This window comes from Callospermophilus lateralis, chromosome 1 (assembly GCF_048772815.1).
Source record: "Callospermophilus lateralis isolate mCalLat2 chromosome 1, mCalLat2.hap1, whole genome shotgun sequence".
Lineage (NCBI taxonomy): Eukaryota > Metazoa > Chordata > Mammalia > Rodentia > Sciuridae > Callospermophilus > Callospermophilus lateralis.
The window spans coordinates 211526918-211594034 of NC_135305.1; the positions used below are offsets into that span (position 1 = coordinate 211526918).

General features: G+C 42.3%; 4 protein-coding genes across 8 annotated transcripts; all 4 read right to left on the minus strand.

Annotated features, from left to right (window-relative positions):
* Positions 1-445: 445 nt before the first annotated feature.
* Positions 446-1396, minus strand: LOC143392814 (olfactory receptor 10H5). Its single transcript, XM_076846945.2, has one exon. The coding sequence runs from the start codon at positions 1391-1393 to the stop codon at positions 446-448; it is 948 nt and encodes a 315-aa protein (XP_076703060.2). The 5' UTR covers positions 1394-1396.
* A 15831-nt stretch (positions 1397-17227) lies between these two features.
* Positions 17228-26780, minus strand: LOC143392788 (uncharacterized). Of its 3 annotated transcripts, none has more exons than XM_076846857.2 (4): positions 26675-26780; positions 20966-21092; positions 20703-20763; positions 17228-19402 (listed from the first exon to the last, which is right to left on the minus strand). In XM_076846857.2, the coding sequence occupies exons 1-4, from the start codon at positions 26675-26677 to the stop codon at positions 18055-18057; spliced, it is 1539 nt and encodes a 512-aa protein (XP_076702972.2). In that variant the 5' UTR covers positions 26678-26780; the 3' UTR covers positions 17228-18054. The 3 variants fall into 3 exon arrangements, with proteins under 3 accessions (XP_076702972.2, XP_076961800.1, XP_076702981.2); XM_077105685.1 differs by lacking the exon at positions 26675-26780 and adding an exon at positions 26118-26444; XM_076846866.2 differs by lacking the exon at positions 26675-26780 and adding an exon at positions 22591-22667.
* A 6906-nt stretch (positions 26781-33686) lies between these two features.
* On the minus strand, positions 33687-42285 carry LOC143392796 (uncharacterized). Of its 3 annotated transcripts, none has more exons than XM_077109373.1 (5): positions 42174-42285; positions 38887-38915; positions 37319-37445; positions 36858-36918; positions 33687-36296 (listed from the first exon to the last, which is right to left on the minus strand). In XM_077109373.1, exons 3-5 carry the CDS (start codon positions 37437-37439, stop codon positions 35075-35077), a joined length of 1404 nt encoding a protein of 467 aa, XP_076965488.1. In that variant the 5' UTR covers positions 37440-37445; positions 38887-38915; positions 42174-42285; the 3' UTR covers positions 33687-35074. The 3 variants fall into 3 exon arrangements, with proteins under 3 accessions (XP_076965488.1, XP_076703004.1, XP_076702994.1); XM_076846889.2 differs by lacking the exon at positions 42174-42285 and adding an exon at positions 40131-40193; XM_076846879.2 differs by lacking the exon at positions 38887-38915.
* Positions 42286-50502: 8217 nt separating this feature from the next.
* Positions 50503-51453, minus strand: Or10h2 (olfactory receptor family 10 subfamily H member 2). The gene has a single exon (XM_076870786.2). It carries the CDS (start codon positions 51451-51453, stop codon positions 50503-50505), a length of 951 nt encoding a protein of 316 aa, XP_076726901.2.
* Between the last annotated feature and the right edge of the window lie 15664 nt (positions 51454-67117).

The window sequence follows — 67117 nt, forward strand, 5'->3', positions numbered from 1 at the left end:
ACACGGATGAACCTTGAAAACATGAGGCTGAGTGAAAGAATGCAAACACCGGAAGACATGCATCATATGATTCCACCTCTATGAAATGTCCACAAGAGGGAGATCCAAAGAGAGACTATATTAGTGGTTGTCAGGGCCTGGGGGAAATAGGAGCTATGATTGGAGGGATCAGGGATTCCTTCTGCAGGTGATGAAAATGTCCAAAATTGGCTGTGCTGATGACTGCACAAAACTTCAAACAATAAATTATATGGTACATGAGTCATATCTCATTAAAGGTGCCAAAAAGATGGAACCTAGATGATCAATGCTGAAAAGCTTGGGAGCAACGGCCGGCATAACCATTAATAAGAAAGGAAGGAGAGAGGGGGGAGGAGAAGGGAGGAGAGGAGGGAGATGGAAGAGTGAACTGCTCACACGCAGTCCCTGCGGAGGGCCAGCCTCTTCAAGAGTTCTGGGGAAGGAGTTTGCTGAGCAAGGTCTTCTTCATGGTGACCTTCAGCTCCTTGTTCCTGAGGCTGAAGATGATGGGGCTGAGGAAGGGCGTGAGGACCGTGTAGGTGATGCCCATCAAGGTGTCCCCTTCCAGGGACTGCGGCCCCTTGGGCTTGAGGTAGATGACAGAGGCAAAGCCGTAGTGCACGATCACCACTGTGAGGTGGGAGGCACAGGTGGAGAAGGCCTTGTGCCGCCCCTCTGCTGATGAGATCCTCAAGATGGTGGCCACGATGAAGGTGTAGGAGAGGAGGATGAGGAGGAAGCAGCCCAGCAGGGCCGTGATGCACACCAGGCCCACTCCTTTGGCCACCACTGGGACATCCTCCCCACAGGCCAGCTTCAATAGGGGTGGGACGTGGCAGAAGAAATGTTGGACCTCGTTGGGTCCACAGAAGGTGAGATGGAAAATGGCCATTGTCACCACCAGCCCCATGACAGAGCCACCAGCCCAGGACCAGGCCACCAGGCAGGCACAGGCACGGGAGCTCATGAGCACATTGTAGCGCAGCGGGTGGCAGATGGCCACATAGCGGTCATAGCCCATGACGGTGAGCAGGAAGGAGTGGGTGAAGCCAAATGTGAAGGAGAAGAACATCTGGTTGCCGCAGGCGACAAAGGCGATGGAGTGGTGGACGGAGAGCAGGTCAGCCAGCATGCGGGGGATGATGGCCAAGGTGTAGAGGATCTCGGAGATGGAGAGGGCACACAGGAAGAGGTACATGGGGGTGTGGAGGCTGCGCTCCCCCCAGATGGTGGCCATGATGAGCAGGTTGCCCAGCAGCGTGAAGAGGTACATGAGCAGGAAGAGCAGGAAGAACATCAGCTGGAGGTGGGGGAAGGTGGAGAAGCCGATGAGGATGAACTCGGACACGAGGGTATGGTTGAGTCCCAGCATGGCAGTCACACTTGACAGAGGAGACAGGAGAGAAGCCTCAGTGTTTGGAGCACTGGGTCACCTGGGAGTTCTTCCTGGAAGGACCCCTGAGGTGCTCCTTCACCTGTCCAGTCATTGTTATTCCAGATGTGAAAAGACTGTTATGCAACTGTCCCATGTGTTAACAAGATTGGTTCTGAGATGCCCGATATGCCAACATCCACAGATAACCAGGTCCTAATATGAAAGGGCTGCGTGAACCTGTGTATTTCCTCTCGTAGCTTTAAATCATTTCTAGATGACTTAGAATATGCAACACAACACCCACGCTCTTCAGTACAACACCCATTGTATGGAAATAATTGTTATACTGGATTGCGTAGAGAAAATGACAAGAGGAAAATCTGTGCATGTTCAATACCGATACAAGAATCAAAGGCCCATCTAGGGCTGGGGATGTGGCTCAAGCGGTAGCACGCTCGCCTGGTGTGTGTGCGGCCCGGGTTCGATCCTCAGCACCACATATAAACAAAGATGTTGTGTCCGCCGAGAACTAAAAATACATAAATAAATATTAAAAAAAAATTCTCTCTCTGTCTCTCTCTGTCTGTCTCTCTCTCTCTCTCCCACTCTTTCTTTAAAAAAAAAAAAAAAAAAAAGGCCCATCTACATTTTTTATCCCTGGATGTGGAACAGATGGACACAGGGAGCTGGCTGGAATAAGGAGCTGAGTTTAAACAAGATAATGCATCCTAAGTGCAGGATACCCAGCAGAAACTCAGGGAATAGTGATACTGGTAATAGTTATTACTGCTATTTTAAATCCTAAAGATAGGATCTCAGAATATCTATCCAGCCACAACCAGCTTGAGTCCCATTTCAGAGATGAGGGCCTTTTAGATGGATCCTGAATGTTTGTGACTTTAGTCTTCTCTTCCCTAAAATGAATATAACAATCTCAAATGGATAGGGTTGTTATCAAGATTAAATAAGATTGTGCTCATAATGTACCTACCAAACGGCTTGGTGTAAGTACTTAAGAAACTGAGGACAGGCCTAGATGGCCACACGCAGATTCTTCTAAACCATAGCAACCTACAGGTATATCTTTTCATTGGTGAGTTTAATACATTTGCCTTTTTGGTAATTACTCTTGATTTGGAATCAAACTGGTATCTTACTTAATATTCCAGATATTACAAGTAATATATATGTACAATTATATGTGTATGTTTATTCTTTATTAAGTACATATAAACACACAAATACGCACACACTTGTTTTTACCACACCAAAGAACAAACACTATTTAAGAACATGGAATTTTGCCCTATGAAAAGCCTTGTGTTAGGACATGAGGAAAGTCTAGATAAATTCTCAAATACCAGTATCAGGAAGACAGAGTCTTTGACCATTCTGCAGTAAAGGAATTAATAATAGGTATATGAATAATTTCTCATGTTTGGAACAGAAATATCAACTTGAATTCTGTGATGTTGCCATAGTAATATATTTTTCAACCATCTCTGGCCTAGAAGGAGAATTAAGAAATACTTTGTACTAGGGTTGGGTTTGTAGCTCAGCGGTGGATAGGCCCTGCATGTGTGAGGGTCTGGGTTTCACCCCAATGACAACAGGAATCAAAAGAAATTCTAAGAACTAAATGATAAAAAAAATACAAAAAAATAAAAAAGAACTAAATGATAATGAAAAGTTGATTGACAACTAAGTGAAATGGATTGTATCCTGAAACATATAAATGACAATATAGAAAAATTGGCAATATTTAATTGTACAAAAGTATTGTACCACTGTTGACCTCCAGGTGAGTCTACAAGGGTTACATATGAGGCTGCCAAGAGGAGAAGTTGCGAGGGAATACAAGAATTTTCTGTATTCTATTTGAAATTTCTTTGTAAGTTCAAACTTAGCAAATAATTAAAAGTGGAAAAGGTATCATTTTAAATAGCAGCAAAATCAAACAAATATCTAGGAATTAATTTAGCCCAGAACACAAAAGACCTCCAAGGAGATCAACTGAACCTCTCATGAATAGAAAACATGGAAGAAGAGTTTCTTAAAAACTAGATACATTTGAATACAATAGTAGAAAAATATCAGTTCTTCCCAAGGTTAATTTACACATTCAAAGAAGACCTATCAAAAAATTCAGATGGATTTTTTTTTTTTAGAAAGACGACATGCTTATTACAAAACTTTCATGACAGAATAAAGATCACTAAAAAATTAAGTCATCCTTGAGAATGATGAGGGAAGAGGGGAGGAGGAAATCACATTCCCAGATACGGTGATGGTCTAGAAAGCCATGGAAATAAAGCTCTGGGGGACTAGTGAAGGACAAACAGACCCATGGGTCAGAATGGAGACTCAGGCACGGAGCGCTGTGTAGATGGTCAAGGTGACAGCACAGACCAAAAGGCAAAGGATGGGTTGTTGACCGGATGCTGCTGATAAAGGTGTCTTTCTATGGAGACAAAAGCAGACCTGAACTCTCCATGATAACACATTTGAATAAAGACCCAATTCAATGGGGGCTGTGGCTCAGTGGTGGAGCACTCACCTGGCATGTATGAGACACTGGGTTCTATTCTCAATGCCACATATAAATAAATAAAGGTCCACTGACAACTAAAAAATATTTTTTTTAAAAAAAGAACCAATTAAGGGCCAAGCCAAGGAAGATGCAAACATAGTTACTAAAAGAAATGCTAGATGATCTTTATGATCAAAGAATAAGAAAAGACTTCTTTGAAAAACAAAAAAAAAAAAACAAAACATAAGAGAAATAAAATCATCAATTTCCTTACACTGACATCATGTATCCAATCACAGAGAGCCCCGTGGATAAAGTCAACAGAAGACAGATTGCAAGAAGTTATCTGCAGCATTGAAAACAGACAGGAGATTAATATCTAGAATCTACAAGGCACATCCACAAACCAAAAAGAAAACAGGCTGGAACCATGGTAAAAAACAGACAAAGGATAAATAGGCAATTTGCAGAAGAGGAGACTCAATAGACTGAGGGCAACTAAGACATCTGAAGCTCACCAGCCCCTGGAGAAGAACAACTTAAACCAGTAAAGTGAGAAAAGAAAAAGTCAGAAGGTTCTTAACACACAGTAGTAGTAAGGTTTTGAGGAGATGGGAATGCTAATTTTATCATCACACACACACACACACACTATATATATATATATATATATATATATATATATATATATATATATATATGTCAAAGTCTCATACTCTACCACATGGTCATGTATAAATATTGTTTGTCAATTAAAAAAATAAAGATAGATGGAATGCAGCCATTCCAGTAGATACCTGGCTGTTCACGTCCAAATTAGGAGAACATTTACCCCAAGTCCCAGAAACTACTCCTGGATCTCCACCTGAGGGACTTTCTTTCTCCCAGGTGAGGGGGTGTGATTGAGGACGTTCACTGTAGCATCATCTGGGATGGCAAGAAAGTCAGGGCAGTCCGAGTGATCCCCACTAACTGGAGAAGTGGGGAGTCAAACCAGGGTGAGTGCACACGGTGAAGATCTAGGCAGCCTTAGGAAGCACAACCCTGACGTGGACACAGCAACACGGATGACTCCAAACAGTTCTGGGTGAACAAGACTGAGCTCTCCAGCAGAGAGGAATGGGCCACAGCTGAAGCATGCATGTGAAATGTACACATTTTATGAGAATTCACACAAATAGGATACTCTTCTTTTTAATTGTAAATGGATCTTTAATTTATTTATTTGTATGCGGTGTTGAGGATTGACCCCAGGGCCTCACACATGCCAGCCAAGTGCCCTACCACTGAGCTACAACTCCAGCCCCAAGGATACTCTTTGATCAAATTGGAATGAGCACCTGAGGGGGACAGGAGTGACACATGATGATATATAAATAAGACTGTCAAGTTGGGCAGGTCAACCCGGATAGTATATCATCTGCTAAGGAGTTCAAGGAACTCAAAATCTGCAGTTTAAGTTTGAAAAAAAATTGTGAACATACATTTTTCACACACACATGTATATCATTGATGAACTCAAGCTACTGTTGAGAACAGGTTTTCAGTACTTAACTTGGGACAAAGTTCATTTCAGTATCACAGACTTGCCCTCAACCCTGCCTGCTAGCTGGTTGCTAGGTGTTCTTTTAGCACCAAGGTGAGTGCAGTGCTAGGCTGACTCAGAATCCCACCCCCAAAATGGACGATTGGGCTTGATTCAGGGGAGGGTCATCTCACACATGAAAGAAGCATTAGTGAGCTAGAGAGAACCAGCCAGAGGGACCAATGACTGGAACACATCTGTCACCTCTGTCTTCCTCATTTCTCTCTCCACTCCATTGTGCCTGCCCATCTCACCTCCTCTGTCTGCCAGTGACAGTTTCCTCTGGTTGAGGGGTCATGGAGACCCGTGGCTCAAATCACAGATTCTCACTGTGTTGGGATAACCAGAGACCTGCCCTCATGGGTTCCCTGTGTGGGTGACATGCCGAGCGTTCCATGCCACCTTCTCAAGTCTTGCTAGCGGCAAGACTATCATTGCCATCACCTATCGTCACTGCTATTATCCACCAATCGTCACTGCTGGTGGTTCTCTGTGGAGCAGGTTGTCACTCATCCTCACCCACATTGGCCCCATGGCAGTCCAGGGCTTCTACTCTTTCCAGGCTAATGTCCCCTCTGATACTGAATGTCCTCTGCCCTCGGCAGGCTCCGAGGGTCTTGCTCCTCAATGCACATGTTACTGAAGTCACCCAAAGGGCTTTCTCAGCTCCCTGTCCCCTGGCAGGTGCTCCCTTCTCTCCTTTCCCAGAACAATCCCTTGGTGAGACTTTCCAACCCTTCTCAAGGTTCCTGCAGGAACCTGGATCTCCAGGAGGAGAAGGGCCAGAGTCCCCCTCAGCTGCAGTCTCCCAGGCAGAGCCCCAAGCTGGAGCACACTCAGGCTGGCTCCCAGATCCTGTACCAGAGCCCTCTCCTCTCAAAGGGATGCTGTTCAGCCTCTGTAGCTCTCTCTGCTTGTGCACCTGTGCCATAGAGGGTGTATACAGGGGCAAAGGTGGCAGAGCTCAGCAGTGACACAGAATTACCCAGGTGTGAAATACACACTGTAAGTAACACCCATGAAACTCTCAGCCAGGAACGGAGATGCTGCCACTCATTTCACTAAACCTACTGATCACTTATCAGATGCTCATCTGAGATTGGGTTAATCTAGGAACACAGCAGCTCCATGCCCAAGGATTTGCGCTGGTTAAACACTGTCCCTTCAAATTCATATCTACCCCAGAGTGCGACCTTATTTGGACACAGGGTCTTTGCAGATTTAATCAAGGGAAGACCTCAAGATGAGATAATCCTAGAGTAGGGTGGCTTTAACTCCAGTGACTGGTGTCCCCATAAGGAAGAGAGAGGACAGAGAGAGAGAGAGAGGAGAAGGCTGTGTGAAGATGGAGGCAGAGACTGGAGAGACGCAGCCACCAGAAGCTGAATGAGGCAAGGAAGGACTTCCCCGAGTCTTCAGAGGGAGCATGGCCCTCTGACACCCTGATCTCAGACTTCTATCCTCCAGAACTGTGAGAGCTAATTTTTCTTATTTCAAGCCACCAGACTTGGGAAAATTTGTAAAAGACAGCTACAAGAATCTAATATAAGTTTTATAGGCCAGGCTATATGGGCAATGACCAAACAGACGCCATTTTACCTGAGACTCCATATCATGTAAGAAATGCTTCTCGCACGGGAAAGCCCTGCCTCTGTACCCATTAACAGTTATCTAGAATAGCATACATGGCAACGAAAAATGGCAAATCTTATGCAATGTAAAATTGTTCTCTTTGGTTCCCATGTTTCTTGGGCAATGTACCTTGACAGAGACTGATTATGTAGATGTTATAACCATTCTCTAACTTGCACTCAACTAGGGTCATTTTGACCCACTTCCCTTCTGCTTTCTTGCTGCAATGCCAACCTGAAAAGTCCTGTGGGAAATACCAATGTACCCAGTGCATTGTCTCGCTAACTGCCCAGTTCAGCTTCTGTACCTGCTTGCTTGCAGCTATGTCAATCCTGATGTGGTTTTTGCCTTTAAATGTCCTAAAATGCTCAGACTTGGGGGTGTTCCTTGCATAGAAAGTTATGAGTCCTGCAGGGAGCAGTTGCCAGCCACCTGGCTAAATAAAGACTCTTCAATTTGGACAAAACTGGGACTTGCTGTGCTTTCTGAGTGACCTGCCCCACAACATAAGCATACCCACAACTACATGTATAGGCACATACCATGCATGCAGAAGCTACATACATGATGCAGAAACAATATGGGGTTATTCATTTTTGCCCTTCTGGCTCAGAAATGTCTCCCTATAATCCAGCACAAGGAACACCCCCTGTCCCAGAACAGACCTGAAGACCAGAACAAATTTGGGAAGGGGGCAGCTGTGGGCAATAGAACCCCTACCCCACATTAGTCCACTCTCCTCACCTGTCCCCAAGTCAGGGCCTTCCTCTGCTCCACTGTTCTCAGATCTTACATCTTCAGCCTCCCAGCACCACAGGACTTGCTAACGCATCCCAGAAAGTGGCCCTGGAACAGGATTCCACTTACCTTCCTTGGAGACCTCTGGGGAGGCCCTGCAGCCCAGCCTGGGGTGGCCATGGTGGGAGGGACCGGAGGTTTATCTCTGTAGATGTCTTCCCCTGTGGCAGGTTCCCAGAGGCCTCCCCATGGAGCCTATCTGGGGATGAGGATTTCACCCTCATGGAGGATGGATGTGAGGGTGGATGGAGACCTGTCCCCTCTCTCTCCCTCCCTAGCTGTATAATCTTATTTACTTCCCTGCCTTTCTTCTCCCCTCCCTTTCCTCTGCCTTCCTCTCTTCTCCCCTCCCTCATTCTGCCTGGGAACCCCCTCCTCCCACCACTGTCACACTGTCTCAGTCCCCTTCTTCCTTTAGGTCTCAGTTTGTAGAACTTTCCTCCAGAAGGTCTCATCAGCAGTCACCCAGCCCCTACCAGGGTCAGACTGGGCTGGGCTGCTCAAAGGCTAAGCTTCTGGGAAACGCAGCAGATGCCAGGATGGTGACTTCTCTCAACTGGTTTTGGCAAAGGCGTCTGGAGAGTAAAGGATGTCTCGTTTTCAGATCAAATACCCCCTATTATTCCCTCTTAGAAAAAAGACACAATTCTTCCATTAACTTTCTTGTGTTCATTATATTGTAACTAGTATCCCTGAGTATATTTAGGTATTTTCAATCTTCTACGTTCAAAGCTTTGAAAATCTTTATCAATCTTGCTATGTAGTAACCAGTTTCTATTTGCAATGTGTGAGAATATCAATTTCAATGCCATTATACCAGACCATTATACCAGTCCATTATAACAAGAATCAGTTCACAAATTTTTAAAGTCCTCATCGCTATGTTAATTTATATGTCTTTGATCATTATCTAAAATAAGTCTTTTTGAAAGGCTTTACCACTTTATTATGTTAATAAGGAAGCTGAAGCTTAATAAGAACAGTGAATAGACCAAAGCAGTGGAAAAAATGGCTAAAATTTATTCCTAGAAATAACTGCTCCTTGCTGAGCATGGTGGTGCATGCCTGTAGTCCCAGTGGCTCCGAGGCTGAGGCAGGAGTATAGCAGGTTAAAAGCGAGCCTCAGCAACTTAGCAAAGCTGTGTGCAATCTAGTGAGACCCTGTCTCAAAAAATAAAAGGGCTGGTGATGTTGCTTAGTGGTTAGGCACCCTTGAGTTCAATAGCTGGTACCCCCCCCCCAAAAAAAGTAATCGCTTCAGTCAACTACAGTGAAGAATAAAAGCAAAATGAATATATTTGCAGGAAAACAAAGATTTACTACCACTAACCAGAATTCCAAAAGATGTATTTGAAGGAGGAAAAAACCTGGAAGTATAAAGTGAACCATATATAATGTTAACATTAAGAAAAAAATTTAAATGGTAAAAATGTAGGTAAATTCAGTCAATTATTTCATGTAAAGAAAAAAGCGTCTAATAATATCTATAAAGCACAAAATGGAAATATTAGATAACACTGTATATAATATTATATATGTATTATATATATGTATTATATATATGTATTATATATATATATAGACACTGTATATAAGAAACTAAAACTTTATAAAATCCATATATTGTTTTGGTCAGGAGTCAACATACCATTTATTCACAGATGGCACAATTGTCTATATAGAAAATCCTGCTAGGTGTGGTGCTACATGCCTATAATCCTAGTGACTGGGGAGGCTGAGACAGGAAGATTCCAATGTCAAAGCCAGACTCAGCAACTTAGTGAGATCCTGTTTCAAAAATAAAAAAAACAAGGGGCTGGGGTTGTGGCTCAGTGTTAGAGCGCCTGCCTGGCATGTATGAGGCATTGGGTTGGATTCTCAGCACCACATATAAATAAATAAATAATATCAAAACATTCATTAACAAAAATAAATAAATAAATAAATAAATAAATAAATTTAAAAATAAGAAATAAAAAAGGACTTGGCATGGGGCTAAATGGTTAAGCACCCATGGGTCAATCTCTGGTATAGAAAGAGAGAGAGAGAGATAATCTCCTAAGGAATCAACAAAACAACTAATTGTAATCACAAATGAATTTGGCATAGTAGGAACATAAAAGGACATTATACAAAATCAAATGGTCATATTAGTAATAAACAAAGAGTAAATAAAAGTTTAAACTCTATGCCTTTCATAATATATAATAAAATACAGTGGAAAGAGGTGTTAAATTTAGCAAAAGTGGCATAGTGGCACTGAAAATAATAAAACACTGTTGAGGAAAAAAATAGTAAAATCTGAATCAATGGAGAAATACCATATTCATGGATTGGCGTACTCAATATACTTATGGGGGCCTTTCTCCCCAAACTGGTCTGTAGATTTGACATAATCCCAGAAAAATTTCAGAAAGCTTTATTTAATAGAAAGTCATATACTGGTTCTAAGATGATTCTAAAATTCATATGGAATTGCTAACAACCTAGAATAGATAAAGCTATTTTTAGGGATGTGTGTTGAATAAAAAAGGGGTTGTAATAACATTTATAGACAGAGAACAAAGGTTATTTTAAGGAATACAGTCAGAGAACACATTGGTGAGGTGTTAAATAGACAGGTTAAGGTAAAGCAGAGAATTTTGATCATTGGACTGAGATGGAATATTACCATATATTCTTGGTATAAAGATTTGTCAAGTCACAGGGCTGTTCTTTGTCAAGCTATGGATGGCTCACCAAATGCAACATATATCCCAGAAAGTTCATCTATAGTCATGAGATTTCTAGGTCAGACACAAAAATGTGGAAACTCTAATGAGAAGCTTTGTGTAGGAACCTGGAGGAATGAGCTGATGATCTTGACACTTTTAAAAAACCACAAATCAGTTTGCCAAAGATATAATACCTGACCTGAGTCTTTAAGGAAAATCAGAAAGCAGACAGTGCTGATGACCTATTTATCTTTCCCGACCCTGCACGGCGGCCCAGGAAGTTGATGAGTAAGTAGTCAGGTTCCCACAATCTGGCTTCTGATTGATTTGGCAAGTGAGATGGACCACCAGGAAATCAGTCAATAGTGGGATGTAAGGCCACTTATTCTCCTGTCTGCCACCCTGGTCCTGGGGGCTTGGCAGTCCTGTTAGGACCACAGCTTCTGCTAAATAGCATTTATGTCCTGCTCAGGGTCTCACTGCACCTGGTAGCTTCTGCCTGCTGCCCCTGAAGGGCTTCTGCCTGCTGCCCCACCCCCACCCCACCTTGGCTGGCCTCATCATGTTCCAGTTAGCACACTGGCTTTCTGAAACAGCATCTGTGTTGAAATGGCACAGTACGTTCATCAATCTATTACTCACTATACATTTAAGTGTGCTACCCATTTCTCCTCTGAACTCTAAAACAGAAGCCTATTTAAGGTAGAATGTAAGGATGAAATACGGTGAGGAAAAGTGAGAGATTTCTGGTGATTTCAGGTAGATCCATATGGATTGATCATGCACTACGGTGTGTGGTTAATGTGAGGAGAGGACACTGGATAGGTGTCTTAGCTCAAGGTACTGTAACAAAATACCATGGCTGAGTGGCTCACACTGAAGGCACGTATTTCTCACAGTCCTAAAGCCTGGGAAGCCTAAGATCTAGCCATTGACCAGTTTGGTTCCTAGTGAAGGCCATCTTCGTGGTTTGCAGATGGAAAGCTTTTTGCTGTCTTCACAAGGCAGAGAGTGCGCTATCTCATCCTCTCGACTCCTTAGGACACTAAGCGCATGATGAGTGTCCAAGCCTGTACACTCAGGTAACCCTAATAACCGCTACAGGTACCAACTCCAAATGCCATCCTAATGGCAGGGCTTCAAAATATAAGTGGAAACAGGAAAAAATTCAGTACACGCCAAGGGGTTAATATGAGGAAGTTCATACAAGGAACACTGGCCTACACTTAGAAGACTGTGATCTATCAACAGATGGTGAGTGAAGGGCAACAGGGAGGTGGCATTTTAGAATGTCAGAGAAAAAGGACACTGAGAGAACTGTACTTGCATGAAGAAAAAAAAAAAAAAAAGCTGAGGCCATGAACACCACTTGGGGAATCACTCATGGTGTATAAAGTAGTCTCAGCGAAAATAAAGACAGGAAAATTTAACAAGTCAGTCTCAATGGAAAGTACAGATTTATATATATATTTTTATAATTGAATTTATGTCTTGGACATTTTTATTTCCCAGAACATTACAAAATATATTCAATGACTACTTACTGGAAGAACAAGCACAGTGGAACTTTGGAAAAACACAAGTAAGGTGGTGTGGATTGATCTTTCCTAGAAACTTCATTTCATTAATTTAAAATTAAATTAAATTTAATTAAACTAAATTTAATTGAACTTCATTTCAAGTAACATAGGGTAAGGGTGCCCATATGCCTACAGTGTTTAAACACAGAAAATCCAAAGGCAGCACATGATTGGTCAGCACTGTGCAGATGACCACATCCCATTCTTAAACTGGGCGGAACTCGAGGGCCTGAGAGTATACACTTCGCATCACTCACTCTGTACAATAGAATGGCATGGCCATATATAAAAGGTAGTTTAAAATCCTAAAATGATGGCAAACAGACACACCCCAGATACTTATGGTTTAAAGTAAGGAGAAAGCTCAGGTTCCAGAATCTCATGGCCAAACCCAAGATCCCCCATGACATGTACTAATATTTAACCACTGCAAAAATAATGCACAAGATCTATTCTGTATGTCCACAGAGAATCACGATGGTCAGTCCCACCAGGCAAGTCTGCCTGCAGTACCTCCAGTGTCCACACTGATACATGAAGAGCTGTGGACATGCTGGTAAGGAGGGAGGCAGTGGGTATGGAAACAGATGCAGTGAACAATGCCATCCTCACTCACTCACACACTGACCCTTCACAGAGCAGACAACCCAGTTTCTATATTGTCACCTGCCATCTTTAATTTCTTTCATTCACAGCCCTTATTTCATCTTATAAATGGAAGTTTCAATATGAGTTCACCACCTCACTTTTCTCACAAAAATATAAACACTAGCATTGGCAAGAGTAATTTTTTTCACATTGCTACTGTATTTAGAGTATAGCATGCCTGGATTATTCCTGCTTAATTCTACATCTCCAGTCTAGCATGCTGGCACACAAGGGCTGCTTAGAACTTCACCATCAAAGGCATAACTTCTGAAAAGCAAAAGCTTGATTGCAACAGTGATACTGTCTGGCCCTTCCAAGGCTTCTGCTGATAATTTACCTGAACGTATTGCTCTCCTTAGACTCATAAAGGAAATTTAAAGAGAATTATTGTAATCATGCTAAGGAGTAAGTGAATTTATATATTTAACTGACATGAGGATGATCACTACCTTATGAGGGTTTGACTTACAACTTCTCACTGTGAAAATGGTGAGAAAGTGAATGTGTTCAGGAGAAAATGACTTTGGTTTTCAAAGTCTGATTTCATGCTGGGGTAGTGATATGCACTACTGCGCTTTCTGATGAGGCTGGAGAGCGGTGGTGATTGCAGTCCATTTGGCTCCCTTTTCAGGACCATAAAAACTGACACTGTACAGTGTTCTGTATTCAATGAATTAAATGAGATATTTTAATATTTTATTATTAAATAGCCCATAGGATAATATAAGTGATCTCATCAAATTCTAGGTAATCTAGGCTCAACTGTGATGTTCAGTAAGTTACCTGCAATAAGCACATTTTTAACATATGAATTTATGATATAGTCACCTTAGTGTGGGCTTATGATAACAACATTGAAAGTTGTATTCATCAAGTGTGGGAAGCCACTCTCGCACATGATTGGGCACCTCCCTGATTGGGTGTGAGGCGTTCTGGCCAAACTATGTTGGAGCTTATCCCCACCCTCTCCAGGTACGAGAGCCTGTCCGTGTGGGGGTGTGAATGACCATTGACCCTGAGACCAATCACTGACCCTGACCTTGGAATGCTGCCCCCCTCGACCTTCATTGGGTGGAATTTTTTCCCCTGAATTTCTTGTTCCCCAATAAAAGGCCACTCCCTGGCGTGCCCTCTCTCTCTCTCTCCTGCTAGTCCTGAGGAAGCCTTGCTGCCCCACCGGGTAGTTAGAGGCGAGAGCTAGAGGAGGGCTTTCTCAGACCTGGTCAAAGAAAAAGGTAATTGAGTCTTGTGTGTTTATTTTGATCTCACTAGTTAACTTCTATGCTACGAACCTCTTGTATGAAATCAGTGTGCTGGCCGTGCAGTGGAATCAAGAACACTGTCCAATGCAGTGTAGGAAATATAATAAGTGACAAAGGCAAAAACTAGAGCCAGACTCACATAGCAAGGCCTTATGAAGACATTATCACACACCTCTGAAAGCAGATAATGTTCCTCAGTGAATAAAATGGATCAAGATGAAAACACAGACATCCTGTAAATTTGTCTCTAAATACTGGTAGAATAGAATACATTGTGAGTCACAAAAATGAACAGGACTTCCCTATTGTCACTAAGATGACTGACTTATATATCTCATAAATTAGGTTTGCTTTCTTTCCATTACTTTGGCTTCCGGTAGAACTAATATGGTTACCAAAGATCAAATGCATTCAGCCCATCAGCACATCCAACAGAAGGAGATGCCTCACTGCACCATCCAAGCCAATCCCTAAACAAATACCCATCCTGATGGACATTGTATGGAGAATGCCTTCACTGATGAGCCACACAGCCATTTACAGATGTTGGATGGACTGACTAGTTCACTGCATCCTGTTTGACAAAAACTATGGCCTTGGTGGAAGGACAAGTTACAATCAAAATAAACACTTGGATGAGAATTAAAATTTATATGAGAAAAAAACACCTTTAGTTGTGAGCACCTAATGATGATCAACCTCAAACAAAAAGTGTGGCAAACTTATAAATTGATCCAATCCACATTTATGATGGGATATTTGCAGATATCTTCTCAGTAAATGAAAAAGACAACATTTGTTAATCTACCAATTGTTTAGAAGGTTAAGAAAACCCTTTCTTTAAAAAGGTACAAAATCCCATTCGAAAAATATATATACATCAAGATTATAAAAAAGAAGTCACACTGACATTTAAAAATGTCATTTGTTTTGAAAAAAGAAAGATGAGTAAATATCTGTAAAAGGTAAGAACCTGACACATGAGCCCCACAGGAAAATCATAATTAACAAAATCTCATTTTCAATGGCCCCATTAACCACACAGTGGTTGATTAGAAATACATTTCTAATTGACAGATTCAACAAGTTTCAAAATGAAAGGAGAAAAACTCATTATGTGATTTAAAATGAAACTATTAAACTCACACTACTTAAACAAAACTTCTGTAAGTATGTGCCCTCAATATTTACTTTCAAAAGTAAAAATTAGCAAAAGTTTAGGGATCTACTTTAAGAATGAGCCACTGGGGCTGGGTATGGCTCTGTGGTAGAGTGCTCACCTACCACGTGCAAGGCCCTGGGTTCAATCCTCAGGTCCACATATAAATAAAGGTATCATGTGCAACTACAACTAAAAAATAAATATTAAAAAAAGAATGAGCCACTGATAAATGTTATATTCATAAACCGTAGAACATTTTCTTCAGCTTGTGTATCTTCTTCAGCATTCTACACACATTCTTTTGCATCAAGATCTTTATTGCTTACATTTATAGGACTGCTCTATATGAAGACTTGGAAACTATTTGTTACAAATGACAACTGTCTTATATATTTCACATTTATAAGGTTTTGATCCAGTGAGCATTCTTAAATGTGGGACAATTAAAGACTTCTCCACATCTGTTCTCTTCAAGGATTCTCACTATGCTGTGTTCTTTTATATCTGTGAATCGAACCAAGATGAACAGAGGCATTCCCGCAGGCTTTACATTGATAGGAGCATTATCACGTAGGCAAATAAAGTGAAGCCTTCCCACATTCTATATTTAGGGATTCTCTACAGTGTGAGTCCTTTTACCTCAGGTTTATGGTAACACCATTGGAAGTTAGAGAAAATCTACAGTTATAGATAAATGTTAGGTGCATCATAGGAAATACTTGAGTTTATAATAAGAGATAAAGACAAAAACAGACCCAGAAGACTGGAGTCAGCCTCACACTTCCAGCAAGGCCAAGACTTATGAGACATGTCACATACCTCTGACAGCAGATAATGCCCCCCAGTGACTAGGATGGATCAAGGCAAAAAACAAAGACATCTAGTATATGTGTTTTTAAAATTGGTAAAAATGAAAGACATTCTGAACCCCCCAATCCTAAATAAGGAAAGTTCCACTCTTCTCACTGTGAAACTGGCTGGTGCTTCTCATGAATTAGGTCTTTCTTCACCCCCATTATTTTGGCCTTCCAGGTAAGAACCTTATGGTTACCAAGAATAAGTTGTATCCACCTTCTCGGTGCATCCACTGAATAGTTACCAATCCTTCGAAACCAACACCAATCCTATAGAGAATGTTATTACTGATGAACCAAACAATTAGTTATGGTGGGTGGAGAGATTTTTTACAATAATTAATTCATATAAACTGAAAAAAAACTGTGGTCCGGTGGTCTCTGGCAAGAGGAAACTCACACCAACATGATGTATCTTTTGGTATGATGACTGAGGAACAAATTACAATCAAAAAGTTTTCACAATGTAAGCATGAAGGATATAATTTATATGAGGAAAAAACACCTTAAATTTTAAGCACATAACCACAATGATTCAATATCAAAGAAAAAATATGGTAAACATATAAATTAATCCATGATTATGATGGGATATTTGCAGATTATCTTCTTAGAAAATGAGAAAATGAAGAAGACATTTGTTAATCTACAAATTGGAAGAATTTTTAAAAACCCTTTCTAAAAAAGCATGTATAGAAATCTTGTTGAAGAAAATATATATCGAGAAGTAAAAAATATAAAAATCATGAAAAATGTCATTTGTTTTGATAGGCATATATATGATATGAACACACACATCCTGCCACATGATCCCAATAGAAAAATCCCAACAATCAATAAAAACTAATTTTTTGACAGCTCATTAACCACAATTATTTAAAAATTAAGCCAACTGGCATATTACAAATAAATTCCACTTCAATCAATATGCTAAAAATGAAAGAAGCCAGTGTGGTGGTACATGCTTATAATTCCAACTCAGGAGGCTAAGGCAAGCCTCAGAAACCTAGCATGATCCCGTCTCAAAATAAAAAAAAAAAAATAAGAACTGGAGATGTAGCTCAGTAGGAAAGAGCCCCTGGGGATCAATCCCTGGTGCTAAAATAAGAAAAAAGGAGAAAAACTTTGCTCCCCGATTTAAAAACATACTATTACCAGGTGTGATGGTGCATGTGTCATCCCAGCAGTTCACGAGGCTGAGACAGGGATCACAAGTTCAAAGCCACCCTCAGCAATTAAACAAAGTCCTAAGCAACTTAGCAAGACCCCGTCTCAAAATGAAAACAAAATACTACCTATTAAACTTACACAGTATTGCTTGAACAAAACAAAATTATGTCACCTCAACATTTATTATCAAGAGTAAAATCGGCAATATCCCAGAGATTTAATTTATGAAACACTGATAAACACACACACAAATATATTTTATTTCCTTCAGCTTGTGTATTTTCTGAAGCATGCTTCAAAACTTACTTTGCTTCAAGCTCTTCATATTATTTGCATTTATAAGATCCCACTACATGTGGAACTTCCACAGGACTTAGAAAGTTATTCTTATAACTGAGGACTTTTTTGTATTTTCATTTATAAGGCTTTAATCCAATGTGCATTCTTACACAGAGGCCAACTAAAGACTTATGTGCACCTCTTTTATTCTAGATTTCTTTCCATGTTGTGTTCTTTTAGGTCTGTGAATTGAACCAAGATAACTAGAGGCATTCCCATGTGCTTTACATGTATAAAAGGGCTCTCCACTCTGCATTCTCATTTTTGATAAAAGGCCACAGGATAGTAAAAGACTTCCCACATTTCACATTTAAGGTTATAGTGTGAGTTCTTTTTTTAATATTTATTTTTTAGTTGTAGTTGGAAACAATACCTTTATTTCACTTATTTATTCTTATGTGGTGCTAAGGATCGAACCCCAGCCCCAGTGTGAGTTCTTTCATGTTTGTAAAAGGAACTGGATTGACTGAAGGCCTTTCCACATTGCCTACACACATAGGGCTTCTCACCAGTGTGAGTTCGTTCATGTATATGAATGTAACCAGATGAACTAAAGGCTTTCCCACATTGCTTACATACATAGGGTTTCTCTCCAGTGTGAGTCCTTTCATGTTTTTTGAGGGAACTGGGATGATAGTAGCCTTTCCCACACTGCTTACATACATAGGGTTTCTCTCCACTGTGAGTTCTTTCATGTATCTGAGTGTAACTGTAAGAACTAAAGGCTTTCCCACATTGCTTGCATATAAAGGGTTTCTCTCCAGTGTGAGTTCTTTCATGTATTTGAACATAACTGGAAGAACTAAAGGCTTTCCCACATTGCCTACATACAAAGGGTTTCTCTCCAGTGTGAGTTCTGTTATGCCTTAGAAAGGAACTATAATCAACAAAAGCTTTCCCACATTGCCTACATACATAGGTTTTTTTTGCAGTGTGAGTTTTTTCATGTTTTCTGAAGGAACTGGGATCACAGAAAGCTTTCCCACACTGGTTACAAACATATGGTTTCTCTCCACTATGAGTTTGTTCATGTCTTCGAAAATTACTCAAAGAACGGAAGGCTTTCCCACATTGCTTACATCCATAAGGTTTCTCTCCACTGTGAGTTCTTTCATGTATTCGAAAGTTACTCAAAGAAAAGAAGGCTCTCCCACATTGCTTACATTCATAGGGTTTCTCTCCACTGTGAATTCTTTCATGTGTTCGAATGGAACTGTAATCCCTGAAGCCTTTACCACATTGTTTACATACATGGGGTTTCTCTCCAGTGTGAGTCCTTTCATGTTTCCGAACAGAACTGGAACAGGCAAAAGATTTCCCACATTGCTTACATTTATAGGGTTTCTCTCCAGTGTGAGTTCTTTCATGTATTTGAATATAACTGGAACAACTGAAGGTTTTCCCACATTGCTTACATTCATGGTGTTTATTTCCACTGTGAATTCTTCCATGCTTCAGAAAGCATTTGGTAAAACTGAAGGCTTTCCCATGTTCCTTACATTTATAAGGTTTCTCTCCATATTCCCAATATTCATATGGTTTGTATCCAGAGTGAGCTCTGCGTGTATCATTTAAGGATGAATGACCAATGAGGACTTTTCTACACACAAGCCTTTCATCTGGTTTTATTGAAGGAGTTTTCTTATTCAGGAAAGGATCTGCAGACCAGCTGAATACTTTTCCACATCTGCTACCTAGTTTATATTCAAAGAGTCTCTCTACCACTTGACTTCTGTAAAGGAAAAAAAAATAGAAGCAGTACATAACAAATGGTTTGTTTATTAATGAGTCATGCTCTTTTTATGTATGAATATCTGAACATGAATGGCCTGAATGTTCTGCACTATAGGTTAAGAACAGTTATTATCAAAACAGTGGTATTCACATAAGGTTTCTTTTTTCTTTTCTTACTTTTTTTTTTGTGTGGTACTGGAGACAGAAGCAGGGTCTTGTACCTGCAAGGCAAGTGTTCTACCACTGAGATACATCCCCAATCCTTTTTGAGACAGGGTCTCAATTTGTTGAGGCTGACCTCAAATTTCTGATCCTTCTGTATTTCTTTCACAAAGGATTACAGGCAGGAATCACTATACCAGCTCATATGAGGTTTCTAATACTATTTCCCAGGTAATTATTTGACTACACTGAATGTTTATATCATATCGAAATACAGTTGAGTGTTCCTTATTGTTTTAGATAGCTTTTCACTGCTGTGGCTAAAAAACCTGGTGAGAACAACTTTAGAGGAGGAAAAGTTTATTTGAGAGCTCATGGTTTCAGAGGTCTCAGCCCATAAACAACTGGCTGGGGTTGAGGTAAGGCTGAACATCACAGTGGAAGAGTGTGGTGGAAGGAACTGGCTCATATGATAATCAAGAAGCAGAGAGAGAGACACTATTAGCCAGATACAAAATATATGCCCCAAAGGCACACCCGCAATGCCCACCTCCTCCAGCTATGTACTACCTGCCTCTAGTTACCACTCAGTTAACGCATGATTAACTCACTGATTGGGTTAAGGCTCTCATAACCCAATCATTTCTCCTCTAAACCTTCTTACATTGTCTCACATGAACTTTTGGAAGACACCTCACATCCAAACCATAACACTTATGCAAAAATTTCAGAACCAAATCCATTTTGGATTTTGAAATATTTGCATGTACATAATGAGATCTTGAAGCTGTGCCCCACCTTAAACACAAAATTTACTTTTTTATCGTATATACCTTACACCCACTCCTGCAAGGAATTTCATACATCATTTTTAATAATATTGTGCATGGAACAAAGTTCATATACATTAAGACATCAGAAAAATGTCACTTGTGTTGACATGATATTGGTGCTTCACTTTCCAACACTGGAACATCTTTTTATTTTGGATTCAACTTGTATGCATTTTAAAAAATTATTTTGAGATTTAATCAATTTGAAGCTGAAGTTATTTTTCCTCATTTGCTCATTTTTAAAATTTCCTGTCACTCCAAGATTCTTGAGGGACACTGCTTTCTTTTCTGAGTGTAAATTACCTTAGATTTCTCCTGCAGTTTTTGTAGTCATTTTTAATGCTCTCATCTTCCTGTCCTCTTCCTAAGAGTAGACAAAAAAATCATTATGAATTACTACAGTGTTATAGAAAAATTATTAAATCCTAGGTAGGTTCATGGTATAATGTGCTCATGACTGGAATATTCATCAAAGTTTTCCTTTACTTAGTCCAAATCATGAAGCAACACTGATGAACAAGAAACACTTGTTCTCTGATTATATAAGGCAATGATGTTACTCTTACCTAGAGAAGCCAGGTTCCTGAAGGTTTCCCGCATCACATTTCTGTACAGCTTCTTTTGAGAAGGATCCAGCAAAGCCCACTCCTCCAGGGTGAAGTTCACAGTCACATCCTCAAAGGTCACTGACTCCTAAAACATCCCACACATTTCCAGCAGGAAAGGTGAGACTTGCTTTACTGGAAATCCATATTCACTACATAGTAAGATCACATGATTCTATGTTCTCTAAATGCATTCCATATTACTCAGTCATAAAGAAGAATGACATTACAGCATTTGAATTAGAGACTATCGTGCTAATGAAATAAGCCAATCCCCCAAACCAAAGGCCAAATGTTGTCTCCGATATGTGGATGCTATCATACAATAAGGGGTGGGGGATGGATGAATAGAAGTTCATTGGGTTAGATAAAGGGGAATGAAGAGAAGGGAGCGGGGAGGGAATCGAAAAGACAGTAGAATGAATCGGACATAACTTTCCTCTGATCATATAAGAATACACAATCAGGGTAACTCCACATCATGTACAAACACAAGAATAGGAAGTTAAACTCCACATATGTATAATGTGTCCAAATATAGTCTATTGTCATGTATAATTAAAAATACAAAATTAAAAATCTTTAAAAAATGTTCATTCCACTTCTTGGTCATCACACTAATTCTGACACTAGACTAGGGAACCATTTAGTAAAGTGACAGCAGAACAAGAACACCTGTCATGCTGCTGGGTCACCCAACTTCTCTTTGTACAGTGTGTCCACAGCACTTCTCACAACAAAACTACTACTACTCAGTGTTCACAAGTGAGTTAACAGCATCTGTACTGAGACTACATGTTCTCAGAAATGCTTGAGAACAGAGTTTGACCTTTGCTGGTGTGTTTGGGAACTGCTCTTGGGATGGATCTCAGCAGCCTACCTTTAAAGAGGCCTTAGCTGTTCCTAACCAGTTTCTGCCACCACATGATATTTGTCTAACTCCTACTGTCCCTGTGAATGTTTGCAAGTTTCTGACAGGTTCATCAGAGGAAGCCTACCTGTTAAGCCCCTAAAGTACACTATGGATGATGAATTTCTAATGAGCAAGTCTGGTAGATACTATTTAACACCTCTTGTCACAATTTGTTACTTAGGGAACTGAGCACATCATCTGTGATTGTATAGAGACAACTTTGGAAGTTCGTAATTGTTTCTTATAGGCAAACTTTAATTAAATACTAAGACTCATGGAGAACAGTTCTAAGCTAAAAGAAAAATGTTATATTTTTTATTTGAGATGTAAAGGGACAATGAAATTAGGGAAAAGATAGCCCATGTTTTTAGAAAGAGCTCAATATTACGAAGATGTCAGTTCTCATACATATGTACAAAATTCTATAATTCCAAAAACACACTTTTGATTTGACAACAAAATGTCTAATGATGTTTAAAATATTTTTTTTTCTGTTTTTTTTTAATTTTGAGACCAGGTCTCACTAAATTGCTTAGGGCCTTGCAAAACTGCTGAAGCTGGTATCAAACTTGCAATCCTCATGCCTCAGGAGGATTCCAGGCATTACAGGCATTCACCACAATGCACTGGTTGATTGTTTAAAGTCTTTGGGACAAGAAAAGTGATAGCTTACCTAACCTGGTCTGAGTTTCATGTCAGCTCCAAAAAAAGGAGTCCCCAGCCTTTTCATCATTTTTATCTTGATGTGAGGCACAAAGGGAAGGAGTGTTGAGGGTTAAATACTGTCACCAAACATCCAAAAAGGAATTAACATTTTTCCACTTTCTAGTATGGAAGCATATAGAAGAGGACATACCTGTCCACAGAAGAAACACACAAAGAAATTTAAAATCAACAACTCTTCTAAACTTGGAGAAGTAAGGTGGTATTCACTAGCTTAATATTTCAAAATCCGTCATTTTCCTACATATCAAATACAAACAACTGGATTTGAAATTAAAACCACAACACTATTTATACAGGAGAGAGAAACAACTTAATATAAGATGAAAGCCTACATAAAAAATGTTCAACACCAGATGTCATCGACAAAACCAAAATATAAACATAGAGATGCTGTTTATAATAGCTGGACAAAAATTAGATTTACTAGAGCTGGGGTTGTGGCTCAGTGATAGAGCACTTGCCTAGTATGTTTGAGGCACTGGGTTTGATTCTCAGCACTACATATAAAAGTCATATGATAAATTTATATGCTACCAAAATTCCTTACTAGCTGGGTGTGGTGGACCCTGCCTATAATCCCAGCAACTGGGGAAGCTAAGGCAAGAGGATCATAGTTCAAGACCAGTCTGGACAACTTAATGAGACCCTTTCTCAAGGGGGAAAAAAAAAAAGACTAGAGATGGAGTTCAGTGATAAGAGTGCCCCTGAGTTCAATCACCAATACTGATTGTCAGCTCTAAAAAAAGGAGTCCCCAGCCTTTTCATCACACCAGCAATTTTTCCCTATTCAGCAAAAATATCTATAATGCAGTAGAACCAGAGGGCTAAGTCAAAAGTAACATTATTAACAGCATCAAAAAAATACACCTGAAGCAGTCCCACAGGCAGTGAAATGTATGAATTCACTGGCTGAGCTACAGTCTTCACAACCGTCATATGTGCAACAAATTGTGGCAAAAACCATATAAACACCTTATCAGCATAATACCATATATATGAGTTATATGGCAATAACTCATTCAGAATTCAAAGGATTCAAAGGAGGCAAAACCAATTAAAACTCTGCAAATTGGTGCAGCCAATATGGAAAGCAGTATGGAGATTCCTTGGAAAATTAGGAATGGAAATACCACTTGACCCAGCTGTCCCTCTCCTGGTCTATACCCAAAGGACTTAAAAGTAGCATACTACAGGGACACAACCATATCAATCTTTAGAGCAGCACAATTCACAATAGCTAAACTGTGGAACCAATCTAGATGCCCTTCAATAGATGAATGGATAAATAAAATGAGGGGCATATTTTATTATCAATGGAATATTACTCAGCAACAAAAGAGAATAAAATCATGGTATTTGCAGGTAAATGGATGGAGTTAGATAAGATAATGCTAAGTGAAGTTAGCAAATCCCCCAAAAAACAAATGCCAAATGTTTTCTCTTATATGAGGAGGCTGATTCATAGTGGAGTTTGGAGGGGGAGTGTGGGAGGAATAGACAAACTCTAGGTAGGGCAGAGGGGTAAGAGGGGAAGGGAGTGGGCATGGTGTTAGAAATGATGGTAGAATGTGATGGACATTATTATCCAAAGTACATGTATGAAGACACGAATTGGTGTGAATATACTTTCTATACAACCAGAGATATGAAAATTTGTGCTCTATATGTGTAATAGGAATTGTAATGTCATATATATAAATAAAAAATTAATTTAAAAACTCTGCTTAGTAATAAAACACATGAGAAAGCTATAAAGAATACCAAAAACTGCATCTTGTGGTCATCTCTGGGTGCAAACAAAGATGAAATCAGGAAGACACACCAGAAGTAACCTATTTATTCACCTGCATGGTGAGTCCTCCAATATTTATATTCTTAACTAAATTTAGTATGAAACTCATCATCCCACTCTCAGGTTCCAAACAAGAAAATCACCATAAGGCACTCACATTAAAAAGGAAAATTCTTTTTTTTTTTTTAAATATTTATTTATTTTTTTAGTTATCGGCAGACACAACATCTTTGTTGGTATGTGGTGCTGAGGATCGAACCCGGGCCGCACGCATGCCAGACGAGCGTGCTACCGCTTGAGCCACATCCCCAGCCCAAAAAAAGGAAAATTTTTAAATGGTGAAGTAAACTGCTATTTTTTGAGAAGGACAATTATACCAAGGAAACAAAAGAAAGCAATAGGTTTCACAGGTCAAACACACTCCTAAATTTATAGACCACTCTCACTGTGCAGTTGCAGCCCGGGGGGGGCTTCCTCCCACAATGTGTGAGAAACCTGAGTAGCCAGGAAATGGAATTCTGTAATCTCCCCACACTATACTTGCCTCTCCTCTCAGCATAAAAAAATCTCCCTCCTCCACAGGTTTGATTCTGACAAGTGATCAAACTATCACCCAAAGCAATTGGAAAATTCCAACCTGTTGTGTTTTATCGACATCACTTCTGACTCCAAAGGTGTGCTGTTTGCTCGACACCAACCAATTCTCCAAGAAAGTGTCCCACAATTTAATTCTGATACCACCCAGATTTAGCACAGTCCTGACAAATTCAGGGTTCAGTCTGACCACTGTCTCCACTGCAGATGCCAGTTCAAAGGAGGTGTTTGCTCTGTCTGGTCACCAATTCCCATCGAAGTTAAAGAAAGGTAACACCTTGAGTTTCCTCATTAGCATAAATTCAGACACTGCCTGAAAGAGGCTTATGATAACTAATCAAAGAGATTCCTACTGTTCAGGAATTCCGAGGGTTAAGCTTGCCAGAAGCTGGGACAAAGACCATTTGTTGTTGTTTATTATACTATACACCAAAATAAAACCTTAAATTCATAAGCCATTTTCTCCAGTAGATAGACACCAAAGGTGTCTTTCTCTCAGACTGTACCTCACAGGTTTTCTCAATTAACATACATTGCACTCTGACCAGACTAACACTGTGAATATAAAAGCAAACAGCATAAAATGCTGAATTTTAACCAAGAGCTCTAATCTTGGTAAAGAGCAGTGATTAAAAATCTCCTACCTCCAATACTTTGATTTGGAGAAACATCCTACCCCAAACGAACACTCTCCCTATTACACTTAGATAATGTTCCCTTAAAAAAAAAAAAAAAAAAAAAAAACAAACAAAAAAAAAAACACCCCAACAAGGCCAGATACACACTTTACAAATTCCCACTTTGGGCTTAATGTATAACTAAACTGATCAGTAGAAACAAAACACTTAAATAAGCAAACTTTCCTCGTATCTCTCATTTTTCCAGGCCTGTTGACCCACCTCAGCCTGAACCAGCACATAAACTCCTCTTGAGGCGGACCTCAGGGGGAAAGTTCTCCTCTCCCCCAACTTTTCCTACTCTTCTTTCCTACTCCCTACAAAAGAAAAGCCCTCTTCTGCCTTTGAATGCTTGCAAACCATAGGGTTAGGGCTTTTTCACCGCAATACTCCTTCCAGGTGGTCACTTACGTCAATCCCTTCGGTTTTTAAAACCAGGCGTAGTAACAGTCCACGGACAGTAACAATGTGAGGGCAACTCGTCTCCTCTTCCACCTCAACCCCAACCGTGTGGAAGCGGAAGAGCCCCCTCTCCGAGGAGTCTGGCTTCGTGGAGAAGCACCTGGTAAATCAGGGATTGACTGGCAGCCAGCCCTAAGAAGCACTGGAAGATTGTGGATCTGAGACCTTCCTTCGCAAACATGTAGGCATCCGGGGCAATTAAGTATGCCACGGGGGAGAATGAGAAAAAGCTGGCGGCTCCCCAATCCCGCAGCTCCTCCCGCGTCTCCCCGGGACCCTCGCGCCGACACCGCATTCTGGGGAGACCGGGACTCCGGGCTGGCCCAAGTCGCCGCGCAGGGATGGGACAGGACGCCGGAGTCCCGGCTGCCAAGTCAGCCCCACGGCGAGGTCGGAGGGACCGAGGGCCGAGCGACGCCAGCGGCGGGGCCGACGTGGAGGGGCCGGGTCCCTCCGCCGCTCCCGCCGGCGCTCCTTCCCCACCCCGCCCGCTCCCCAACACTGACCATTTCCGGCTTCCGGGGTCGTCCGGAGTCCTCCCGACGGTAACTGGCGTCAGTGGACGTCACAAAGCGAAGAAGGCTGAGGCGCTGGCGTCTCTCAGAACAGCTGACCGCCCGCCCGTCACGGCGGCGCCTCAAATGCGGACCCTTCAGCGTCTGGATCCGCCCCTCCCGCCGCCGGCGCTCCTGATTGGACAGTTCGTACGGCCCCCGCGCCCCGCGCCTCTGATTGGCTAGTGATCCAGGACCCGCTCCCTAGGACCCGAGCGACCGGAGCGGTCCCCTAACTTGGCAGATTCTGGCTACAACGCTTACCCGGCCTTGCTTCCTCCCCAGCACAGACCTGGCTCAGGCTGAGGATAAATGGAACTTGCTCCTGGCTTTCCAGAGCGCTTCTTATTGTAACTCAGTGGTCTCGCTTCTTCCTCCTGGAAATGGGGCCATAAGCATGCTCAGGGAATTCCAGCCGGTGCCCACTGCCACCTTTTCTGGGTCTAAGCCCACACTGTCCTCCGCAGTCTGGTCTCCTCATAAAAGCCAGAGAACTTTCTGTACTCAGAAATCTGGCCAATCATTCATGCTTAAAACCAACCCAAACATGTTTGGCAGTACCTATGCAAGCTGATGGAGGCCTCCCCTGACCCAGCGATTACATTCCCAGGTAGACCCAAAGAGCCCATTGAGATTACCTGCTAAGGAAACATAGTAGGCTTCATGAGAACTCCAAATTAGAAACAACAAACACCCATGGATATGTTCAGAGATATCAAAGATTATTTCTGAACGCATTTAAAAATTGTTAGGGTTTCCTCCTTCCCTAAGAACAAACTTTTCAAGTGGACTTCGTGGTCATCTGTGCTCTTGAACTCTGACCTGTCTGCCTTCATCAGGACTCCCTCAGCCAGTTTCACCTGGCTAGAACTCAGTGGACATCCCATTATTCCAAACACACAGGCTCTATCACCCTGAGCCTGTGCACTTGCTGTTCCTTCTACCTGGAAACTCCCCATCCATCTGCCTGCTTCATCTGAATCACAAGTGCATGCATTTCCGTTCCCGTTTTACACATCACTCCCTCCAGACACTTTCTCTAAGCCCCTAGCTAGCTCTTAGAACTACACTTAGCCCCTATAGATGTCTAGGTCTCTCATCACAACTCTGACCATTTGGTCATCTCTTGATACAGGAGAGCTTCCAAAACTGAACCATGAGAAGCAGAGGTCAGAGAATTCCTTTCTTCTTAATCACTGCTGACTCCCAGCACCCCGAAAATTTCCATATCAAATGAGCATGAAACTGACATTTATTGACTCTATGAGAAAAACTCTATGAGGACCAGAGGCTGTAAGAACACAGAAGGAGTGTGAATCTGACTAGGCTCATTGAAAAACTGGCAATTCACTTGGAGGACTCTGAAGAACAAAGAGCTTCCCAGGACACGCTGGCAGAGGGAACAGTTTGAGCAAAGGTGAGGAGGTGTGCTGAGTATTAGAGGGAAACCTGGAAATACATACTGGGCATATGCTATGTGGGGTCTTGATGATTTCCAGAGAGTCATCACTTTTGAAAGTAGGAGTCCAGGTAAAAGGCTGGGGCATCTTGAAAGTTCAGGCCAAATTCCATTTGGAATGAGGCAGCCATATCATTCCTTTGCCCTATGTTTCAGGTAGCTCCATTGTGCTCTGGACCGGAATTTTCAGAAAACACAATTTAGCAGTTCATTGACAGTATGTTCTCTCAGCATAGAAGAAAGCTGAAAAGGACCTAAGAGAGGGACAAGACGTCTGTGAATATAAGAATACTAGGCTCCATAAACTCGTTCTTCACTGATCCTTCTGGCACTCGGGCCAGAGAGAAAAAAGACCTAAGGCTAAGGCACAGAGATGGATGGAGATTGGCCATGGACAGCAGCGTTGCTGCTTCTCATAGACCACTTCTGTAGGTATCCGTCCTATAGTATGTAATTCTAGTGACTATGGTGGAACATCCTGACCATCTTCGGATCATCCATGATGCTGGTTCCTCTATGTTCCCGTTTCTGTGAAAAGACACAGATCATGTTAGGTTGGAGAAAGATCTCTTCCTTAGCTCAAGACTGTCAGACCTGACCTTGTCTTCCCAAAGCCAGAGTCTAGTCCACTGGACATTTAAGATGACAAAGAATCATAACATAACCTCACATCTAAGAGTGGTCATCTGGTCAACCTCACTTTAAGAAAGTAGAAACTGAGGCTCAGAAAGAAGTAATTAAGTATAGACGCCATAGTAGGTCTGCACAGTCCTGGCTGTCACCAAGATATCATCTGATTGATCAGCACTTGGTTGTCTCCTTCCTATCTGTGTGATAGTCTCCTTAACTGTTTATAACACTCTGAATCTGGAGACAGCTTTCCGAAGTGGGACAAGTGACATTTTTTGACTTTTAGTTTCCACTATGACACATTATCAATATGTGTGATTATCAAGTCTACTTTTGTCGAATATGTGGCACGTAGTAGCTGCTGGGTCTGTCAACCAAGTCCCTTCTGATTCCCTTTCTGTGCATTCCTCTTCCTAGGTCTACAGCACTCATTCATTCCAAACATACTCTCTGTTCCAGTCTCTTAGAGAGATTTCAGATGAGTCAGACATTTTTTTCCTCCCTCAAGACACTCGATCCAATGAAGAGTCAGGCACAGATGAAGGCACGGTAAGAAGAACAGGAGCTGGGGGAACCCAGAATGGGAGAGTTGGAAGACTTCCCAGGACCAGGGCAATTTAGAGCTGGAAGTGTAAGAGTGGTTTCTCTTGGGCAATGTATGTGCTCAGTGTCTTCTGGTCAAACTGCATAGCCCTGCCTCTCTCCTTAGTCAACTTCTATCCTATCCCCATCATCGTGGTGATACCAGCCAGTCTAACATGAGCAGTGTGTTCCTCTACAATAAACATCCAAGATGATATGTTCCCCAGTGGATGCCTGAAACAATGGATAGTACTTAACCTTATATATATAATGTTTTTTTCTTATACATACATACCTATGATAAAGTTTCATTTACAAATTAGGTACAGTAAGAGATTAATAATAGTTAAGAATAAAATAGAACCATTATAACAGTGCACTGTAAAAATATCATAATAACGTGGTCTCTTTCTCAGTGTGCCACATTATTCCGTAGTCACCCTTCTTCTAGGGATGATGTGGCATCATACAATGACTACCTGATGCGATGAAGTAAAATGATTGATGGCACAAGAGGGCACAAGATTTCATCAAGGTACTCAGAAAAGCACACAATTTAAAATTTATGAGTGTTTCTGAAATTTTCTATCTAATATTTTCAGACCATGGTAATCACAGTACCTGAAACCACAGAAGGCTATCTGTAGATAAGGAGGGTATGACTATAATCTTTACAAACCCCACAGCAAGGGCTGTGTCCACATAGCTCAGGGCAGCCCTGCCTTGAAGGCTTGTCTAGGTGAAGCCAATGATTTTGTGCATTGAACTAATATGCTGTGGCTGCCAAAGGACTGTGCTACAGGCTGGTGGCTGTACGATGGAAAGTAGGCCAGAGGTAAGGTGCAGCTTAGGTGGGGGTCACCTTCATCAGAGGGAGTGATGGCTGAGAAGGGAAGTCATCAGTTGCTTTGTCATGATGCAGAGATGGATGTTTCTACACAGGTAACATTAACTGGTAAATCTCAGAGAGGACATGAGCTTGGAGAGAGGTGGCAAGATTGAATCTGGACAGTGACAGAGGCATATGGTGAAAATGAGTGTTGGAGGAAAGAGGTAGGAAGGAATAAGGAGGCCAATCCCTTGGCTTGACAGACCCCAGCCTACCTCTCTTCAGGGGAGACTACCCACCTGCCTGTAACCTATGGCAGACTGAGCCCATTGCAGGAAACTACAATGCAGGTAACAACTGTACTAATATCATGGTGTCTCAGACTCCCATCCTAGCCCCTCCCCAGATCCTCATTTGGTAAATGGGGATCAGCACGTCACCTGGACATCCCTCCTCTCAGCCACACCTCTACTTCTTCTGTGTTCCACCTGTGCAGCGAGACAGGAATGGGGAGCAGCAGTGCCTCACCTGGACACCTTCACACACGGATGGGGATAAGACAGCTCCCAGGGGTGAGTGAGGCAATGCTCTGTGCAGATGAGGGTCCTCCTACCACACCTTTACCGGGTCCCTACTCTGGTCACCCTACGTGGCCTTTATCTTACCAGTTTTCACTCAGCTAAACCCGTCCTCAGGCACTTGCCCTTGTCTTCACTCAGGTGTCCACAGCTGGCCTGTGAGACCTTCATAGTACAATGTCTGGTTCCCACCGTGATCCTTGGCCTCTCCCCTGTTCCAGTCACCTGCCAGGTGTCCCCAACAGGGCATGAGGTGTGGACTACAAGCCCTGGACCCACCCTTTTAAGTTCCTCATTATCAATCCCTTGCCCACAATCTGGCCAGAACGCTTGTGCAATACAGGTCCCCAGGTTGTGTCCTTGTCTCCTCCCTGTCCTGATAACTTTCTTGACCCAACTCCTGTTCCTTCCCGGTTCCCTTGCCAGACCTTTACCCTCAAGCATCTGAAGACTTCAACTCACCTGGTTTTCCCTGAGTCCCTCTCCAATCCCCTACCACTCACTTCAACCTGACCTCAATTTCCCTAATCACATTCTCTCCAGGGCTCTCATCGTATCTGGTCTATGTTTAGCCAGGTGCTAGAAGTGTGGTGTGGGATGCTGTTCTAGGTTTATTTCAGTTGTTGCTGGGCTAGCAGGGCTGGGGTTGTGGGTGCTAGGGCACCCGCTCAGCCCTGCTCTCCCTGCCTCATTCTGCACCTTCTGGCTCAGCTCCGCCCCCAGTCAAAGCCCGCCCCTTCTTGGCTTAGCCACGCCTATCCATAGGTCATCCCCATTCTTCTTGCCAAAGCAAACCCCTTCTGGGTCATCCCAGCTCCAGGGACCCTCCCTCCTCTTCATGATCCCTCCCAGCCCATCTAGCAGCTCACCCCTTCTCCTTGATCTCAGCTCTACCAATCTCATTTTCATATGGGCCCTAAACTCCAAGTAGACCAACGCTTCCTGTTCACCCAGCTGCCTGACTTCCATCCCCTTTTCCTGACTTCCATCCCCTTTTGGGGTGATTCTCCATCAGTCTTGGCTCAGCCCACCCACCCGACCCCTGACCTCAGCCTTGCATTCCCCAGGCTACTCTTGGCTCTCAGTCCAGCTTGTTTCCTGCTCCCACATTTTTGTACTGGGGATTGAACCCAGGATGTCTCGAATGGTAGGCCAGTGCTCTATCACTGAGCTACATACCCAGTCCTTTTTAAATTTGGAGACAATCTCACCAAGTTGATGGCCTCTAACTTTCAAAGCTCCTGCCTCAGTTTCCTGAGCAGCTAAACCTACAAGCTGTGCCTCTCCTCGGACCTGCTTCACCTTTCCTCTTGGTAGCACCTAAACAGCTCCAGTTACAGCACAGCCCCTCTTCTGCTCAGTCCCGCCCCACCCCTTTTCTGCAATTCTCAGGCTGCAGCTGAAGCAGCAGGCCTACAAGAACCTGCTCACCAAGTCTCCTTTGGCTAGTCTTTAGTGTTCTGCTTGGAGCATCATTTTTGCCCTAGGAGAGAACTCGAGCAGCTACCTGAGATTTTGGACTTGCAAGTGAGTGGGAGAAAGATGAGAAGGGAGGAGAAACAAGAGAGAAGAGGGGGAACCCCATCCATTACAGTAGGATCTGTTCTCTTTCCCCATCACCCATAGGCAGGAGGCTACACCGGAGGCCACCTCCAGTGGCTGCACAGCCAGCTGGTAAGTCAGAGAGTGGAAGCAAGTTGAGGAGCTTGAGTGGCCAGAGGTAGAGTTCTGAATCTCAAGGCAGAATCTGATGATGTGGGTTGGGATCTAAACTTTCAAGGTGGATTCTGTCTTGGGTCAACTCAAGGACATGAAAAAGGGCTTGAGGGTCTAGGGTGGCTCTCAGTGACTTGGAGTGGGGAATGGAGGGATCCAGGTCCCAGGAATTCATTTGTGGATCTGGAGACAGTGCCCAAGAACATAGGGTTGGATTTGAGGGACCAGTGGCAAGGTCCAGGCACAAAAAGGGATTTTAGAGATTCACTGCAGAGGTGTCATGCAAGGAACAGAGAAGGATCTAGAAGATTGTCCAGACCTAAAGGAAGCATCAAAGTAGGGTTGGACTATGAGTGAAAAAAAGATGAAACTCAAAAGGTTTCAGAAGCATTTCCTTGAAAATATGTCTTGTTAGAACTACTACTTCCTTCTTCCCTTCCAAATGCTTTTCCAATTTATTTCTCCATGTCTAACATCCTCTCTTTTGGTATTCTAACTTCTAAAGAAAGCCCTCAGTAATGCCCTTTCCTTTCCTAAATTTAAAAGGAAGTCCTAGTTTATTAGTATGCAAATTGCTGGATAACAGTTAATAAACTATTTCTAAGAAACATGCCTGGAAATTTTGTTTAGTAGAACAAGCCCTATGCATTGTTTTGATTGCACACTTGTAGTTGTCAACCAGAATCACGAACACTCATTCCCAATATGAACAGAGTTGTTTACTATGCAATAAAAGGTCTATGTAATTAGATTAGACTGCATCTATAGACTTTGGAGTTAGTGCACCCGAGAATACTCCCAACAGTGACAGTCTGATCTGTCTGGTACACACAGGGCTTGCAGGAAAATGCAAACTGTGAATGTACCTGTAACGTGGAACTTCTAGAGACATCTGTGCAACGTACAAAACTGAGAAAATAGAAATGCAATAGTCAATGGTAGTTTGGGGGATACTCTTGAGTGATAATTCAAAAAGTCAGGAAAGGGAACTGGAAGAAGGTATCTTTCTGACCTAACATATCTGGCTACTCCAGGTATGATGTATGCAAAACCTGACTTAGGCCTACCTCACAGTCTATTAGTGTATTCTAACACAGAACCATAAAGGACAGGGAATCTGGAAAATACTAGTTCCCAACATTTCTCACACGCACATAACTCAATCCAGAAAAATTCTCCCACCCTAGGTTTTTATTGTCCTTCCTCTTTAACTCAAAGTCAATCATCCATCTAGCAGAAAAAATAACAGAGTAAAGGGCAACAGATTAAATTCACACAGAACTTATAATAAACTTGACATATTTACAAATTAATGCCAATTATTTATTAGCAATGAGAAGAGAATGAACTTCATTATACCAAATTTTCCCCCATAATAAAGAAGGGTAGAAAGTATATAATAAAAAAGGGATATCCCAAATCTGCCAATTTAGGACAGTGACAAAACTCTCAATAATTGTGGGCACAGTGGTGCATGCCTGTAGTCCCAGCTACTCAGAAGTCTAAGGCTGGAGGAACCCTTGAACCCAAGAGTTTGAAGACCAGCCTGAATGATATAACAAGACCCTGATTCAACAAACACCAAAATACCTGACAAAACACTCAACTATTAACAAAGACTAATTTTTCAATGTTCCATTAACCACAGAATAATTTAAAACTATATTTAAAAATCATATCTACTGCATAATAGAACTACATCTCAATTCATTCAGGAATCTTACAAACTTACATATATAAAATGAATGAGAAAAAAATTATTAACTGGCATAAGAGAAAAAATAATACCTATTAAACTAATTAATTCAAGGGTACTTACAGAATTATCTCAGTTCAACATTTCTTTGTGAGAATAAGATTTTGAAATCCATAGCAGAGAGATCTACTTTAAGAGAAAGTCACTGATAAAGATTATTAATAAAGGTACAGATTTTATAACATTTCCTTCAAATTGTGATTTCTGGTGAGCAATATACCCAAATTAGTTTGTATCAAGCATTTTATATTTCTTTGATATATAGAATTTCAAAACATTGGTAGTTTCCACAAAATCTTGGAAATGTTTGTTAAACTGAAAATTCCTTGGTTGGTTTAGTTTTTTCAGTGTTGGGGATCAAACCTAGGGCTTCACATATGCTAGGCAAATGCTCTGCCACTAAGCTACATCCCCAGCCCCAATGTACATTTTTACATGCTGTTAGGACGTAAGCCAACTGAAGACATTTGAATACGGTTCATATTCTTTCCCTGTGCGTTCTTCCATGGCTTTGAATTGAACTGTGAGGATTAAAAGCTTTTCCAAACTCCATTCATAGTAGTTCTCTACACATGCATTCTTGTGTGTGCTAGAAAGGCTGTGAGATTATCAGCTTTCCTGCATTCCTTAGGTAGGATTTCTCCTCAGGATCAGTTCTTTCATTCTTACAAAAGGAACTGGGACAAGAGAGTATTTTCCAACATCCCTTACATCCACAGGGTGTCTGTACAGTATTAAATTCATTAACGTATTCATGACTGTAACAACAGAAGACTTTATCACATGTCTTATACTCGTACAATTATTCTTTGCTGTGAGTCTTTCCATGTTTATACAAGGAATTTTGACACCTGAAGGCTTTCCCACATTCATTACATTCATAAGGTTTCTCTCCAGTATGAATTTTTTCATGTCTTCGAAAGGAATTAGAACTACTTAAGCCTTTCCCACACTGCTTACATTCATAGGGTTTCTCTCCAGTGTGAGTTCTTTCATGTATTCTAACATAACTGGAACTACTGAAGGCTTTCCCACATTGCTTACATTTATAAGGTCTCTCTCCACTGTGTATTATCATGTGTCTTCGAACACTTTTGAGACAAGTGAATATTTTCCCACATTCCTCACATTCATACGGTTTCTCTCCAGCATGTGTTCTTACATGCATTCGAATGTAACTGGGACAACTGAAGGCTTTCCCACACTGCTTACATTCATAGGGTTTCTCACCAGAGTGAGTTGTTTCATGATTTCGAACAGAACTGGGACACTTAAAGGCTTTACCACATTGTTTACATTCATAGGGTTTCTCTCCAGTGTGTGTTCTTTCATGTATACGAAATAAACTGGGATAATGAAATGTTTTCCCACATACCTCACATTTATATGGTCCATCTCCACTGTGCATTATCATGTGTCTTCTAACACTCTGGAGATAAGTGAACATTTTCCCACACTGCTTACATTCATAGGGTTTCTCTCCAGTGTGAGTTCTTTCATGTATTCGAATGTAACTGGAACAGCTGAAAGATTTCCCACATTGCTTACATTCATAGGGTTTCACTCCATTGTGAGTTCTTTCATGTATCTGAACATAACTGGAACTCCTGAAGGCTTTCCCACATTGCTTACATTCATAGAGTTTTAATCCATTGTGAGTTCTTTCATGTATCTGAACATAACTGGAGCTCCTACAGGCTTCTGCATGTTGCTTACATTCATAGGGTTTCTCCCCAGTATGAGTTATTTCATAGTTTTGAATGAGATTGGTCCAGTTAAAGATTTCATCATGTTCTTCATGTTCATAGGATTTTTCCTGATACTCATATAGTCTATGTCCAAAATCAGATGTGATGTGCCCATTAAGGGATGAATGACCAATGGTCACTTCTCCACATACAGGGCTTTCACATGGTTTTAAAGCAGGAGTTTTCTTTTTCACAATGTGATCTGAAATCTGGCTGAAGATTTCTTCATATGGACTACCTTCTTTATATCCACATAGTCTCTCTATCACTTGACTTCTGCAAAAAATGAGAAGCACATTACTAAAGGTTTGTTTACTAAAAATTTTATATTTATTTACAGATACTGAATTTACATTTTTAACATTATCAGTGAAAAATATAGGCTTTATGCCCTGCCTGAATCTTCTGAACATGAATGAACTGAACGCTTTGCCAATGGCTAGACCATAACTTCTATGAAAACAGTGACACCCACACTGGATTACTTAATACTGTTTTCAAGTGAACTATTTTGCAAACATATGTATGTCACATTTAAGTTTCAGAAAAAAATTTATAAAAATAAATAAATTTGAAGTTTAATTTCTCATTTTAAAAATCTGCTGTCATTTTAAGATTCTCCAGGGACACTGCTTTCTCTTGCTAGTACAAATTACCTTAGATTTCTTTTTTTTTTTTTTCAAGAGACAGAAAGAGAGAGAGAGAATTTTTTAATATTTATTTTTTGGCAGACACAACATCTTTATTTGTATGTGGTGCTGAGGATCGAACCCAGCACTGCGTGCATGCCAGGCAAGCACACTACTGCTTAAGCCACATCCCCAGCCCACAAATTACCTTAGATTTCTTCTAAAATTTTTGTATTCATTGTCAATGTTCTGGTCTTCCCATTGTATTCCTAAAATGCAGACACAGAAAAATCATTTTGAGTCGGACATGGTAGTGAATGCTTGTATCCCCAGTTACTCAAGATGCTGAGATGGGAGAATCACATGAACTCAGGAGTTCAAGACCAGCCTGGGCAACATAAAATACCCCATCTCGAAAATCAGTCAATCAATCAAAAGGAAAATAATTGTTATTACAATATTATAAAAACATTATGAAAATGTTGTTTATAATGTTGTCATTACAACATTATAAAAAATTATTAGTCTCTATTCATGATACTCTGTGACCATGCTTGACTTGTTCAGCTACATAATTTTTTTTGTACATTCCAAATCACCAAGGAGAATTGATGAGCAAAAAATACGTGTTCTCTAGTTGATTAAGTAAAGGAAAGACATCACCCTTACCTACAGAGGTCAGATTCCTGAAGGTTTCTAGCATCACTTCTCTGTAAAGATCCTTTTGGGAATGATCCAGCAAAGCCCACTCCTCCAGGGTGAAGTTCACTGCTACATCCTCAAAGGTCATTAAGTCCTAAAACATCCCACATGTTTAATATAGGAAGGGTAAGACTCAACACTGTTGATCTACACTGAAATCATAATAGGTTCACATCATGCTGTGGACTCAAAATATTTATTCTATGACTTGTAATCAGATTTACCCTTTATTCACTCTCACATCCTCCAACACAGCAATTGTGGTGATAGACTTGAACAATGCATAAAGCAATGGATGAACAGGAATACACCTCTCATTGATGAGTTTATAGAGTAAGATGTGCAGCTTGGATCACCGTTAATGTCTCTTTGAACAGAAGACCTACAGTCCCTGTCACAGCAAAGGTGTACTGCAGGGCCTACCATTAGCAGTCCTGAGACTGCATATCCTTAAAACAGTCTCTTTCAATATTCAACCTTTTTATTTGTTCTAATTAGTCATATGACAGTAGAATGCATTTTGATACATCATACATACATTCTTCTGGTTTTGACCTTTGATAGCATTCAGAATCTGGATTTTGGGAAAGACCCCACCAATCTAATAAAAGAATCATAACTTACTGGAATAAAAACCTGTATGCACAAACCTCTGTGAAGCATTATAGAGGGTAAAAAATATATATAAGAGGATGGGGAGGGAGAACAAGAAAAGAACAAGAACAAAAGAAAATGTGAACTAAACCATAATTGTTGAATTGCTGAAGTCTGAATTGAATGGGCACAAGTTTGAGAGGTAAAAAGTAGAGGGGGCCCATTCTTAGGAAGTCCCCCTTCATTTATGAGTTCTACCTCCAGAAACATTACAGTTCTCATTGTGATGGTCAGATTAAAAACTGTTTCCTGCTTTGAGCAGGAAGAAAATAAAAGTAGTCATTTTGAAATATGCCCACAGACATGTGTTCTTAAGTCCAGTCTTCAAAATAATTTCTCAAAGGTCTCATCAACCAGGATGTTACCAGAGCTTTATGTTACTAAGGCAGGCTACTTTATTAAAAAACAAAAACAAAAAAAGCAGCAGCTTCTTTTGGCTCAAAGTTCTGAGGGTACAAAGTCAAGAGCCTACATCTGGCGATGGCCTTCTTGCAAACAGAGTCTTGAGACAGTGCAGAGCATTACACAGCAAAAGACAAGATGTACGTGTGTGTGTGTGTGTGTGTGTGTGTGTGTGTGTGTTTATGTTCTGGTTTCTCTCCCTCTGGTGATAAAACCAAAAGGAATCAATCATGGGGGCTCCACTCTGATTACCTAATCACCTCCAAAAGGCTCTAACTCTAAATACTACAGTGAGGTTAAGTGTCTATCCTCTTAATTCCTAAGGGTAGGGGTTAGATTTCAACACATGAAGCCTTGAGGGACACTCAAACTATATCCAAATCACAGCAAGAGCCAAACCTCTGGGGAAGTGTAACATCCAGCTCCACCCCTCTGGAACCTTCCTGCTCAACTAAGGCATAAAGATGGAGAGTACTTACGGAAGTCACAACCCAGGAACACAGGCATCCTAAAAAATGAGGTCAAAACACATCAATGCAATGTTTTGCCTGCCCCTACAGTTTAGCATGACATGAGTGGGGCTCCTGTATAACAACAGTAGAATAAAACTGATAAAACTGCATGCTTCACACCTTATTTAAGAAGTCTCAGGGGCACACCAACAAATAGGGTAACCTGAATGGAGCGTAAAAATGTCTAGAAACACACCATCTACTAAGACTGGGTCATGAAAAAATACAAAATATGTGCAGACCTACAACTAATAAGGAGGCTGATAAAGTAATCAACCTCAACCCTGTCCCCAACAAATGAAAGTCTGGAACCAAACAGTTTCCCTGGAAAATCTACCAAACATTTAAGGAAGAATAATCCCCAATTCTACTCAAACTCATCCAAAAACCCTGAAGGATAATATTTCCAAATTTATCCTACAAGACCAAAATTAGGCTAATAACAGCAACAACAACAAAACTATGGTCAACTGTCCCTTATAAATGAATACTGGTGCTGAAATCCTCAAATTCTTATTCAATGGTAGAGTAATTAAAACAATGTGGTGATGGTATAAAAACAGAGATCTAGACCATAGAATATGACAGAGAGCCTAGAAAGATACCCATGTATCTTTTTTTTAAATGGTAAATGACTTTTAAAAAATGTTTTTATGAGTGCACTATAGTTAAACATAACAGTGGGGATTATTTTGTTTTTTCAGTGTCTCTCAGTACCAAGGGCTCTGCATTGTCACACACCAGCAAGGCAGGTACCTAGGAATAAACAACTGGGCATTCCCTGACTTCCATTTTCAGACTCAACATTGGCCTTAACATGAAGTCACTGGGCACGGAACTCCTCCTTGACAACACTATTCAATTACTTTTAAGGGAGAAAATACCCAGTGTTTGAGGAATCTATTAAAATCACTTAGGCTTTGTTTATATATATAGGAGGTAAAGAATTCTAAGGCACTTATCCATGGTAGCTCAACTGCAAAAGCACAAGTGTCTATCCCTTTAGACAATCACAATGTAACTTAATTATCATTTCCATGATAACAAATTGGCTAGCATTAATTATATTTGAATATTTCTGGATGTTGCCTCTTAAGTCTAAGTACCAGAAAAGAGAACAGTGTTCATTGTTCACTGTCCCAAGCTCCTCACCCAGGAATGGAGACAAACTCAAGTTTTGGTGAGTCTTTGTCATCCACTAATCTACCTACCATACTTTCTGGTGGAAATGTCTTTATTTCTCTGCAGCCACTGTGGAACAGTGATTTTCCCATGTCTCTGAGATTCTCATCCCCAGCAGCATTCTCAAGGCTAAGTCCTATTATCCCATTTGAAGTCAACCAAAAGAGAAGACCAGATCTGGGAAATGTACTACACACAATATGGAGAAGAACAAAGGTTAATAAAAATTTTTAAAGGAAAGGATAAGGCTAGATATTTAATATTTTCTGAAATCACCTCTTTCTTGCTTCTTTGAATATATTTTGTCTTATCTCTCAACTTATCTTTCAAGTTCCACTGAAAAACTGAGGCTCAAAGAAATAAATCTTTCCTAAATGTCAAGGCTAGGGAGTGTCAGTGCTGGTGTTCCATCAATCCATCCTACCACACAGGACATTTCCCCTCACCTCCCATCCTGCTAACTGACATGCTCAATAGTCACCCTCCCAAGGGATAACAGACTTCCCTGCTGTGGGCCCAAAGTGCATTTTCCCTTTCAGGAAAGGAAAGGAAATGGCACCACCTTATTGGGGTGGATTTTCCTAGTCCTTTGGGATAGTTTTATCCCTTCACAAGGAATCCAGGGGGCAGGAATCATTTCTATCTTGTCCCCACAGCACCAACATCTGATAAGTGGGCTAACCAATATGTTTTCAAGGAATAAAGACCTGGTTAGGGGAAAAAAAAAAAATCTTACTATCTCAAAGGCTTAGCCACTTAAATGAGGGTATATCAAGAGATTCCTCCCTGCCATGGGCATCCATCTGCTCCTTTATGAGATATCAACAAGCAGAACCTTTAAGAGGTGAGTGAGCCCTACCCTCATGAATGGATTAATGCATCCATGGATTAATGGATTAATGGGTTATTTTAAACTTAGCCAGTTTGGCTAAGTCTCTCTGGCACTTCCTTTCTCTGGACATGTGATGCCCTGTGCCTATTCCAGCTCTGCCAGCAAACAACCAGATGGCACCTCTCAACTTTGGACTAGAACCATGAACTAAAAATAAGCTTTTCTTTATAAATTACCCAGACTGTGGTGTTGAGTTATGAGCAACTAAAAATGAACCAAGAAACCTAGGAAGAGCTATGCTGAGAAGACAGGGTCGTGGATTTGAGGCCTTGCTTCCAGACACTTAGAAAATTCAGGGGGAATCAGATCCTCTCTGGGGAGAAAGGAGGGAGGGGGACCCCACATACCACAGCTCCTCTGCAGGAGCCCTACACACACACACACACACACTCACACACACTCACACATACCCCAGATCCTCCCAGGGGAGACAGGCACGGGGACCCAACACACTACAGCTCCTCTGCAGGAGACACACACACACACACACACACACACACACACACCCCAGATCCTCCCAGGGGAGACAGCACAGGGACCCCACACACCACAGCTCCTCTGCAGGAGACACACACACACAGACATCCCCCAGATCCTCCCAGGGGAGACAGGCACGGGGACCCCACACACCACAGCTCCTCTGCAGGAGCCCTACACACACACACACACACACACTCACACATACCCCAGATCCTCCCAGGGGAGACAGGCACGGGGACCCAACACACTACAGCTCCTCTGCAGGAGACACACACACACACACACACCCCAGATCCTCCCAGGGGAGACAGGCACAGGGACCCCACACACCACAGCTCCTCTGCAGGAGACACACACACACAGACACCCCCCCCCCCGCAGATCCTCCCAGGGGAGACAGGCACGGGGACCCCACACACCACAGCTCCTCTGCAGGAGCCCCCCACACACATGCACGCGCGCGCACACACACACACCCCACGCCTCCCGCCGCCACCGTCTGGGCAGATGCAGGGCTGCGCGGCGAGCAGTCCAGAGAGGGTCCCGGCTGCCGGCCCAGCCCCCACGGGGTGGAGGGACCGAGAGCCCAGCGGCGCCCGCCGCGGTCGGCCTCCCGAGCAGAGGCGGAGAACACGGGTCCCCGCTGCGGGTTCCGCGGGTCCAGCCGGCCCCTCCTTCCCCCTCCGCCTCCCACACTCACCATTTCTCTGCTTCTGAGGTCTCGCGGCGTCCTGCCGGCTGCTCCTGAGGTCAGCGGAGGTCACAGCGCAACAAAGGCTGAGCCGCTAGGCGCCTCTCCGGGGAGCGGTGGCCAGACCCCTACTGCGGCTGCGCATAAACGATCCCCACGGTTCAGGCCGGCTCCCCAGCCTCTTGCCGGCGCTCCTGATTGGACAGTTCGTGCAGCCCCGCCCAGAGGCCCTGATTGACTAGTGATCCAGGACCCGCCCCGAACCCTCAAGAGACTGCGACCCTGACGTGTCTGAGTGGAGCCCAAGTGACAGATTCCTTGCTAGCCCAGGTGGCCTTCTGGGGCACAAGCCTGGCCTCACCCCGGGATAAGCAGAACTCGTTCCTCCTTTCCAGAGCTGGCGCCTGCTTCTTACTGTACTCAGTGGGTCTTTACCGCTTCTCGTCCTGGAAATGGGGTCACAAGCCTTGAATAAATAACTTTCCTTTTCAAACAGTCTCACTAGAGCCTCCTTGAAGTCACTTGAGGCTCTCTCAATCCCTCTATTTAAAGTTATCGATTTGAAACTTTCTTCGAGAATAGACTGTGGTATCTCGGGTGAGTACCCTGTCCATTTTATTTGCTTCTGTTCTTTCTAACCAGGTCACACCATCTGCTCACACAGAATACACACAGAGCACACACAGAATATTACAGCAGTCCTCCTTTACCCGCAGGAGATACATTCCAAGAACTCTAGTGGATATCCTAAATCTCAGTACCAAACCCCATATATATTCTGTTTCTCTCTATATGTGCACGCCTGTGATAAAGTTTAATTTGTAAATTAGGTACAGTAAGAGATTAAAAACAATAAGATAATAACAAAACTTTACAATATAATGTAATAAAGGTTATGTGAAGGTGATTCCTTTCTTTCTCTAGCTTATTATACTCTATTCGCCCTTCTTGGGATGACATGCAAAGTACAATGCATGCATGATGAGGTGAAGTGAGGTGAATCACATAGGCATTGTGAGCTAAGTTAAGCAACTATCAATTCACTGTCTGAGCTGGTTCAAAGTGATCAAGATAGAAAAGTTCAGGCTAGATGTGTAGTTTAGAGTGCTTGCCTCGAATGTGCAAAGCCCTGGGCGTCACACCTAGCACTGCGAAAGAGAAAGGGTTTGAGGAGGGGCAGAAGGAGAGAGAAATCATCTGCCTCTAGTGATCCTGTATCATTTTCTACTTAATATTTTTGTCCCAAGTTTAACCAAGAATAACCAAAATCTCGGAAAGCAAAAGTGCTCTTAAAGAGGACTACTATATTGTATCTTCTTTCATTCCAGGTCCCAGGTTCATCTCTGGAGAAATGAGAATGCTTTTGTGTGTTAATAAAATACACACAGCTCAAGGACGGAGGCTAGTCAGTTCACCAGGAAAGTCCATGTAGTGGAACTTCTTAGTTGTTTAACTTAGTTGTTTTTAATTTCAAAGAAGTTTGGAAATTTGAACCTACTCCCTAGATCTCTAAGGATGGAGCTAATCCCCACTGACAGATGATTTAATCAATCGTACCTACAGAATGAAACTTGCATAAAACTCCTAAATGATGGGGCGTGGAGAACCTCTGTGTTGGTGAACACGTGGAGATGCTGGAAGGTTGACACCCCCAAATAGGACTTGGAAGTTCCACATATCCCCTTCTCCCATACCTTGCCCTACGCACCTCTCCCATTTAGCTATTCCTGGATCATATCTTTTATTATGCATTGATAATAGTAAGGGGAGTGTTTTCTTGGGTCCTATGGACCATTCTAGCAAATTATCAAGCACAAAGTGAGGAAGAGCTTGTGGGAACCTGACTTTGAAGCCAAAATGGACAGAAGTGTGGGTTCTCTGAGCACCCAATTTTTCTGACCCATTTCTCAAGAGTGCCCACTTGTGGGACTAAGCCCTTAAACCTGTGGTTCGTTGAATAAGGAATGTAGAGAATGTTGGGTCTGAGTTTACAGATGATTCTCCACGAGTGAACATTGGCTAGGAGAAGCTACCAAGTGACACATCTTTATGGCAGCAAGTAGAGAAGCCTTCATAGTGAGCATTACTTCAACTAGTGTTTGCCTGGAAGGCTCGATTTACAGATATATGTACCTATACTGATTCATAGGTTGTAGCTATCCATCCAGCAGATGACGTGGAAGGAGCCAGATTTTAGGGCTGATAACAAAGAGCTATTGCACCAAGAATGTGAGAACAATTTGCTCCCAGTGAAGGATCACTGCAGAAGTGCTCTCAATAATCAAGTGGCAATAGACCCCTTATCTGGTTATCAGTAGGTCTCATCTCAGTGTAAGGGTAAAAATAATAAGATTAAGTTTTCCCTGTGGTGTAAGAGAAAGGAACATTTCCCCCCCCCCCACTGCTCTTTCTTAGAACTTATATCTGTAAATTCTTCCTCTGTCCTTTAATATATACATGAATCTTTTAACAAGCTAATAAGCCTCTTGCCAGCATTAGAACTCAGGAATGTTTTTCTTAAGACTCCGGGAGCCACCTGTTTGAAATGTAAACATCCAAAGAAGATAGGGCCCTATCTTCCGCGGGAGGTTAGCTTAAGTGCTTTCTTTGTCTTAACTATAACTGTTGCTTGTTGTGGAGTCAGTGTTTAAAGGCAACTAACCAAAAAGATGGCCACCCTAATTACTAGGTAAACTTAGGATGAAAGAATGTAAAACAATCCGTGCTCTCAAGTTCTTTCCCATGAAGACAAGTTCTGGTCTATCTTGAGAACATATAGTAACGGATTTTATCTGCTGATTTTATTTAAAAGACAGAGTATCTTTTTGTCTTTGCCCTGCTGAGCCACACAGGGATGACATCAGAAATGAAGCACAAGATGGGTAATCCCTCACCAAGGCTGGTCTGGATGCTGCCATTGCCAAATGCTCTACCAACTAATTGTAGAGACCAGTGCTGATCTCGGAATACAACAACCTTGGTGCAAGGTTGATTGTTTGGATGCCTACTACCATAGAAGGGGCTTGGAATTTAAATGTGTCCTGAATATGGATTGATCTTTCCTACCAACCAAGAACCATGTTAGTTAGCTTTCCAGGACTATGACCAAATAGCTGAGATGAACAATTTATAAGGAGGAAAGCTTTATTTTGGCTCACAGTTTCAGAGGTTTCAGTCCATGGACTGTTGGTGGCACAGTACATCATGGCAGGAGAGCAAAAAAGAGGAGACCTGTTTATTTCATGATGGTCAGGTAGAAGAAAGAAAGAGAGAGGGGGAAGGAAGGAAAGAAGGAAGGAGAGAAGGGAGGGAGGGAGGAAGGGAGGAAGAAGCTGGAATCTCAAAATCCCCTTAAAGGCACCCCCACCCCAGTGACCTAACTTCCTTCCACTGTGCTTCACCACCCAAAGGTGCCACACTTCCCAATAGAGCCATTGCCTGGGGAACAAACCATCAAAACATGAACCTTTGGGGGACATTTAAGATTCAAATTATATCATATTATATCAATTAGTTATACATAGTCTTTTGAGAGTTTTGTACCCCTGAGATTCACTTACTTCACCATGTACTCTATCCACAAATGCAGCTGGCCTCAGAAAACAGTGAACTGACACCTGCAAAATTCAATGTGACTTCCTTTTCTAGCTCTATGGTGAGTTAGAAATGTGGGTCATGCCTCCCACTGTGAAAAGCTATAAAGAATAAGAAAATATAAAACTCGTATTCTTGTAAATATTGACGACTTGGGAAGGAAATAAAATATTCTCAGGCTAGAATCTGGATAGAGACAGGAGCTCAGGAGTTAAACAGAGAACTTCCAGTCAGCTTTAACCAAGAATGAGCTGAAGCAAATGAGCCTACATCTCAGTTTCCAAGGTCTGTAGAGTACAGGAAATGAATAAACCCTGATACAGACAGTTTGGAAAGTGTCGGTAGAGATCTTCCTCCCCATAAAGCAAGGAATCATCAATGCAAGAGTACACTAGGAGCAAGGAATTCTGCTATAAGGGGAATTCAAAGAAAAATGATGATCAAATTTCTGCACTGAGTTGAGGGAGGAATTACTTCTAAAGAGAATTTGGAACTATAAATGCAGGTTTCCAGAAGGAAATAATAGTTTCTTGGGCACTCAAAAATCTTAAAGTAATTTAAATTATCTCAGATTCATCCTGTCCTTCAGGGAGACTGGCTGAAGCACAAACAAATCTCTTGGAGAAATCCTTCTTTAAATCAGATCTCAAATATCATAATGAACAGGGAAAAGTTTAAAACCCTTCTCTAACACAAGGTGCCCACTTTTATTCAACATAGTACTCAAAGTCCTAGCTAGAGCATTTGTACAAAAGAAACAAAGTCACCCAAATTGAAAAGGAGGTAATCAATTTTCCCTAATTGTAGACAACATGATGTTATGTATAGAAAAACCTAAAATCTCCACCCAAAAGTCAGATCTGTTCAATAAATTCAGGAAAGTTGCAGGATACAAAATGAATATGCAAAAATCAGTAGCCTTTTTGTATGCCAATAGTAAATTATCTGAAAAGAAGTTTTAAAATTTTTATTTGCAATAGCTAATGAAAAAGTACCTAGAACTAGTCAGCCACGCATGCGAAAAATCTCTGTAATGAAAACCATAGAACACTGATGAAAGAAATTGAAGAGGACACAAAAAAATAGAAAAATATTCTCTGTGTTTATGGATTCAAAGAATTAATATTGTTAAATTGTCCATACTGTCCAAAGAAATGTACAGACTCAATGCATTTTCTATCAAAGCGCCAATGACATTCTTCACAGAAATAGAAAAACATTCCTAAAATTCATACAGAACCAAAAATAAAATTCTCAAATAACTAAAGCAGTCCTGAACACAAAGAAGAAAAGTGAAAGAATTACAATACCTGATTTTAAAATGTACTACAAAGCTATGGAAACCAAAATAAAAGCATGTTACTGACATAAAAAAAAAATTCATAGATAACCCAGAAATAAATCCACATATTTACAGCCAACTTATTTTTGCAAAGGTACCAAATGGAAAAGACAGTCTCTTCAATAAATGGTGCTGGGGAAATTGATATCCATAAGCATAATAATTAAACCAGACTGCTCACCATATACATAAATCAACACATGGATTAGAGACTTAATGTAAGATCAGAAACTATGAAACTCTAGAAGAAAACATAGGGGACTACTTCTGGACATTGGCTTGGGCAAAGATTTTTTAAAAATAAGACCTCAAAAGGCAATAAAAGCAAGGGGGTAAATGGCATTATCTACACATCAAAGAAATAATCAACAGAGTAAAGATAATTTTCAGAAAGGAAAGAATTTTTGAAAACTGCTCATCCATCAAGGGATTAATATCTAGAAAAACTTAAGGAACTCAAACAACTTAAAAAAAGTTTTGATCAGTTACCAAACTACAGATAATAGGAGCAATTAGCTCCAAAGTTCTACAGCACAACAAGAAAACTAAAGTCTATAATAATATCTTATATATTTCAACATAATTAGAGGAGAATTTGAAGATTTCCAACAAATAGAAATGATAGTATTTGAAGAGACAAAGTGCTTTTACCATGATTTGACCATGTCTAATCTGTTTGTATCTGAACATAAATTTAAATTTCCACAGGATTTTTATGTACCTTTGTTGTAGGGACAAACGAGGCAAGGCACCTAAGGCAGCAGGAAACAGTTTTATTTGGCTGCAGCCAGGTTCATAGGGCACAGCTTTTGCTGTAATCAATCAATCCCCTCAACCCCGAGGTCAGGGTGTTTCAGAGTTTTATACCCAGCATGTAAGGGGAGGGGCTCAGAAGTTCACAGTCTGCAGAAGTTCACAGAAAAGCAGCTTTTTCTCTCACTGTTCTGAGCAAGTTAACCCTTCAAGGATAACACCTGAGAAGGGGAGAGCTTCTTGTCCCCTTTCTTCCCTCCCCCTGCCAGCTGTTACCATGGAGCCCATTTGTAACTTATCTTAAAAATGTAGACATCTCTGTGAAGCCCAGCTCAAGACCAGAGGCCTTGTTTGCACATTTCTTCAAAGTACTATACTGGATTCGTTTGTGAAAAACTAGTAAGGGGGTGTCCAGCACCTGGAGTGCTGGTATCTTCTTGGCCAGTGGCCAAGTGAAACAGGGCAACAGGAAAATAGGAAGTTTATCTACACTGGACTCTTTTGCAGACAGTCCTAAAATCAGCCATGGTGAAGAGGGCTTTTCTGTGGAGAAAGGGGGCGCCACTTCACTTTCAGTTCCAGAATCACATGCCAAACAATGTCAATTTAAAAGTTTTAAAAAAGAAAATCTCTGTCTTTCCTCTACCACCTACTCCTCATAGCCAATGCTCAAAGCAGAAACAAATCTTTCTTATGACTCAATCTTTTTCAAAGTCAGTAAGCAATTATATATGCCAAGCTATTTCATCTGGCACAATTATCTTTCTTTTCCTTCATAGGTCTTTAGCAATAAAGAGATGGTTTATGAAAAAATCAGACATAGTATTCTGCTCAATATACAATATGTATTCAGAGAGTGGCTTTTTTGACTCTTGTCATACAGCAGCAGGGATAACAACCTAATATTCAGCAATAAAGTTTTGTTTCCTATTTCAATATGAATAATGTATAGTCCAAGTATATGTGTGTGATGATTTCCACATTCTTTAAAAAATTATATAATCATAGGCATGGATCACAGATGGCAGTTTACAGACATAGTCAGTTTCAAGGAGATTGAAACAATATTGAGTACTGCTAAAATTAAGATTAGACCCCAACTCCATATCAAATACAAAAACTACCTCAAAATGGATCAAAGACCTATGCGTAAGAGCTAAAACTATAAAAATCCTATTAGATGACTTTAGGTATTCATGATGTTAGATTAAGCAATGGTTTCTTATACATGGCACCAAAAGCACAGACAACCAAAAAAAAAAAAAAAAATAGACCAGTTTATATTATCAAAATTAAAATCCTTTGGGCTGCAAAAACAAAAAAACCCAAACCAAAGAAAAAAGACAACCCACAGAATGTGATCAAATATTTGAAAATCATATATCTGATAACAGACTTGTTAACTAGAAAATACAAACATTCTTATAATTCAACAGAAAGAAAAAAAAAACAATCCTATTAAAGATGGTTAAGTAGAAAAATATTCCCTTAAAAAGATATAGAAATGGTGCAAAAGCACATGATAAGATGCACAACATCCTTATTCATTAGGGAAATGCAAATCAAAACCACAGTGAGATACTGCTTCACACCTGATAAGATGGCTGGTGAAAAGAAAGATAACAACAAGAACTGGCAAGGTTGAAAAGAAATTGGAACCCTAGGGCATTGCTAGTGGTAATGTGAAATGGTGCAGACTTTGGGATGTAGTCTAGCAGTTTCTAAGTTAAACACAGAGATGCCATTTGGTCCGGTGATTCTACCCCTAAGTATATATTCAAGAAAAGTGAAAACATATATTCCAACAAAAACTTATACATAATCATGTGTAGCAGCATTATTAAAAAGAGCAAAAAAAATTATAAATGCTGAAATATCCATCAACGATGAATGGATAAACAGAGTGTATTATATCCGTACAATGGAAGATCATTTGATTAAAGGGAATGAAGAACTGACACAGGCTACAACATGGGAGAACCTCAGAAATATTACGCTAAGTAAAATAATCCAGTTGAAAAGACTGTGATTTCATTTATGAGTCAATTCATAGTAAATATCTGGGATGAACACATTGAAAATAGATTCGTGGCTGCCTGGGGCTGAGGGCAAAGGGGTTAGGAGAAATGGGGAGTGACTGCTAATGATGTGAGTTTCTTTTTTGGGGAGTGATGAATATTTTCTAAAATCATTTGTGGTACAGATTGCCTAATTCCAAATGTACTAAAACCATTTAAATATGAACTTTAATGAATAAACTGAAATTTGAATTATATTTCTGATAAATCTTTCACATCTCAATAAATTCTGATAAATCTGTCACATCTCAATAAAAACAAAACTAATATAAGAGCTCATAAAGATGAAGAAAAGTTTTAAATATTTATTGAGCAACACCTATGTGATATACACAACTCTTTACACCAGTCTTAAAAAGTACATATATATTATTATTGGGGTGTGTGTGAGTGTGTGTGTGTGTGTGTGTGTGGTGCTGGGGATTGAACCCAGGGCCTTGTGCATGTGAGGCAAGCCCTCTACCAACTAAGCTACATCCCCAGCCCCAAGGTACCTCTTATTAACTCCATTTATAGATAAGGGCATGATCCTCTTTGTACTGAATTCTCCCAGCACTTCCACACTGGCGACTCAGGTGCTTGAGGAATAAAATTTCCTGAGCCAGGTCTTCTTCATGGCGTTCTTCAGCTCCTTGTTCCTTAAGCTAAAGATGATGGGGCTGAGGAAGGGTGTGAGGACCGTGTAGGTGGTGGCCATGAGGGTATCACCTTCCTGAGAGTGGGGTCCCTTGGGCTTGAGGTAGATGACAGAGGCAAAGCCGTAGTGCACGATGACCACCATCAGGTGGGAGGCACAGGTGGAGAAGGCCTTGTGCCGCCCCTCAGCAGATGGTATCCTCAAGATGGCAGCCACGATGAAGGCGTAGGAGAGGAGGATGAGGAGGAAGCAGCCCAGCAGGGCCAAGATGCATACCAGGCCCACACCAAGGGCAGTAGTTGGTACATTATTCCCACAGGCCAACTTCAACAGAGGTGGCACATGACATAAGAAATGCTGGATCTCATTGGGTCCACAGAAAGTGAGGTGGAAAATAGATGTTGTCACCACCAGTCCCACCGCCAAGCCACCAGCCCAGGACCAGGCCACCAGGCAGGCACAGGCGCGGGGGCTCATGAGCACGTTGTAGCGCAGCGGGTGGCAGATGGCCACGTAGCGGTCATAGCCCATGACGGTGAGCAGCAAGGAGTGGGTGAAGCCAAATGTGAAGGAGAAGAACATCTGGCTGGCACAGGCCAGGAAGGCGATGGAGCGGTGGGCGGAGAGCAGGTCAGCCAGCATGCGGGGGATGATGGCCACGGTGTAGAGGATCTCGGAGATGGAGAGGGCGCACAGGAAGAGGTACATGGGGGTGTGGAGGCTGCGCTCGCCCCAGATGGTGGCCATGATGAGCAGGTTGCCCAGCAGCGTGAAGAGGTACATGAGCAGGAAGAGCAGGAAGAAGACAGGCAGAAGCTGCTGCGGGAAGGTGGAGAAGCCGATGAGGATGAACTCAGACGCCCAGGTGTAGTTTAGCCCCGGCATTGTGGTTGCACCTGGGGGAGGAGAGAGGGAAGAAAACCAGTGGATAGGAGCACAGGGTCTCTAAGGGGTCCTACCTGGGGAGACTTCCTGAAGAGGGTATTCACCCATTTAAGCCAGTTAGTCATCATTTTTTAAATGTGTTGAGGTTCAAGTACGACTATATATCTTGCCAGGTGCAGTGGGGCACACCTGTAATCCCAGCAGCTCTGGAGGCTGAGACAGGAAGATCTTGAGTTCAAAGCCAGCCTCAGCAATTTAGCGAGGCCGTAAGAAACTTAGTGAGACTCTGTCTCTAAATAAAATACAAAATAGAGCTGGGGATGTGGCACAGTGGTCAAGTGCCCCTTAGTTCAATCTCTGGTACTGCCCTCCCCCCAAAAAAGATCATACATATAGTGCTTGTACAGTCCTAGTAAGGATTCAACACATAAGAACTGCTACTGATAATAATTATTACACTATTATTACTACGTTAGCCTCAAACACTCCCATCCCACTATGCATTTCTTTGTTCCAGTTTCTCTACCCTTCCCCCCATCATTACGAGTACAAATCCCACAGGGGTTAAGTCAAAGTCACTCTCTAATTGCCACCATTAGTTGGAAGTCATCTCTTCCCTGTGACACAGAAAGGATGTAGGGTCTGTTTACTTCTCGACACCACTGCGTACTAGCTGTGAGACTTGGGACAGGTTGCTTCCCCTCTCTGAGACTCATTGCTCACCTGGAAAATGAACTAATAGTCTTTATCTCAGAGCCATTACTTAAGTTGATGCTTAAATGAGTTGATGCACATGAAGCACTTAGTCTCATCACCGCCGTTAGGTCTAACTTGTGAGTTGCCCAAAAGGATGGCATCACCACAGAGTCATGTTGTCTGGCCCCAGCGGAGCCCTCTATCTCCAGGCACTTGCCAATATTATTCTCTGAGTCTCCTCCCCTCTCCTTAACCCCTAATTCCTGAACTTCCCATCCTCAGCCTCCTGCTTAGTGCAGAAACAAAACAAGACTCAGTGATGGGTTCTCTTACGATAGGTGGGTTCTCAGGAAGAGAGGAAAAAGAAACCCTCAGTGGATGGACACTCCCATCATTGAGCATGACTAGCCACGCTTGTCCCTCTAGATAGATGAACAAAATCTCCAGCATATCCTTATAATAGATCAACTAGAATAAAAACGTAGTCAATTTAAATGTCAACAGATTTAAAGATTTACACAATGTGCCCACAATTGATTTATGGATTGATTGCTTAACCAAACCAAACCAAACCAAACAAAACATTCTGAACCCCAAATATCAAATGATCATCATGGGATTTGATCTTCAAAGAAGCTTTCTTGAGCACCTGCATGTTGCTTCCCAGAAAATCAGAGACCTCGATCTTCTGCATCACTCTTCTTCTCTGAGAAGAAAGGGGCACCCACACTCTGCCTTTGGGGTATGTACATTTTACTGTCTTTAAATAATAAATCTTTGCTTGTTCCTTGATTTTGATGTATCCTGGGATTCTTTTCAGCTAAGGAAGTCAAGAACAAGCCCAGGTTGAATTGAGGTCCTATTGCCTACCCCTCAAGGGGTGGGGGGCTCCTTGGACACTGTTCAATGACATTCTGATCTCCTTCCCTGAGCAGCAACAGGTCATATCTGCTTCGGTTCTCAGTGAGGGAAGTTCCCCATCCTGCACCCACTCAACAGGATCCCTTCTCTCTGCTATGGCTCCTTTCCTTCTCTCTTTTCTCCAGGCTGCAAACAGACTTGATGCAAAATACAAAATTTATTTTAAAATGCAAAGTGGATCAACACGTGGATGGACAAAAAGCAGTCCACTCATACAATGGAATATCATGCCGCACTATGAAGGGGTGGAGCATGATCCGTGCTACAATGTGGAGGACCCTTGAAATACAGATGATAAGGGAAAGAAATCAGACACAAAAGTCCATGGAGTATGTGACTCTATTTATTTGAAATATCCAGAATAAGTAAAATGCAGGGAAAGAAAGCAGATTTGTGATTGGCAGGGAATGAGGGCAGGATGGAATAGGGAGTGACTAACAGTGGGTATGAATTGTGAAAGTGCCTTGGAACTAAATAGAGGTGGGGGTTGTTCAACACTGTGAATGTACTAATTGCCAAGAATTTTAGGCTTCGTGTGAGTGAGTGTGTATGGTGTGTGTGTGTGTGTGTGTGTGTGAAACTGGAGATTGGACCCAGGCCACTGAGCTACATCCCAAGCCAGCCCTGTCCACTCCCCCTTTTTATTTTTACTTTGAAGCAGAATCTTGCAAAGTTGCCTGGGCTGACCTCCATCCTCCTGCCTCAATCTCTTGTCACTGAGATTACAGGTGTCCCGAGTCACTGAGATTATAGGTGTGTCCCACCCTATTCAGCTGAATTTTACATTTTAAAATGTTAATAATTAACTTTATGTTCAATGAATTACACCTGAATTTTTAAAATGAACTACATACTGCAACAAGATGAACCCTGAAAACATACTAAACTGAAAGAATCCAGTCAAAAAGGATCTGATTCTTAATATGAAATGTGCAGAACAGACAAGTTCATAGAGACAGAGAGAGTCCACATTACCAGAGCCTGGTCCACTGGGAAGGAGAAGTGAGGGCTACTGGTATCTTCTGGGGTGATGAAAATATTTTAGAATTAGAGAGAGGTGATGATTGCACATTGCAAATGTTCTAGATGCCACTGAATTTGTGCACTTGGAAATGGTGAATTCTATGTTGTGTGAAATTTACATCAAAATTTTAAAAAACAAAATGGGCTTCCCTCTGCCCTCCTCTACTTCTGACTCTCCTCTGTGTTCACTGCCCAGCTTGTCCACAGCAAGGAAGAAGGGTCTCAAGGTGCTGCTGGCTGACCCAGGGCTAAGGGACGGGTACCCACGGCTCTAACTGGGCTCAGCCTCCCTTCTCCTGCTCAGGGCAGCCTGAGCCTCAACCTGGCGCGTTTGAGAGCAGTGCGGGAGGCTCCGCTGGAAAGCTCTCCTCGGGGTGGGCAGCCTCCTGTGTCTGCAGATTGGGGCACGGTGCCAGAGATCTCATACCCACTCCTCCACATACCTGCCTCCAACTTCCCACTATCACTTGCACAGCGTGCCCACAAGCTGTGTTCAGGCCCAAGCTAGCTCTCACACAGATGTCTAGATCCCGCCCGTGGAGATGGATGCACAATTGCAGAGTCCATAAGTCTGCACCCTGGGGTGGAACACTAATATGCACACTCACAGTACGGCACAGCAGAAGCACGCAGGCGATGGGCGAGCGCCGGTCGGCGTCCCTCACTACGACCTGCGTGGACAAGTGCACAGTGATCGTGGGCGCAGGACTCTGGGATGAGGACCCTCCCCACCCGGCCCTGCTCGCCTGGAGCCTCCTTTGTCTGCCTTTAGGTCCAAGATCCTCCTCCCACCCCAACACTCCGTTCACCCTCAGCCCTTTCCCGGATCCCTCGCTTCAGTCACCTCCCCCAGAAGACAGCCTGGGACAAACACTCGCCGAGTAGCGGGGAGGTGGGGGGCACCCGGCCGCCTGCACCCGCACAGCAAGCCCCGAAAGGGGAGTGGGCGGGGCGAGAAGCTGCGTCCTCGCTTTATCCCTGTGGTCTCCAGCGTCGCCTTCCAAAAGAATCTCAGGGGATCCCAGGGCGGGATCCACCCCCCAGGACCCTGGGCACGCAGTCCCCTGTGCTCAGCTTTGAGTCTGGTTCTTCTGAGGCCCCAGATGGGACTGTTAGGCCGAAGGATGGGAGTGACAAAGTGCCCAAGTCTGGACAGGATTGAAATAGGTCCTGGGGCAGAGAAGGAACTTTAAAATGAGGCCTGGACTCGCCCCTTGTCCTCCAACCACGGTCTCCTTCCCTCCCTGGAAGGACTAGAGTGTGCAAACCCTCTCCCCAGGAGGCCCAAGCTTCCAAACCGCTTCCTTTGACTTTCCCTGGCTCCATGGTTCTGGATCAGGAACCAGGCAAGGGCCCGCCTGGGTCAGGAAGTCCAGGGTCGGACTACTGATAAAGGTGGCAGGGACTTGGCTGAGCCAGGCCTGTGGAAGCACAAGTGGCCAGAGCAGGACTCTCAGGTGCTGTGCCGTGCGGTGCAGTGCAGGGCAGGACTGGAGAGGAGAGGAGGACACAGCGCCAGGCCTGATCCTGTAGCCTGAAAGCTTGGGTGGGATTTCCTTGACTTCTGGGCTTGTCTGGTTCTTGGACCAAAACGGAGCTCAAGTGTTCAGCGCACTGACTGAGCCTGCTTGTTGCTGTGTAAGGTGATGGTGACACTTGTAACCTGGAAGGCAGCATGGGACCCTGCATTTGATTGTTTGTCATAGGAAATAACCACAAACTACTGTAAAACAATTGAATTCATCCTGTTCTGGGGCCCAAAATTCCAAACCAAGGTGCTGGCTTCCCTCTGGGGTCTCCGAGAAGGAATGACTCCCAGGCTTGTCCCCTGGCTTCTGCCAGCAACCTTTGGCAGCTTCTTGCTTTGTGGACAGATGGCTCAACATCTGTCTCTGGGGACTGGGGATGTGGCTCAAGTGGTAGCGTGTTCGCCTGGCATGCGTGTGGCCCGGGTTCGATCCTCAGCACCACATACAAACAAAGATGTTGTGTCCGCTGAAAACTAAAATAAATAAATAAATAAATATTAAAATTATTAAAAAAAAAAAAAACAAAAAACACATCTGTCTCTGTGTTCATACTACATTCCTCCCTGTCTCTTGTCCCCTTATAGGCCCACCCTCAACCCAGGAGAGTTTCATCTCAAGATCTCTACTAAGAACATCCACAAAGCCTGCATTTACAAAGGAGGTCATATTCTGAGGTTCCAGATGGACATGAGTTTCCTGGAGGACCCTACACTGCCCACTAGAGCCCCCTTCCTAGTCTCCTTGCTTCATCTCTCACCCCAGGAAACTGCTGAACAAACCAGATCACAATCTTCCTCTGCTTAGAACCGGACACGGCTCCCGCATGCCCAGACACCTCACTGCAGTCCAAAGTTACCGTCTGCTCCTTCTTAACCTCTCTGATTTTCTCTCTAGACTCTCTTCTCCAATTCCAGCAACCCCCAACTTTTAACCTCTAGTCTAAAATGAGTCTAGAGCATTTTTAAGTCCTTGTATGCGCCAGGCTTTCCTCTCACTTCAGACCCCTGTGCCTCCGCTGTTTCCTGCTCCCAAGTGCCTCTGTCAACTGGTCTCAGGTTGCATGTCATGTCCTCCAGGAGTCTTCCAAGATTTTCCCACTCTGCCTGGGTCAGATGCCCCTCTGCCTCCTAGTACCCTTAGAAGTCCCCTGTCTCACAGTGTTGTCATTGCCTGGTTATGAGTCTCTAGCTCCCACTCAACTGTTACGTCCTAATATCCGGGAGGGCATCTTCCTGGGTCCATATTGAGTTTCCGATCCCTGGAATGGTCTCTGTGTATAGGAAATATTCAGTAAGAATATAGTGTGGGCATGATGCTGTGAGAGCCCATGGGTCAGGAGGATGAACGGGGAGGTGGCCCTTGTGCCGAATTTTATTTTATTTTTTAAAGTTAGAGACAGATTCTGCTAAGTTGCTTGGGACCCCACTTAGTTGCTGAGGCTGGCCTTGAACTTGCAGTCCTCTTGTCTCAGCCTCCTTTATCGCTGGGATTACGGCGTGCACCACTACGCCTCCTCGTGCTGAATTTTAAAGAATGAGCAAGAGGTACTGAGCATCCAGTACCAGGGAGGGTGTCCCAGGCATGCAACAGAAGAAACAGTAGAACTGGCATGAGCAAAAGCACAGAGAAGCACCCAGAATGGACTTGGGTAGACTGGGAAGTCAGCTGGGGCCAGACCGTGAAGGACTGATAGGCAGCTTAGAATAATCACTCAGGGACTTTGAAGGGGAGGATAGATGATGATGGGTTGGGAGTAAAAGACAGGAAGGGTCTGGAGACTGCCACCTCGGGAGGGCAAAGCCAGCAGGAGCTGAGGACCCAGCAAATGGTGTTCTTTAAGTTCCATCCTCCCAGGAGAGCAGAATACTCAGAATTTGCAGGAATTAGACTGGGTCCCCAGATATTCTTTCATGAGGCATTTTCTTGGCACAGCCTAAGCCAGGAAGGGACATCAGAGGGACAATCAGCCAAGAGAGGGAGCCAGGACATAGGAAAAGGAAGCTTTGGTGCTGCACATCTGCACTGGGTTTGATTCAGTGGATGAACAGTACGTTTGAGTCATCTCACTCTCTGCACGTGCATCAGCCCCTACTGTGCACAGGACCTGTGTCCAGGATAAAGACAGAAGGTGGATCAGACCCCATCTGTCGCTCAAGAAAAAAACCGGCCTCCTTCCCTTCACTGCACCCTGCCCTTGATTTAGGGAGAGAAAAGCTCTCTTTGTTTAATCTGATGCCAAATAGGAGAAATCTGGCAGATGTTCTTTAATGGTTTTGGTAATTTAATTGTGGATGGATTCTTTTTATGTATCCTCTTACCTGCAGGGGCTCCAGAGAAGGAAAGGGGGCGAGGACGACCCCAGGACTCTGACATCTTTATTACCGTTATCTTGCAGTATCTGGACAACGTATGATTTATGGCCCTTCCTTGTCCAGCAGCCCTCAGAGGTAGAATTGAGTCCTAATCATCTCTCATCTCTAGCACATTGCTCGCTCTCCATAAGTATTTATAGAGTAAATTTCCACCAGGAACTGGAATGTGGTCTCAGTCTGAAGCACCCTTCCATGCCTAGGTCAATGTCTTGCTCTTTCTGAGATCAGCATCTACTTGGCAATAAACAGAAGCCGGAAACCTCATGCTGGATCTGGCCCTTGATGGTGGGGAGAAGAGAGGGCGGCCCCACTAGCTGCTTCCTATGGCAGAGATGACTCCCCTGGTAGCTCAAGCCTGTGCATGAGATATCTTATCTCCCACTCAGAGGAGGCCCAGCCCCAGCTGTCACCCATTCAACAGATGTGTCTGGAACCTCTGGGCACATCCCTGAGCCGGGAGCTGGAGACCCACATTGGCCAGGGCAGACGTGGAACCTGCTCTTGTGGACTTTCTAGTAGAGGGAGAGGGTGGAGGAGGAGTAACTGAATTTCACACAGGAGAGTGGGGAGAGGAACGCAGCGACACAAACACTGGACAACCTCTCCCTCAGAGAGAAGGGCAGGCTGTGGGGAAGGGCTTCATGGAGGAGGTAGCACTTCAGCGGACACATTCTTCTCCAGGGCTGGAGGGAGAAGAAAGGCTGGGCCAGGCAGAGGGGAGAGCATGTGCACAGGACCTGATAGGGAGATGATTACCCACCCAAGGAAAAAGAAAAGATGATAGACAGGGTGCGCGGGCAGTGAGGAGCAGGGAGTAGCTCAAGATGCCGGAAAGGACAAACAGGGGTTCAAATACAAAGGACCTTCCCCGTAATCCTGATAGTCCACGGATGACATTCACCTACATGGAGGATACTGCGGATGATACACGGGAGCGTATGTGGGTTCAGTGATGTCAACCACACCTCAAAAATGCATTTCAGATAAATCGGAGTACAGTTGCCCACAATTTAGAGGGATTTTACAACCCACAGACTCCCCGTAGGTTGTAATGACAGAGTTATTTGCTCGTTTACTCAGCAAGTGGGTACTGAGCACCTCCGCAGTGCCAGGCTGTGGGAACTCCCGGCTCAGCAGGCCCAGAGGGGTCCTACCCTCAAGGGCTACCAATCTAGCAGGCAAAGAGGGTACCTGTAGCCCTACCTAAAGTAAGTGAAGCTTGAAGCTATAAAGGAAGGGTTCTTGTGTGGATATGCGTGATAATGCTGAGAACCAAGAACTCTAGAGTCACACGTTTGTCCTGAGTTGATTTGAGCCTGATCTCATAGACTGACAGATCTTTCTGACTTCCTGTTGATAAACTCCATCTGACTCTCACTGATACGGGTATGATTTACTGTCTTCATGGTTTTCAGAGACTGGCTGAAATACTAATTGCTTTTGTGATAAATGTTTACCAAAAGGCAATGCTTGACTGTCCTGTTTGTTATTGTCTTAGCGTGATTCCTGCCCTATGTATGCCGTGTCCAGTCACCTGCCACCTGCCACTGTGGATTTCTGGACTGCTCTGATGCTAAGTGCCCTTAACTGTCCCTGCCCCACCTGGAGAGAACAAGGACTTTGGGTTGCTCCCCCATCTTTGGAATGTGGCCTTTGGAACAGAAGCCCCCTGTTCCTGCTGACGGGCAGAATCACAATCGCTGGGACAGGAGTACCCTCTGTTTCTCCTTCACTAGCAAAGCAATAAACCTTCTTTTTCCTTTATCTCAAAAAAAAAAAAAAAAAAAGAGTATGTGTTAGAGAAAGTAATTTATACAACAGGGTGAGCGTTTTGATGGGGGGGTAACAGAGGATGTAGAAGCTTTGGTGGCCCCCCAACCCTGGAGGCCACCTCCTTCTGTGCTGTTAGCATGGAACATTCCCAGGGGCCACACAGCTTTGCATGCTGAGGGGTTAAAGTTTGTTCTGTGGCATTGGGTTGTTTGAAGCTCTTTTGTGTCTTGAGGGAAAAGAGGGCCACCTCTAATTTTTATCTACCTGTCTTGTTGTTAATCAGAAAACCATCTGGGGACGCTCCCTCCACAGTGGGCTGCTAATGTCGCCACATGAGCTCTGAGCTGCTTCAAAACTTTTCTGCCTGCAGCTCTGTGTATGATAATTAGGGAATTTTTAATTTACACAAGTAAAGGGAGATGAGAATTGCATGTCAACTTTTAATAAGTCCCCAGGTGTCACTTAATATCCCATGGCGCGTTCCCTGACAAAACTTGGAATTGGTTTCTGGGGATTGATAAGGCCCCAGCTGGGTGACTTGTGAGGTGGATGTTCCACTGGGCTTTTTAATGTAAGGCAAGGCGCTAACCTTGTTCATCTCTCATGTGCCCTCAAGGAAGGATGCCCAGGGGCTTGGACCAATGGGCACTGAGAGCTAAACATGGGAGGGTCAGAAAACTTCTACTAATTGCCTGGTACGCCTGGTATGACACCATGACATCACTTCAGTAGAATTCTCTGGTGACATTTTTGTTTTCTGGAAGAGACCAGCTGGTTACCGATGTGAACTATTTCTCCTCTCCTTACACGCAGATTAATAGGCATGTGGAAACTTGTATAGTAGAGTGGATGGGTTGGTGTCTCAGGGCACTGAATCCCACTGGAGAGATGCAGGCTAAAATCCTGTGACTTTGGTGAAGTGCCTTTACCTCTCCAGGCCTCCTACTGCAAAAAGGGAGTCTAATAATAATAGTCCCTGCCTTACCATGTGGTGCAGGTGAACTTGTGGGCACTTAGGAAATGCTCCATGAATGCTAGGTAGTATTATCTCAGTCCTAGAGGGTGTTTGCCAACCAACAGCTTCTTTTACCATCCTCCATGCATGCCTTTCATTGAACCTCGTTGAACGGTTTCCATGCTTCCTGCTCTGGGAATTCAAGCACAGAGTGAGCAGGATGAGGTCCCTGTCCTCCTAGTGTGACGCGAACTATAGGGAGAAAATAGTTCACAAGCGTATGAGTAAGTGAATAGAACAGTTACGCTTATGTATCAGTGTGTGCTGTGGTTGGGTATGGTTTGTCCCCACAAAGGTTCATGTCTCTAGTGAGGCACTATTAAGAGATGGTGGGATCTTTAATAGGTGAGAACTAGTGGAAGGTGGTTAGGTCAATGGGGGCATAGCTCTCAGAAGGGATTCATGCTGGTTTCGCAGATTGAGTTATTTCTCAGGAGACAAAGTTGTAGAAGAGCAAGCCTGGACCTTGAATCCCTCTCAGTCTTTGTTTCTCGCCATGTGATCACTCCTTCTTGCATATTATGCTATGATGTCATCCAAAAAGTTATGATGCAGCCAAGGGGCCACCCAAACAGATGGGGCCACCCAATCTTTCAACCTCCAAAACTATAAGTTGAATAAACCTTCATTCTCTACAAAGTACTCACCTTTGCTTATTTTGTTACAAGAAAAGAAAACTAAGCTGGGCGCAGTAGTGCATGCCTGTAACCCCAGTGGCTTGGAAGGCTGAGACAGGAGGATCATGAGTTCAAAGCCAGCTTCAACAACTTATATAGGCACTAAGCAACCCAGTGAGATCCTGTCTCTAAATAAAATACAAAATAGGCTGGGGATGTGGCTCAGTGGTCGAGTGCCCCTGAGTTTCCCAGTACCAAAAAAAAAAATTCAAAAAATAAGAAAACTAAGACCACATTTTAAAGGAAATAAAAACAGTGTTGTGATTTTAAAATTAGGAAAACAATATTGGAAATGGTGGGCACAAAAAGCTTCTCTGAGAAGGTGACAATGTAGACTAAAGGAAGAGGGAGCCATAACCCCAGTTGCTCAAGAGTCAGAGGCAGGAGCATGGCAAGTTTGAGGTTAGCCTTGGAAACTTAGTGAGACACCATCTCAAAATAAAAAGGGCTGGTCATGGAGCTCAGTGGTAGATTGCTTGCTGAGTGTTTGTGAGACCTGGGGTACATTCCCGGTACTGGGGAGAGTGGGAGTTGGATGTGTGGAGAACTGGAAAAGAGATGTTCTTTGTGGAGGGAACAGCAACTGCAAAGACCCTGATGCAGGAAAATGTCTGGTGTGTATCGGAAACAAAAATGATAATGTGGGGGAGGGCTGGGGACATAGCTCAGTGGGTAAAGTACTTTCCTCTCATGCACAAGGCTCTGGGTTCCATCCCCAGCACCACAAAAAAATAAATAAATAAATCAATACAAGTCAATTATTATGTAGAGATTTTCATGGATCCTAGCAATAGAATGATAGGGCAGTTTCCCACAGCTCAGCATCAGTAATTATCAACTTTTGTTTGCTTTTTTGTTTGCAGTCCTGAGGATTGAACCTAGGGCCTCACACATGCCAGGCAAGTGCTCCTTCACTAAGCTGCACCCCCAGCCCCATTTGGTCTATTTCGTTTCATTTATAACCTCTTCCCACTAATTTGCTTTTATAATCATTGGTGCTCTTTAACTCTACCTGTAATGGCCTAGGTACTTTACCTGTATATCTATAACATAGAATATCTTCTTTTAAGGTTATAACCCCATTTCAAGCACTATGTAACTTACCCTGTAATTACTTAAGGTATACTGAATTTTGTAACACTTTCTGTTTTTAGATTTTTATACATTATATATATATATATATATATATATATATATATATATATATATATATATATTATGTGGTACTAAGGATCAAACCCATTTTCTTTATCCATTCATCTCTTGACAGCACCTCGATTGGTTTCTTAACTTGCTATTGCTGTAAACATTGATGTGTCTATATCTCTAGGGTGTGCTGATTTTAGGCCTTTTGGATAAATACCAAGGAACAGAGTAATTGGTTCATATGTCAGATCGATTGCTAACTTTTTGATTTCCATCTGCTTCCTGATTTCCAAGTCACCCGGGATTCTCCCAATAGATCTTCCAGAACCTGTATGGCAGAGCAAATCAGGCCTCCTTAGCATGCGAGAGGGAATCTTGGAATGGATCCCAAGAGTAATGGGTTCCAGCTATAATTGTTTGAAATCCCAAGTCTGATTGTTCCAACAATACTTCCATTTGTTTTTGATTCTCTCTAGGTCTCTTCAAACATTTTTTTTGTGTGTGTCTTGTAGAATGTCTTATAATTTTTTTTATGATAGCCAAAAATGGCATACTGGGTAAAAGGAACTGCCTCCAACAAGCTGTTAGTCATTGGTGGTGAGGTGTCAGGGAGCAGGACTGTTCCACAGCCCCATGACTAGATCTCATGTGATCCCTGTGAGTGACCCAGTTCCTCTGGAGTCTGACAAACACCCGTGTTATTCAGTTTCTCCAACCCTCCCCCCTGCTTACTCGCTCTCTCTAAAACACACACACACACACACACACACACACACACACCCCAGATGGAACAGGATGGCTAAAACCGATTAGAGTTGGGTATTTTCATTCTCCTAGGTCATTAAGTTCTGATAAAACCCCAGTTGCTAGATAAAAATAAGAAAGGAAAAGAGGGGAATCCCCTGAAAATAGAAGAGATCAGTAGAATAGACCAGGGGGATTGAGGGGAAGGGGAAGGGAGGGGAAAAGGGTTCATTCCTCAATAAAAGAAAAAACCAACAAATAAATGAACTCACACTTCATCTCAAAACCCTAGAAAAGGAAGAGCAAAACAACAGCAAATGTAGTAGAAGGCAAGAAATAATTAAAATCAGAGCGGAAATCATAATTTTTTTAAAAAAAAATTAGTTCATTATAGATATACATGAAGGCGAGCTTCACTGTGGTATGCTCATGAATGTCATAGGGCTGGGTCAGTTTCATTCCCCCATTCCTCCCTTTTCCTCTCCCTCCCCCTTCCCCTCAAAAACAAAAAAAAAAATTGAAAAAATTGATAAAACTAAAAGTTGGTTCTTCGAAAAAATAAATAAGATCGACAGACCCTTAGCCATGCTAACGAAGAGAAGAAGAGAGAGAACTCAAATTACCAACATATGGGATGAAAAAGGCAATATCACAACAGACACTACAGAAATACAGAAGATAATTAGAAATTATTTTGAAACCCTATATTCCAATAAAATAGAAGATAGTGAAGATATCGATAAATTTCTTAAATCATATGATTTGCCCAGATTGAGTCAGGAAGATACACACAATTTAAACAGACCAATAACAAAGGAGGAAATAGAAGAAGCCATCAAAAGACTACCAACCAAGAAAAGCCCTGGACCGGATGGATATACAGCGGAGTTTTACAAAACCTTCAAAGAAGAATTAATATCAGTACTTTTCAAGTTATTTCAGGAGATAGAAAAAAGAAGGAGATCTTCCAAATTCATTCTATGAGGCCAACATCACCCTGATCCCGAAACCAGACAAAGACACTTCAAAGAAAGAAAACTACAGACCAATATCTCTAATGAACATAGATGCAAAAAATCCTCAATAAAATCCTGGCGAATTGAATATAAAAGCATATCAAAAAATTGTGCACCATGATCAAGTAGGATTCATCCCTGGGATGCAAGGCTGGTTCAATATACGGAAATCAATAAATGTTATTCACCACATCAATAGACTTAAAAATAAGAACCATATGATCATCTCGATAGATGCAGAAAAAGCATTCGACAAAGTACAACATCCCTTTATGTTCAAAACACTAGAAAAACTAGGGATAACAGGAACTTACCTCAACATCGTAAAAGCTATATATGCTAAGTCTCAGGCTAGCATTATTCTGAATGGAGAAAAACTGAAGGCATTCCCTCTAAAATCTGGAACAAGACAGGGATGCCCTCTCTCACCACTTCTATTCAATTTAGTTCTTGAAATACTAGCCAGAGCAATTAGACAGACAAAAGAAATTAAAGGCATAAAAATAGGAAAAGAAGAACTCAAATTATCACTATTTGCAGATGACATGATTCTATACCTAGCAGACCCAAAAGGGTCTACAAAGAAACTACTAGAGTCAATAAATGAATTCAGCAAAGTGGCAGGATATAAACTCAACACACATAAATCAAAGGTATTCCTGTATATCAGCAACAAATCTTCTGAAATGGAAATGAGGACAACCACCCAATTCACAATATCCTCAAAAAAAATGAAATACTTGGGAATCAACCTAACAAAAGAGGTGAAAGATTTATACAATGAAAACTACAGAACCCTAAAAAGAGAAGTAGAAGAAGACCTTAGAAGATGGAAAAATATACCCTGTTCATGGATAGGAAGAAGTAACATCATCAAAATGGCGATATTACCCAAAGTTCTCTATAGGCTTAATGCAATGCCAATCAAAATCCCAAGGGCATTTCTTGTAAAAATAGATAAAGCAATTATGAAATTCATATGGAAAAACAAAAGACCCAGAATAGCAAAAGCAATTCTAAGCAGGAAGTGTGAGTCAGGCAGTATAGCGATACCAGATTTCAAACTATACTACAGAGCAATAGTAACAAAAACAGCATGGTACTGGTACCAAAACAGGCGAGTGGACCAATGGTACAGAATAGAGGACACAGAGACCAATCCACAAAATTACAACTTTCTTATATTTGATAAAGGGGCTAAAAGCATGCAATGGAGGAAGGATAGCATCTTCAACAAATGGTGCTGGGAATACTGGAAATCCATATGCAACAAAATGAAACTGAATCCCTTTCTCTCACCATGCACAAAAGTTAACTCAAAATGGATCAAAGAGCTTGATATCAAATCAGAGACTCTGAGCCTGATAGAAGAAAAACTTGGCTCCAATCTACATATTATTGGGTCGGGCTCCAAATTCCTTAATAGGACGCCCATAGCACAAGAGTTAATAACTAGAATCAACAAATGGGACTTACTCAAACTAAAAAGTTTTTTCTCAGCAAGAGAAACAATAAGAGAGGTAAATAGGGAGCCTAATTTTTACTGGGAACAAATTTTTACTCCTCACACTTCAGATAGAGCCCTAATATCCAGAGTATACAAAGAACTCAAAAAATTAAACAATAAGATAACAAATAACCCAATCAACAAATGGGCCAAGGATCTGAACAGACACTTCTCAGAGGAGGACATACAATCAATCAACAAGTACATGAAAAAATGCTCACCATCTCTAGCAGTCAGAGAAATGCAAATCAAAACCACCCTAAGATACCATCTCACTCCAGTAAGATTGGCAGCCATTAGGAAGTCAAACAACAACAAGTGCTGGCGAGGATGTGGGGAAAAGGGTACTCTTGTACATTGCTCTTGGGACTGCAAATGGGTGCGGCCAATCTGGAAAGCAGTATGGAGACTCCTGGGAAAGCTGGGAATGGAACCATCATTTGACCCAGCTATTGCCCTTCTCGGACTATTCCCTGAAGACCTTAAAAGAGCATACTACAGGGATACTGCCACATCAATGTTCATAGCAGCACAATTCACAATAGCTAGACTGTGGAACCAACCCAGATGCCCTTCAATAGATGAATGGATAAAAAAAATGTAGCATTTATACACAATGGAGTATTGTGCAGCACTAAAAATGACAAAATCACGGAATTTGCAGGGAAATGGATGGCATTAGAGCAGATTATGCTAAGTGAAGCTAGCCAATCCCTAAAAAACAAATGCCAAATGTCTTCTTTGATATAATGAGAGCAACTAAGAACAGAGCAGGGAGGAAGAGCAGGAGGAAAAGATTAACATTAAGCAGAGTCATGAAGTGGGAGGGAAAGGGAGAGAAAAGGGAAATTGCATGGAAATGGAAGGAGACCCTCATTGTTATACAAAATTACATATAAGAGGTTATGAGAGAAAGGAAAAAAAACAAGGAGAGAAATGAATTACAGTAGATGGGGTAGAGAGAGAAGATGGGAGGAGAGGGGAGGAGGGGATAGTAGAGGATAGGAAAGGCAGCAGAATACAACAGTCACTAGTATGGCATTATGTAAAAATGTGGATGTGTAACCGATGTGATTCTGCAATCTGTATACGGGGTAAAAATGGGAGTTCATAACCCAGAATCTAATGTGTGAAATATGATATGTCAAGAGCTTTGTGATATTTTGAACAACCAATAAAAAAACGAAATTATGAATAAATAGAAGAAAGAGTAGGAGAATAGCCAGAGAAGATAGGAGAGGAGAG

What these genes read in the sequence shown, in the direction of transcription:
- LOC143392814 (XM_076846945.2), bottom strand. Translation starts at nt 1,393, where the DNA reads ATGCTGGGACTCAACCATACCCTCGTGTCCGAGTTCATCCTCATCGGC.
- LOC143392788 (XM_076846857.2), bottom strand. An exon ending in CAGGAACCTGGCTTCTCTAG is followed by an intron (nt 20,764 to 20,965) that starts GTAAGAGTAACA and finishes GTCTACTCTTAG; the next exon opens with GAAGAGGACAGGAAGATGAG. An exon ending in AACTGCAGGAGAAATCTAAG is followed by an intron (nt 19,403 to 20,702) that starts GTAATTTACACT and finishes TTTCCTTTACAG; the next exon opens with AAGTCAAGTGGTAGAGAGAC.
- LOC143392796 (XM_076846879.2), bottom strand. An exon ending in CAGGAATCTGACCTCTGTAG is followed by an intron (nt 36,919 to 37,318) that starts GTAAGGGTGATG and finishes TCTGCATTTTAG; the next exon opens with GAATACAATGGGAAGACCAG. An exon ending in AATTTTAGAAGAAATCTAAG is followed by an intron (nt 36,297 to 36,857) that starts GTAATTTGTGGG and finishes CATTTTTTGCAG; the next exon opens with AAGTCAAGTGATAGAGAGAC.
- Or10h2 (XM_076870786.2), bottom strand. Translation starts at nt 51,453, where the DNA reads ATGCCGGGGCTAAACTACACCTGGGCGTCTGAGTTCATCCTCATCGGC.